At 51.5% G+C, this 65762-nt stretch overlaps 8 protein-coding genes across 15 annotated transcripts; 4 read left to right on the forward strand and 4 right to left on the reverse strand.

Annotated features, from left to right (window-relative positions):
- Window positions 1–2809: 2809 nt before the first annotated feature.
- DCTPP1 (dCTP pyrophosphatase 1) lies at window positions 2810–6227 on the forward strand. Its single transcript, XM_025920640.2, has 3 exons — window positions 2810–2986; window positions 3641–3751; window positions 5734–6227. Exons 1-3 carry the CDS (start codon window positions 2886–2888, stop codon window positions 6032–6034), a joined length of 513 nt encoding a protein of 170 aa, XP_025776425.1. The 5' UTR covers window positions 2810–2885; the 3' UTR covers window positions 6035–6227.
- A 1877-nt stretch (window positions 6228–8104) lies between these two features.
- Window positions 8105–17449, reverse strand: ZNF771 (zinc finger protein 771). Of its 4 annotated transcripts, none has more exons than XM_086692397.1 (3): window positions 17333–17449; window positions 16521–16670; window positions 8105–9164 (listed from the first exon to the last, which is right to left on the reverse strand). In XM_086692397.1, the coding sequence occupies exons 2-3, from the start codon at window positions 16659–16661 to the stop codon at window positions 8352–8354; spliced, it is 954 nt and encodes a 317-aa protein (XP_086548523.1). In that variant the 5' UTR covers window positions 16662–16670; window positions 17333–17449; the 3' UTR covers window positions 8105–8351. The 4 variants fall into 4 exon arrangements, with proteins under 4 accessions (XP_086548523.1, XP_086548524.1, XP_025776253.1 ...); XM_086692398.1 differs by having other exon boundaries at window positions 16521–16683; window positions 17333–17434; XM_025920468.2 differs by lacking the exon at window positions 17333–17449 and adding an exon at window positions 17034–17286 and having other exon boundaries at window positions 16521–16683.
- A 3899-nt stretch (window positions 17450–21348) lies between these two features.
- ZNF48 (zinc finger protein 48) lies at window positions 21349–38307 on the reverse strand. 3 transcript variants are annotated; one of them, XM_086692389.1, is made up of 3 exons: window positions 38150–38307; window positions 25185–25278; window positions 21349–23967 (listed from the first exon to the last, which is right to left on the reverse strand). In XM_086692389.1, exons 2-3 carry the CDS (start codon window positions 25261–25263, stop codon window positions 22166–22168), a joined length of 1881 nt encoding a protein of 626 aa, XP_086548515.1. In that variant the 5' UTR covers window positions 25264–25278; window positions 38150–38307; the 3' UTR covers window positions 21349–22165. The 3 variants fall into 3 exon arrangements, with proteins under 3 accessions (XP_086548515.1, XP_086548516.1, XP_086548517.1); XM_086692390.1 differs by lacking the exon at window positions 38150–38307 and adding an exon at window positions 25817–26009; XM_086692391.1 differs by lacking the exon at window positions 38150–38307 and adding an exon at window positions 25446–25728.
- On the forward strand, window positions 34215–38407 carry SEPTIN1 (septin 1). 3 transcript variants are annotated; one of them, XM_086692392.1, is made up of 12 exons: window positions 34215–34310; window positions 34804–34851; window positions 35027–35117; window positions 35196–35303; window positions 35538–35661; window positions 35968–36102; window positions 36201–36318; window positions 36873–36974; window positions 37096–37195; window positions 37420–37585; window positions 37834–37924; window positions 38038–38407. In XM_086692392.1, the coding sequence occupies exons 1-12, from the start codon at window positions 34230–34232 to the stop codon at window positions 38122–38124; spliced, it is 1251 nt and encodes a 416-aa protein (XP_086548518.1). In that variant the 5' UTR covers window positions 34215–34229; the 3' UTR covers window positions 38125–38407. The 3 variants fall into 3 exon arrangements, with proteins under 3 accessions (XP_086548518.1, XP_086548520.1, XP_086548519.1); XM_086692394.1 differs by lacking the exon at window positions 34215–34310 and adding an exon at window positions 34557–34601; XM_086692393.1 differs by lacking the exon at window positions 34215–34310 and having other exon boundaries at window positions 35217–35303.
- Window positions 38408–38585: 178 nt separating this feature from the next.
- On the reverse strand, window positions 38586–40899 carry MYL11 (myosin light chain 11). The gene is made up of 7 exons (XM_025920194.2): window positions 40747–40899; window positions 40042–40137; window positions 39716–39791; window positions 39413–39517; window positions 39228–39306; window positions 38873–38921; window positions 38586–38783 (listed from the first exon to the last, which is right to left on the reverse strand). The coding sequence occupies exons 1-7, from the start codon at window positions 40747–40749 to the stop codon at window positions 38679–38681; spliced, it is 513 nt and encodes a 170-aa protein (XP_025775979.1). The 5' UTR covers window positions 40750–40899; the 3' UTR covers window positions 38586–38678.
- A 3488-nt stretch (window positions 40900–44387) lies between these two features.
- TBC1D10B (TBC1 domain family member 10B) lies at window positions 44388–55379 on the forward strand. Its single transcript, XM_025920214.2, has 9 exons — window positions 44388–45693; window positions 48897–48996; window positions 49292–49399; window positions 49491–49597; window positions 52561–52675; window positions 52801–52866; window positions 53082–53271; window positions 53616–53770; window positions 53858–55379. Exons 1-9 carry the CDS (start codon window positions 44765–44767, stop codon window positions 54500–54502), a joined length of 2415 nt encoding a protein of 804 aa, XP_025775999.2. The 5' UTR covers window positions 44388–44764; the 3' UTR covers window positions 54503–55379.
- Window positions 51999–57075, reverse strand: LOC112856303 (sesquipedalian-1-like). Its single transcript, XM_086692399.1, has 2 exons — window positions 56869–57075; window positions 51999–56194 (listed from the first exon to the last, which is right to left on the reverse strand). The coding sequence occupies exon 2, from the start codon at window positions 56168–56170 to the stop codon at window positions 55550–55552; it is 621 nt and encodes a 206-aa protein (XP_086548525.1). The 5' UTR covers window positions 56171–56194; window positions 56869–57075; the 3' UTR covers window positions 51999–55549.
- An 80-nt stretch (window positions 57076–57155) lies between these two features.
- CD2BP2 (CD2 cytoplasmic tail binding protein 2) lies at window positions 57156–59787 on the forward strand. The gene is made up of 7 exons (XM_025920127.2): window positions 57156–57291; window positions 57842–57945; window positions 58189–58327; window positions 58505–58662; window positions 58775–59210; window positions 59299–59405; window positions 59486–59787. The coding sequence occupies exons 2-7, from the start codon at window positions 57868–57870 to the stop codon at window positions 59594–59596; spliced, it is 1029 nt and encodes a 342-aa protein (XP_025775912.1). The 5' UTR covers window positions 57156–57291; window positions 57842–57867; the 3' UTR covers window positions 59597–59787.
- Window positions 59788–65762: the final 5975 nt, after the last annotated feature.

Here is a 65762-nt window from a genome sequence, read left to right on the forward strand (position 1 = left end):
GAGGACTCCTAAGAAAGCTATGTTTTATATTCCAGTAAAAGACTTTGGGTTCTTGTGCAGAGAAGCTTAGCGAACATCAGGGTAGGTGCTAGGGAAGGTACTTTCAGTTCCCAGGTCCACAGGCAGCTCAATGTTCTGAACTTCAGACCTGTATGGCCACCTGCCTACTGGACATCATCCCGATGTTCTAGAGCCATCTTGACCTGAACATGCTCCAAACTGATTTCATTATCTTCCTTTCCACCCCAACTCCTGGGTCTTCTGTGTCCTCATTCCAGCAAATGGCAAAACTAACCATCTATTTACTCAAGCCAGAAACCCAGGAGTAACCCAGAACTTCCTCTTTCCTCCCAGCTCCTATATCCAACTTCTGTGTTGCCTCATCCATCAGCAACTTCTGTGCTCTCATCTTATCCAGCGGCTTAGTAGCATCCAAATCAGATATTTACTCATTCTGGAACACTCTCCTCTCTTGGCCTCCCTAACACCACACTCTCTTGATTTTCCTCCTGTCTCACCTGCTTTTTCTCTTTTGCCCAACTGCTAAATGCAGAAGTACCCCAAATCTCAGTCTTGTCTATCTAGACTCTTGTATTAATTATTCCTCTTCAGGCCCATGACTTTAAGTGCTATCTAATGACTGAGACTACCAAATCTGAGTCTGAGCCCTGATCTCTCCTCTAAAACTTAGGCTCACAAATCCACCTGTCAAATTGATATGTAGCTTCACCTTGCTTTGCTTTAAACCAAACTCCTGATGCCACATGTGTTCCTTACCTTCCTCATCCCAGTATGAGTCACCGTCCATCCACCATGTTGCTCAACACTCAAAACCTGTAAGCCACACTTGCCTCTACCCTTTCTCCCATGACTCTTAATTCAAAATCAACAAAGGCTATAGATCTACCTCCAAAAATATCTCCCCAATACATCCACTTCTCTCCATCTTGACTCACTATCAACCTGGCCCAGAGTCAACATCATATAACCCCCCTGCCAAAACCCTCCAAAGGGTTTCCATAATACTTAAAATTCCAAATCAAATATAGGATAAAATTCATGGTTGGTTGATCTGATCTAGCCTCTTGTCACTTCCCTAATACCATATCCAACCACTCTTCCTTGCTCACCACATTCCTGCTACACTGGAATTCTTTTTGTCTTTAGAACATGCAAAGATTTTTCTGCTTTAAGCATTGGTGTTCCCTCTATCTAGAACTCTATTCCCCTTGATTTTTACTCAGATTAAAAGTCACTTTCTTAATGACAAGTAACAGAAAACCCAACTAAAAGTGGTTTGATTAATAAAATGATTTATTTTCTTATATAACCAGCGTCCTGAATTAGGACTTTTCTGGAACTTGTAAAAATAAGTGTCCCCACAATTTTATCAAGGATCTAGGTCCTTTCTATCTTCCTATCTGCCAATCCCCGTTTGTGGGCTAGCTCTCCACACAAAGATTCCTTCACATACTAACATCTAAAGGCAGAAACATCCTGTGCTTTTTTAAACAAAAGAACTGAGAATCTTTCCCAGGAGTCTCCAGCAGACTTGCTCTAACTTCTCATTGTCAAGATCTAGGCCACATGCTCACCCATAAACTGATCAGGCCAGGGCAATGGGACATGATCAATCAAGTAGAGGAGGGTGAACCCGAGAATAAAACCACAGTTGTGCAAGCATGGAGAAGGGGAAAGTGAAATTGAGCTGGTAACCAACAGCGCTTACCGCCTCATCCCTGGACCATGCAATCTAAAGTTACTCCCACTTCCATAGTGTTTAAATACTTTTCTTCTTATTTTTTTAATAGCTTTTAAAAAATGTTTTTATTTATTTTTGAGACAGAGAGAGGCAGAGCATGAGCAGGGGAGGGGCAGAAAGAGAGGGAGACACAGAATCTGAAGCAGGCTCCAGGCTCTGAGCTGTCAGCACAGAGCCCGATGCGGGGCTCGAACTCACGGACTGTGAGCTGAAGTCGGGCTTTTAACTGACTGAGCCACCCAGGCGCCCCAATACTTTTATTTTTCATAGTACTTATCATTTGAGGCAATATAGTGTAGAGGTTAATAAAACAGACTCTAAAACCAAATTGCCTGGATTTGGAACCTGGCTACCACATTATTAGCTGCGGAGTTAAATTACTCCATCTCTCCGGGCACCTGGGTGGCTCAGTGGGTTAAGCCTGGGACTCTTAATTTCGTTTCAGGTCACAATCTCACGGTTAATAGGTTTGAGTCCTGGATGGGGCTCTGCACTGTCAGTGTGCAGAGCCTGCTTGGGATTCTCTGTCTCCCCTCTCTCTCTGCCCCTCCCCTGTTTGTGCTCTCTCTCTTTCTTAAAAATAAACTTTAAAAAATTAATTTCTGTTTCTTTACCTGTAAAATGGGGATGACGATGCTATTACCTTATAAGGTTGTTATGAAGATTAAATATGTAAAATGCTTAGAACGGCTACCCTACCTAGTTCCTGTATCCTGGTGACATTCTTGTATCCTTATAATAAATTCCCCTTTCTTGTTTAAACTCTCCATTTCTGGGGTTTTCCCCTGGGCGTCCCAGCCTCACCTCGGCCCCATCCTTTCTCTTTGGCGCCATCTGGCGCCCACGAGAGAAATGACGCGCCTGCGCTCTCCTCGCCTTCTGACCGTTGTCTCTTCCCGGGCAAATCTGGTCCCTATACCTTTAAGATGCCAGGCCAAGTCTCAGGAATCTAGGGACTGGGGCAAGAGGCGAGTGTAAATTCCACACAAGTAATTGGTCTTTCCCGTGGCTCCGCCCCGGGAAGTAGTCGTGAACGCCTGTGATTGGTCGGGGGTCCTGGAGGCAGGTTCTGAGCTTGGCGCGGTGTTTTCTAGCGCATCCCGGCTGCTGTGTGGTGGGTGGCATGTCTCGGCCAAATGGGGTCGCGCGTGGGGACACGGGGGGAGACGGCACTGCTGCTGCCGGCCCCTTCAGCTTCAGCCCGGAGCCCACGCTTGAGGACATGTAAGCCGTCCTTGCCCCAGCCTGGGGAGGTCTCCCCCTTTTTCCCTCCTATTGGGACGGGTCACTCCACGTGGTCTGGAAGAAGGCTATGCTGGGGGGCCCAGATCGGCTGGCTGTCCTGGGCGAGCCATGTTAACCTCCTTATCTGCGAAATGGGCTTAGTGATGCACACCTGAGGCAGGGGAAATGGTGATGCCCGGTGAGTGATATTAGAACCAGCCTTGGGGAAATATGGCTATTCCGGTGCTGCTTCCGCCCGGCCCCTGCCCTCCAGGAGTGGGTGGTAGGATGGGGGCAAAAGCAGTGCTGAGAGGTGGGTGACATTATTTTTTACTAGAGGAAATCAAGGAGGGCTTCTTAGGGGAAATGTTCCTGGAGCTGCACTTTGTAAAATCAGCGGAAGCAGCATCAAGAGGTGGAATAATGGAAAAGACAGTATTGTTAGGTTTTGATAGAGTTCAGGGTCTGAGTAGGGCGCACCCACTTTAGAGATGCGGAGTCCAAGTCCCATAGAGAAGAAACGGTTTGCTTAAGGCCATCCAAAGAATTAGGTGCGGAACTAATGCCCCCACTAGGTATCACTGAGATACCTGCCTGGTCGTCCGCATTCTCTAACCCTGGGACCTGGGCTTCTACTCCTTTCTTCTGTTCCAGCCGCCGCCTCCATGCTGAATTTGCTGCTGAACGAGACTGGGGCCAGTTCCACCAGCCTCGGAACCTCCTACTGGCCTTGGTGGGGGAAGTGGGGGAACTGGCAGAGCTCTTGTGAGTAGATGGAAGTCTTTTTGGAAGAGTCTGTGTTGTGGGGGAGGGGAACATTTATCTGATCATTAAATATCCATGCCAGGCTGTGTCTGGGGATACAGAAATGACTCACCTGTCCCTGCCCTCTTGGGGCATCCATTCTTCTGGGAAAGAAAGGTGTGGAAACAGCAAGGCAGGTCCAGGTCTTAAGAAGGGATGGTGACAGCCTACCTTGACCTCTGCCTCTGGGGTGGAAAGGAGAGTATTCTTTAGGAGACCTGCCTGTGGCCTTCCAGACCGAAGAATCCTTTCCCAAGGTAGTGAGTGGGAAAGGGCAAGTTAAATTAAGGGAGTTTTTTGTTTTGTTGTTGTTTTAAAGAGAGCTCAAGCAGGGGAGAGGGGCAGAGGAGGAGACAGAGAGAGAGAGAGAGAGAGAGAGAGAGAGAGAGAGAGGGAGAGTCTTAAGCAGGCTCCATGCTCAGTGCAGAGTTGGACACAGGGATTGATTCCACGACCCTTGGATCATGACCTGAGCCAATCAAGAGTCAGATGCTCAACTGACTGAACCACCCAGGCACCCCATTCAGGAAGATCCTGAGACTCCTCCAGGGTAAGCTTTTCAAGAGAGAGCAGGATTTTGTATCTGTTTCGTTGTCTAGTATGTCCCGAGTGCCTCACACATAACAGAATGAGTGGCGGGCCGTGGAAGAGAGAGGTGGCATATGAACCCAGAGTGACAAAGTTGGAGTTAGGAAGTGATGGAGTTTGAACAGAAGACCTGACAGATTTGAAGGGTAGAAAGATCACTGTGTCTGCAGGGTGGATTGGGTCACCAAGAGAATCAGGGCAGGGGAGACCTGTGAGGAGGCTGATACAGATCCCTCAAAGAGGTGGGAAGGCCTAAATCAAGGCCTGAACTTTGGGAATGGAGAAACCAGAGCACAGAGATGTAAGGGCAAACCATTCATTTATTGCGGTTTTGTGAGCATCAGCTATGTGCTAGGTCTTCTAGAATTAAGAGATATAGCCTTCAACAAGATAGACATGGTTCCTGGGGTGCCTGGGTGCCTCAGTCAGTGGAGCATGCAACTCTTGATCTCAGGGTTGTGAGTTCAAGCCCAATGTTGGATATAGAGATGACTTAAAATCTTGGGGATTAACAAAAACAAACAAACAAAAAAAAAATAGACATGGTTCCTGTCTTCAGAGTGCAAGGAGACTAACAATAAATAAGCAAACTAATTTTAAAAGACCAGGAATTGTGATAAAGTTCTATGGGGAGAACAACCCAAAGTGATGAAAAAGAAAGTAACAAGGAGAAGGCTTTTCTGAGCAGATGACATCTGTGCTGAGACCTCAGGAAGGAGCCAGCCACAGGAAGGATCTGGTGGGGGAGCAGGGAGAAGAGCATTTAACGCAGAGGAGGCAGTAAGTGCAAAGGCCCTGTGACAATATGGCCGGTTTGCCAGACAGGACGGGCCAGAGTGGCTTTAGGTGGGGGGCAGGAGGGAGAGTGGTGGATAATGACTTTGGAAGAGGCAGGAGACAGCTCATACAGGATCTAAAGGGCATGGTCAGGCTTTTGGATTTTATTTTAAGCCCGGTTGGAGGAAATTGTAGCAGGGGAGGGACAAAGTGTAATTTCTGCTTATGAAAGATGGTACTGAGCAAGAGTAGAAGATGAGCTAGCAAGCTTTCGCAGGTCTGAGAATTAGTCTGGAGTGGCAGTGGCTAGGGCTGGAGAGAGTACAATTGGGTCTTAGCAAGTGAAATGTTCTCTTGACCACTCCTTGGCTTGGGTTGGGGCACACAGGTCTGGATGAGTCATCTGTCGGGGTCTCTTCCCCACCCTGACTCTGCCTAGGGTGCAGGTGGGTTGAGTTGTCCTTGTAGGAACTTCCTAAGAGGTGGGCCTTCCTTGCTGCAAGGACTAGGCTGCTCCCAAGAGAGGCGGAGTCTGTGGTCTTAGCATCTGTGTTTGTGCCTGTGTGTTCTGCCTCCAGTCAGTGGAAACCTGATGAGGAGCCTGGCCCCCAAGCCTGGCCCCCCAGGGAACGGGCAGCCCTTCAAGAGGAGCTTAGTGATGTCCTCATCTACCTGGTGGCACTAGCAGCACGCTGCCACGTGGATCTGCCCCAAGCGGTGCTCTCCAAGATGGACATCAACCGACAGCGCTACCCAGCACATCTGTCCCGTGGCTCTGCCCTCAAGTATACAGACTTACCCCATGGGGCCACCTCTGAAGACCAAGCTGGGGGGCCTGCAGACCTTGCCTGTGAGTCCACAGGCCAGGCCTCAACCTAGAACCATGCGCACAAGACCTGCAACTCGGCATGGCATCTGAGAAGCAGAGAGTGGCCTGGTCACGGAACTTTTTCTAGTCCTTTCCTAATAGGTCATGGGCCAAGGGGCCCTACTTCCTAAGGCCTGAGGCCCGAGAACCTCCAGAAGATAGCCTCCTGGAATTTTCTCTCTCAATAAAAGTTTTGGTTAGCAACTTCTAGATTCTTTCTGGAATAACTGGGAAGGCTCTATCCCAGCAAGTACTGGAGAAGGGCACCAGGGATGTCTCTGAGCCCAGCTCCCATGTTTCTTTAGTGTACCTCCCACCTATAGGGCAGAAAGATCTGCTTTCTACCAAGATCACTGATGTCATGCAATTCCCTGACCCTGTCTGGGCATCTAAAGGGGATTGGAGGCTGTATGTAGAGTTGGTTAAGAGCCCAGATTCTGGAGCTAGGCTGTCTGGGTTCAGATGCCATCTTTGATAGTTATGAGCTGGATGACATTCATCAAAGTACTTCATCTTTCTGCACCTTGGTTTCCTCATCTAAAATGAAAATAATGAGATCTATCTCATCGGGCTGTAAGGTTTAAGTAAGCTATTTTAAGTAGAGTGCTTAGGACAGTGCCTGGCACATAGCAGGGACTTTCCAAGTCTGCAGTTACCTGTTTGCTTTTTCAACTCAGAATTTTCAGGCCCCCAGAGCAGGAAATGTCAACGGTTAAGTTGGAGCTGGGCCTAAAACCCATCCCTGTCCATCAGGACCCCAGCCCTGTGAGAGCCGAATGCCCCTCTTTGTGGGCCCCCATCACAGGGATTCCCCCTCCTCTTGGAGAGGGTCTCTTGCCTCCTCCCATCCTCCTAAGGCCAATTTCCACTTGTATACCTAAAGATAGTGTTGGGTGTGTATGATTTACCCGTTGTGTGACCTCGGGCACATCACTTCCCTTTCTGGGATACCCACAGCCTGTCTCCCTCACAGTGCAGAGTAATGCTGGGGAAAAAAAAACTTTTAAACTATTTTTGCTGCCCCTACGAGCCATTTCCACATCAGCAAAATAAGGCATTCCTTTTACTGATGACCTCACTCCTTTAACCAGTGACCTCTTACTTGCCAGGTAAAACACAATCCAGATTGGAACCGCTTCAGCTTTGTGTTCCCAAACCCACCTTTCCTCCCTACCAGTGACAGCTGGACTCTCATCCTTACTGATTGATCTCTTATCACATACCCTCTCCATGGTGAGTTCTTTCCTATCTCCTCTATGTAAGCAACTTCCCTTCCTTTCCACTAGCAGATATAAAGCATCATCGAGTCTCTTTCCTATTGACAAAACCCCAACAAATCTCCAGCCACTGCGCTCTTGCTTGTCACAGCCAAGACTCTTAAAATGGATTGTCTACACCCATCCGCTGGGCTTCCTCATTCTCCTATTTATACTCTAACCCACTCAAGGATGGCTTTCACCCCCACGCGTCTTCTCACCACTTTCCCGGAGCTACAAATACAGCATCTAAGAGAGCTGACCACTCCCTCCATGAAACACTTTCCTCTAGATTTTCCAGACGAGACACTTCTGGTTTTCTTTCTAGCTGTGGCTGCCCTTTCATGAACTCTTCTTGGGTGCCCTCTCATCCACTCCAGACCTGATATCCCCAAACTACTATTTCCAATCACCTCTCTGACCCCTCTGCGTTCACTTCACCCTCAACATGTCCAGACTGGGGCGTAACCATTGTCACCACAATTCCTGCCCTGCTCCTCATCCTGTGCCCTCATCTCTGACTCTGCCCGTCATCCAAGCTAAGAAATGAAATCAGCCGATCTCTCCTAGACTGAAGCTCATGCCTGCTCACCAACGAATGCAGTGGCTGTTTGATCAGAATGTGCAGGATTTGTGCACCCTTCCAGACCTGAAGTTATGAGGACAATCAAGGGCCAATCCCCCCACGTAAAGCCGGTGCAAGAAATCCTTTTGGGCTTATAGCCTCACTTGGCTCCATGGTAACTCATTCATATCACTCAAGCCTGGGGAAAACCCCAACTTTCCTCCTCCCCTCCCTCACCTCACTCACAGGCACGGGTGGGGTGAGGATTTAATACTTTATTCACTAACACGGGCCAAGGGGTTGTAGTGAGAGGGAGTGGGCACTGCTTCCTGGGATCGCAGTAGGGCGTTCTCCCGGCCTCCCAGTTCCAAGGCAGTCAGGCCTGCTGTCCCACCCCTTTCCCAGTGGGGCGGGGAGATCCAGGGTAATGCAGCCCCAGGTAGGGGTCCCAGCGTGTCCCTGCCCCCAGCCGGACGCGAGCGGCCCCACAGGGACGAGAACGGCGGCTCAGCTGCCCTCGCAGTCTGGGCAGCGCTCGGTGGCAGTGGCGGCCGTGGCGCCAGGGGGTAGCTTGAAGTCCCGGCCGCAACCAGCGCAGATATAGAGACGACGCCGCATGTGCGCGCGACGGTGACGGATGAAGTGCGAGCTGAGGCGGAAGCGCCGGCCGCATTCGGCGCACGGGTAGGGCCGCTCCCCTGTGTGCGTGCGCGCATGCTCCGCCAGGTTGGAGCGGTGGCCGAAGCGGCGGCCGCAGACGGCGCACCGGTGCGGCTTCTCGCCGGTGTGCACGCGTCGGTGCTTGGCCAGAGCCGAACTCTGAGCGAAGCGCGTGCCGCAGTCGGCGCAGGCGTACGGCCTCTCGCCCGTGTGCGTGCGTCGGTGGCGCGCCAGGCACGAGCTGCCGCCGAAGGCGCGTCCGCAGTCCGGGCACGCGTACGGCTTCTCGCCCGTGTGCACGCGCAGGTGCTGTGCGTAGTTGGAGCTCTGCGCGAAGCGGCGTCCGCAGTGCGCGCATGCGTACGGCTTCTCGCCGGTGTGGCGCCGCCGATGCTGCCGCAGGTTCGAGGCGGCCGAGAAGCGCTTGTCGCACTCGGGGCACTCGTAGGGCCGCTCGCCCGTGTGCGTGCGGCCGTGTTTGGTCAGTGCCGACTTCTGTGAGAAGCGCCGGCCGCACTCGGTGCACGCGAAGGGCCGCTCGCCCGTGTGCGTGCGTGCGTGCTTCGCCAGCGTGGAGCGGCGCGCGAAGGCGCGGCCGCAGTCCGGGCACGCGTGTGGGCGCGCCGGGTCGGCCGACGGCGCTGGCGCCTCGCTCGGGACCTGCGGGGAGAAGGGGGGGGAGGGGGGGGAGACGTCAGCCCTGACTGCGGGCGGCGGGAGCCGGAGACCCGGGTCTCCGCAAGCCGCAGCCTTTCAGTTCCCTGTTGTAAAACTGAGAAAGCAACGGTGCCCGCCTCGGGACGGTTGTGCGCTTTAAATGAGACAGTATGTTAACGCACGTATCACAAGGCCTAGTGATACTCAAGCTCTTTGTTATTAATTCGACAAATATTTATTGAGTGCGCAAGATATGCCGGACTATGTTTAGGCACTGGGGATTCAACATTAAAATTTAAAAAGTCCCGCTACAGGGAGAATAGATAAGAAGTTGCTGGCATTGGGGCAGGGAGGGGGAGGCTTCATTTAAATAGGATTGTTAAGAAACCTTACTGATAAAACGTGAGCAGAGGGACCTAAAGAAGGTGAGAGAACAGGCTACACAAGGAAGCAAGGCCCTGCAGGGGGTCTGCCTGTTGAGTTCCACGAAGGGCAAGAAAAAGTGCCTAGGGCAGAATGCTTGAGGGGGAGAGTGATGAATGGGATGGTCTTGCTGGGACTCTCTCAGCTTAGGGTCAAGTGATATGAATGAGATGGGGAACCAAAAGAGGAGATGTCAGATGATTGGGAGCAGGGACCTGAACAGATCAGACTCAGGTTGCTGGGGTTGAGAACAGAAGCAAGGAAGGGAGAGGGCAGAAGCAGGAGCCCAGAGAGGAGACCGCTATACTGCAGCCGTCTCTGAAGACGGTGGCTCACACCCAGGTGACAGGTGGAAAGTGGAAGTGGCCTGCTTCTGGGTATATCCTGTAGTTGAAGACCACAGATTTGACAATAGATTGGCTCTGAGGTATAATGAAAGAGAGGGGTCAAAATGACTCCGCCCAGATTTTGAGTTTGGCCACTGCAAAAGTGGGATGGCCACCTACAGAGATGAGGGCGGTAGGAGCAAGGCGGTAGGTGAAATCTGTTCTGGAGCATATCTGCGGTTCTCCTTGACACATCTGGAGCTCAAGAAAGAAGCCTATGCTTGGAGATGTTAATTGGGAAGCCGGCAGCCTATAGATGGTTTTTAAAGCTGAGTCTGGATGAGATCACCCCAGGAATGCGGAGAGAGAACCTGGGGCAGCAAGGTGATCAGCTAGCAAAGAAGGCTGAACGGGAGCAGTCAGTGAGGCAGGAGAGCCAGGAAGGCATGGTATGGTGTCTTAGAAGCCAGGCCAGGACCAAGTCCAGGCTCTTTAATAAACTTTTCAGAGCAAGCACCTATCATTTTTTAAGTTGTGAAGGCAAGGCCTGAAATGGAAAGTTTTGAAAATGAGCCAGTTTCATGAGGTCTGAGCCTCCAGAGATAAAATCAGAAGAAATGCTTTGTAAGAGGCAGGTGAAGAGAAAACTTTTTACTAACAGCGGAATGAAGGGGAATACTGGGGGCACATTATTTCCTCCTTAGAAAAGAGAATGTGGGGCACCTGGGTGGCTCAGTCGGTTAAGCGTCTGACTTCGGGTCAGGTCATGATCTCGCGGCTTGTGAGTTTGAGCCCCGCGTCGGGCCCTGTGGTGACAGCTCAGAGCCTGGAGTCTGCTTCAGATTCTGTGTCTCCCTCTCTCTGTGCCCCTCCCCTGCTCATGCTCTGTCTCTGTCTCAAAAATAAGTAAAACATTAAAAAAAATTAAAAAAGAAAAGAGAATGCTCACCCCAGCAGAAGTGGTATTGAGCACCTACCATGAACCAAACAGACACATTAATTCATGACCAAATGAAATACCTGGCACATATTAAGGACAAGAAAGTGTTAGCTGCTCCCCATATTCAATCTCCACAAAGTAGTTACTACTATTCTCACTTTATAGATAAAGAAACTCTCTTAAAAGGGTGAGTGACAAGAACAGTGAGGCTCTTTTCTTTCTGAAGTGCAAGGATAGCAACTTCAGGTCCTTCAAGATCCTTTGTAAATAGTCAGTGGCTTTTCTGTAACCAACTCAGAAACTGGAAAACAAGGCAGTTTGGGAAATTAATGATCAGCCATGGGAATTCTGGTTTAAACGTACATATAATGATAACAGTGATAGCGATACAGTTAAGGCTTTGACAGTGCTACTTTATGTACATTATTGTATTAAGTCTTCCTGTCATCCCCTTGAATTGGGTGTTATCTTTTGATAGTTGAGAAAACAGAGGCTCATTGAGATCAGATTCACAAAGCCAGAGGGAGTCAGGACCGACTGTAGAGCACTCGCCCTTAACCAGTAGGCTACATTGCTTCCCTGTACTAGAACAGCCAAGACGTGACAGAGGCTGGACTCCAAGCCTCTGGTGCTCTCCAAGAGGGATTCGAGGTTAAAATACAACTTGATACTTTAAATCAAGAAACTCCGCACAGCAGATTTGGCACAGTCTGAATTCAAGGTCATACTTTCCAGTCTTGCCCTGGTTTTGACATCTGTTGTGTTTGTTTAAACATGTCGGCCATTGTGGAGAGAATTTTTCTCATTATATTTACATTTTGGGGGCCCATTTTTTCTTTGGCACCCTTCTATAAGATGACTGACCAGCCTGAGGGCTTTCTTATGCTGGGCTCACTGACTCAGGTGAAAGGAAATCTTCACATGAGTAACCTTAGTATTGCCAGCTTAAGGACTCAGGGCCCCAGAAAGAATTTTTTTTCTTTTCTTTTTTTTAAGTAATCTCTACATCCAACGGGGGCCTCAAACTCATGACCCTGAGATCAAGAGTCACATGCTCTACTGACAGAGCCAGCCAGGAGCCCTCCAGGAAGAATCTTGGTAAGACAGGTAGGGTCTAGCTCATTAAGACCCCAAGCAAGTCACTTCCTTCCCCTGCCTCAGTGTCCCAAGGAAGGCGGGATAGGCTAGGTGAGATAAAAATTTCCCAACTTGAGGGATGCACACCCCGTACATGCAAGAGTACTCTAGGTGTTATGTAGGGAAACTATCTTATAACCATTGTGTATTTATTTTCATGGACATTAGAAAAACAGTAGATCACATGAAATCCACGATTCCATCAGCATTATTGTTTAGATGAAGGCAGATTTATTTAACAAAATGATGTGAATCTATCGGAAGAAAAGAGAACATAAATGAGCACAACAGGTGAGTGACACACAGGTCACTGAGGCTTGGCCAGTACCAGACTAGGGGATCATTAAAGGTCCTTCCATGCCTTTAATTCTGCAACTAGTAGACTTAGACATTAGAATGGCATTTGTACTCTAACAAGAGGGTACTATGAGGAGACAAATATAATAATATGAAAATCCACGTAGCTGAAGTTTGTGATTTTTGTCTTCCTGCTTAAGTATTTTTTTTTAAACTTTTAATATGTTTATTTATTTTTTGAGAGAGAGACAGACAGACAGAGTGTGAGCAGGGGAGGGGCAGAGAAAGAGAGGGAGACACAGAACCCAAAGCAGGCTCCAGGCTCTGAGAACCCGATGTGGGGCTCGAACCCACAAGCCGCGAGATCATGACCTGAGCCGAGGTCAGATGCTTAACTGACGGAGCCACCAGGCGCCCCCTTGCTTAAGTATTTTTTTTAATCACTTTTTAAAATTCATATTCTCCTCAGCCTTTAGTTTCCTAATTAACAACAACAACAACAACAACAACAACTACTACTACCATTCACTGAGCGTTCACTATGTGCCAGGAACTGTGCTAAGTGCTTTTCATCCATGTTCTCATTTTAAACTCTCACAACCTTTTGGGTTAGGTATCATCTGCTCCGTTACTGAGTAAGGAAATAAGACTCGGCAGTAAAGTGATTACCCGAGGCCACACGGCTAATCAATGGCAGAGCCAGGATTTGAACTGAAAGCCTGTCATCATCCAAAATACCTCTTCTCTGCCATGATGCCATTCTATCTCACTGACAAGTTTGAGATCATCTGCACAGCTTGTCTCCCTCCCCTGGACTCTTTTAGCAATCAGAATCTCCCCTCTTTTTGGTACAAAGTATAAAACAAGACCCTATCCTCTTGCTCCTAGCTACAGGAACTGTGGTCCACAGATCAACATCAGCATCACTAGGAATTTGTTAGAAACGCAGAATCTTGGGGCCTCTGGGTGGCTCGGTGGTTAATCGCCCGACTTAGGCTCAGGTCATGATCTTACATATCCTGAGTTGGAGCCCTGCGTCGGGCTCTGCTGACAGCTCAGAACCTGGAGCCTGCTTCGGATTCTGTGTCTCCCTTTCTGCCCCTCCTCCACTCATGCTCTGTCTGTCTCTTTCTTGAAAATAAAGAGTAAAAAAAAAAAAAAAAAAAAAGATGGGGTGCCTGGGTGGCTCAGTCAGTTGGGTGTCTGACTTCAGCTCAGGTCATGATCTCACAGTTCCTGGGTTCGAGCCCCACATCAGGCTTTGGGCTGACAGCTCAGAGTCTGGAGCCTGCTTTGGACTCTGTGACCCCCTCTCTCTGCCCTTGGCCTGCTCTCACTCTGTCTCTGTCTCTGTCTCTCTCTCTCAAAAGTGAATAAATGTTAAAAAATAATATATTAAAAAAAAAAAGAACCAGAAAGAAGGAAATGCAGACTCTCAAGTCCCACCCCAGACCTGCAGAATCAAAATCTCCATTTTAACAAGATCACCAGGTGATTTGTATGCATGTTAAAAGTTAAGAAATCTGATCTAGAAGAGACAAGAGCAGCTCCCGAAGAAAACAGGTAGAAAAGGTGAAGAGGGGTTTACAGGCTGAAAGACCATATGGGCAAAGTCTTAGAGATGAGAAAGGGTCAGGTGTGTTTGAAGTCAGGGCTTGGGATAGGAGCTGAGTGATTAGAGATAAGCCAGGACATGAGGTCAGATGGCGAGGAGCTCTGAATGCCAGGCTTAGGGAGCTGAGACTTTATCGTGAAGGAAACAGAAAACCACTCAAGGGTTTAAGCAAAGAGAGAGAGGATTGGATGTGCATAGAGCCCTCTGAGAAAATCTTTTCTATTCATTAAAGATAGATTGGATTTTGATGGGCAGTGACAGGATACTCCAGGCCCTGAGTGCAGCATAATTAAGGCCTATTTTGGACAATGACTGGCCACGAGCCTGGGTGATAGCTAAGAGTCACAGAATGTTAGCACTGGGAAGAGCTTTTGAGGTCACTATTTCATAGAAACTGAGACTCAGGGAGACCACACAGCAAGTTAATGAGCTATGCTGCGGGCACAGTTCGTGGGATGTCTGTGTGTCATCCTCAATCCCAACCCCCGCCACCCCCCCAAATCCAGTAACCCAGATGATACCTTTCAGGTGGGCAGTCAAGGATTTTAACTCTCATGACTCCTCTATACAGACGAGAAAGCCAAGGCAAAGCTGGTGACTGGCAGTTAGGATTGGAACCAATGCTTTTCACTGCTACATGATACCATTTAGAGTCTAGCCCTACATACCTTTGATGACTAGACATGCCCACTCCCCATATTCTCATCCTTACCTCCAGCCAGTCCAATCAGGATTCACAAATGTCCCCATCTCTCCCTCTTTTCCCCATTGCTGTCAAAACCTTAGACTAGGCTACCAGCCTTACCTGGCTTGGTACCCCACGGCAGCCAGTGTTTCTTCTAAAGAGAAAATCACTCATGTCCCTCCTCCGATTTGAGACTATGTCTAAATTTCTATGTTGGCTTCCAATGCCTTTTACACTTTGGCTCCGCCTACTTCTCTGGCCTCCTCTCCTCTGAGCCTTTGCGTTTGCTATTTCCTTCTGGGAGGCCTTTCTCCTCCTCCAATCACCAAGTCTTGAAGGACCAAGTCATCTCCCTGAAGCCTTCCCCATTGCCTTGAGTTGTCTGCTCTCCGTCCTCTGTCTAGGCCTCCGTTGGCTTCTCTGTCCACTCCCAGCCCCAGGTTTCAGCCCACAAAGTTCTTTGACAGAAAGGACTTGAAACATCTCCAAAAGGATTACCTAGTGTCCGGTCCTGAACCCCAGGGAGAAGAATGAAGGTCAGCAGCATATACTTACGTCGTGTTTATTATGCACCAGACACAGTTCTGACTCTTTACATGTATTAACTCACTTAGTCCCCACAACCTCAGGAAGTGAGTGCTGTTATGATCTCCCTTTTACAAATGAGGAAACTGAGCCACAAAGAGGTTAAGAAGCTTGCCCAAGGTCACACAGCTGGAAAGTGATAGAGTTGGAAGTCTACACCAAGCCCTGGAGTCTGGGGTCTTAAATTATAGGCCAAAGGTGGAGATGAGGGGATCCACAGAGCCAGAAGACACAGGCTGAACTAGGATGACAGGCCAAAGGAGGCCTGAGGAAAACGGAACTAAACAGTTATTTTGACTGGAAGCAGTTGCCAAAGCAGCCAGCCCCCGCCCCCTAAGGCCCACCACACCCACTAGGGGGCAGCAGAACTGTCTTTCCCAGAGAACTGGCCCCTAGCAGAACGAAATGAGAGGGAGCCTGGGCCCAGAAACCCCGCCCAACAGGAGCCCTCCAGTTGGACTCAGGGCTCCTTTGGCTTGGGGTGAGAGTTCTAGGGTTCTGGAAGTGGAAATATATACCTGGTGGCAGTTAGGATCTCCAGCGGGGAAATCTAACTCATATTGAGATCTCCTAAAAATTCCTTTCTTTAAACCTTCAAAACCCTCAGGGTAAAACCAGAGGTTCCCCCGCCCCAGGCTGCCAGCCACTCTGCTCTCATCCACGCTACAGCCTGATTGAACTACTTCTCCCAGTGCCTTCCCTTCTCCCAGTGCCCCACCCACTCCCCTGGGCCACGTAAGGGGCCATTCCTTTTAAATCTCAGACCCCCACTGGCCTCAGCTAAGCCATCCCTTTCCTAACTTTGAGACCTTGGGCCAGTCACCAAACCGTCCAGTTTCCTGGGCCTCAGTTTCCTCACCTGTGAAATGGAACAAATCCTAACTACGGTACAGATTTGCGGTACTTAGAACAGTGTCTGGTGCATAGCAAATGCTACTAAGAGTCAGGTGTTCCTAATGCTGTTGCCTACCTAACCATCCCCTCCTCACCCTAAGTGTGCATTAAGTTCCCAGCTCTGGACTTCCACACCTCCTGTGCCTGCACCCATCACACGGGATTGTAGCTGTGTGGTTACTTGTCAGTTTAATCCGTCTCGTCCTCGAGCTCCACGGGGAACCGGGGGAACCAAGGAGAGCATTCCCTGTCCAGCACCCAGCACAGAGCCTGGCAGAGCAAGTGTGACATCTGTATGATGGCAGCATGGGCAATAGAGCAGAAGGATGGGCCACCAACTTGAGATTCTAGGTCTAAGATGCAGAGAAAAGTTTAGGCTGGATTGATGGTTTGTCTGAGGGTGGCTGGACCCGACCAGACATAAGAGAAACCAGGCCCCCTGGTGTGGGACACCTACCTCCTTGTTGTCCATGGGGATCTTGAGTTTCACCACCTCATATTTCTCCTCACCCTCATCTTCCTCACCCTTCACCAGCAGCACCATCTCCTCTTGCATCTCTTCCTCTTCCTCCTCCTCTGTCTGCTGTTCACCAGGCATCTTGGTGCTCTGGGGTGGGGGGCTGGGTCAAAAGCTCAGGACTTGCACCCACTCCCACCCCGCCCCGTGGCCCTGACCCCAGCAAGTCGGTGAAGCCTGGGCTTCTCCCGCTCTGCCCTGGTCTCTGGGTCTGCCCTCTTCCCTCCACCCAGCCCAGCCCAGCCCCACGCCCCAGGACCAGCTCCGAAGACACTCGTTCTCCCCACTCATCCCGGCATTCAAGGCCCTGTGCAGTACGAATCTCCAGCCCCAGCAAGTCGCCACCCTCCCCACGCTGAGTCACTCCCCCGCGTCTGGGCCAGAGGCCCTGAGCTCTAGGGCATGGTCTGGGGGCGGGATCGGGGCGGAGACCCCGGTGGGGTGCGCACTCACCAGCCGTAGATTCGGCGCTCGCACAGCCCCTGGCCAGGGCGCCGGGCGGTTGGGCACTCTGCGAGGCCGCGGCTCCGGGGGCGGGGTGGGGCGGGGCCTCGCAGACGGCCAGTCATTGGTCAGGTCACCTAACCCCGCCCACGAGGAGGAGGGGCCCAGAGGACCCAGGCGTCCGGCCAGAACTGCCCCGGGAGGGTGGCGAGCCCAGATCTGGCGCCCTCCGCTGTACCCCAACTCCCAGGAACCCCTGGCCACCCCATCCCGGCGTCCAAGGTCTTCGCAGTCCAGTTGTTACCTACCTTCAAGGATCGTCTCCTGTGGCCGCCTCGGAGATCTCCGCTGCGGCCAAGCGCGTCTGCTCCGCCCAAAATAGGCCACGTGCGCTCCCGCCCCGGCCTGGGCCTCTCGCTGGCGCCCCGCCTGGAGGGCGGACCCGGTTGCCTGCTCACCTCTTCCCTTCCCTCTTTTTTCCTCCTCTCCTATTTTTTCTCCTTTCCCGGCGTCGCCCTCCCAGTCTCCTGGTGTCTGGGATGTCTTGCCCCTTGAATATGTACTTCGCAAATCAACAGCCACCCAAGCTACCGCAGCCACTTAGGGTGTGGCGTGCCTACTATGCGCCAGCATTATGCTAAGTGTTTTACACACATGATCTTTGATCTGCACAAAGGTGGGTCCATTTTACAGACCAGCTATCAGAACTTGAGGGAGATAAAACCGATTTGCGCAAGTTATACAGTAAGAATTCGCATAGCGTCCCTGACAAGTAATAGCCTAAGTGGGAAATTAGTAGTCCCACGGGTCAAACCCAGTCCACAGAAGTATCTTGTCTGACTCTCAGGGTGTTTTTACTTTAAAAAAAAAAAAAGTTTTAAAAAATACAGGTCTTTTACACATTTTAATTTGCTACATTTAAGAATTGAGATATTTTATGGGGGCACCTGGGTGGCTCAGTTGGTTGGGCCTCCGACTCTTGATCTCAGCTTCTCAAGGTCTCGATTCAAGCTCTCTGCTGGGTGTGAAGCCTACATACAAAAATAAATAAAAATTTTAAAAACTAAGATATTTTGTATGAAGAGCTGTATTTCCCACTTCTGAAAAAGATACTTAATTCTCCCATTCTACGAACGGGGGAACTAAGATTCAGAAAGGAAAGAAAAGAGAACTAACATTCAGTAATTGCTTATAATCCTTATGTCTCTTTATATATCAGTCCAGTGGGAATCAATAATAATGTCTCCCTCTGACAAACGAAAGAACAAAAGCTTAGAGAACTTAAATGATTTACTCAAAGTCACATAGCTGGTAAGTACCAGATTCCAAAGCTCACGTCCTTTCGATTTCACCAAATTATCTTTCAGAAATGAAGTTACGTGGGGAAGCTGGTGGCAGAGCTAGGACTCAAACCTGAGTCTCAGTCTTCAGAGGCCAGGGCATAATTTGGAAGTTGGGATTTCATCTGGTAAACTTTTGTTCTTCCTCAGAGAAAGTGTGCCTGGATACTCACACTCAAGATCACCAAGACCCACTTTGGTTGTGTTCATTCTCTTATCAAGTATTTCTTGGGCTCTATTACATGCCTGGCACCATTCTGGGTATTGGAGATGTAGTAGTGAACAAAACGGACAAAAATCTTGGCTGCTATGGAGCTTTTAAGAGTGTAAAAATGGTAAGCAAGTAAGTCAACAAGATAATTTAGTAGAGAGTGTGGCTGTGATTGGGGGTTTCTTTCATGTGGATAGGGGGAGCATCTCTGAGGAAATAATGCTTGAGATGAATCTTGAATGGGGAGAAAGGATTAGCCATTTGAAAATCTGGAGGAACAGTGTTCGAGACAGAACTGTAGAGGCCTAAGGTGAGAATAAGCTTGGCATATCTGAGGAACAGAAAGAGGTTTATGTGACTGGAGCCAAGTGAGTTAGCAAAAGGGTAAATCTAACATGAGTGATGGAGAAGAGGTAGGGAGGGGCCAGGTTATGGCTGGAACCCCACTTCTAGCAAAAGGCAAGGCCTGCTTGCCCTGATTCAGTCAGTGAGGAGACTCCACTGGGAACAGTGAAAGTCACCACTGGCAGGGTCTCCTGCTGTGGGAAGGCTTTGGAATAGATGCTTGCGAAAAAGGAAAAAGAGGGCTTCTGTCCATTTGCTCTACAAATGTGTACAAGCATATACCAGGACTCAGATCTAGTTTCTGTGCTTGAGAATCTTAGAGTCTAGTAAAAAAAGATTGTGATATATATATGTATGAATACATATACATATACATATATGAAAGGGAAAACAATAGGTATATAAGTGTTCCGGCAGCATAGTAAGATGAGTGAATAACTGAATAACCCCCTTGGAAGGGAGTGGTTATTGGGTGCAGCCCTCGCTGAAGAGAAAAATGTGAAGGACCTTCAAAGATGAGTGGGAGTTTGCCATATTGACAAGGAAGTAGCAGTTTATGGGATTGTAAACTCCTATGAAGGGCCCATCATGTTTCAAGGACACCGTTCACCGAAGTATTCAGTGAGGCCTATTGTGTGCCAGGCTGCTGTTAGGACGGGGCGGGGGTGGGGGAGGGTGGGGTAGAAAGCTGAATTTGGAAAAGGCTTCATCTTACACCTCACCCCTCTCCATTCCACTATTTGCCTTCAGACTCACTAGAACTTTACTTCAATTCTTGGGTGCCCAAAGACTTGGTGCATACTCTTCTTCCTGCCTAGAAGACTCCAGCTCCTATCCTATCCCCCACTCCTTTTCTTAGCTTCTAGTTGCCACTTCTTTGGCGAGGCCTTTGAATCGGGCAGGATTCTCTTCTGTGTGTTTGCTTCCTGTAGAGTCCTTACTACACTTGGAATTATTTGGCCAACGTCCATCTTCTGCATAGAAACCGAGGGCAGAGACTTTGTCTTATTCATCCTCCTATCCCCCATACCCAGCACACAGTAGGTAATGCTGTTGAGTGACTAATTAGCCTCAAGAAGTTCTGCAGGTGTTAAGTATTGAGAAGAAGTAGATTCTAACCCAGGCTGGAGGTTCAGGGAAGGCTTGTGGGGGAAAGTAATGCTTGAAGTGTTCTGACTTGGAGAGGTTAACAAGGGGGAGGGAGTGGGGATGGGGATGAGCATTCCATGTAAACGGAGCAGTATTTGAGAGGCACAGGGCGGAAACCACACAAATGGAAGACCTTGAAAGCCAACTTGAATGCCAAGGAGTTACGTTTTACAGAGAAATGTGGAAACACGGCAGGGTTTTTAATAGGGGAGCGACACAGTCAGATGTAATTTTACAAAGTTCGCTGCAGGCTGGCTTGGAGGTCGACTGGTTGGGAGGGGAAACACGGAACCCAGCAGGGGCGATCTTCCAAACGCCCCCGGAGACCTCCATTCAGATCTGTGGGTGTGTGTGCACTTAAGGACCGAAGTCTCCAAGAACCCTAGGCTTGAATGCAGCATTCTAGGGTTTCGAGAGTGTATTTAACAACTTGGCCCAGGTGGGATGACCCGGAGGAAGGGCGCTCTAGCAAGCTTTCGTTGGTTTCTAGGGAAGCCCGGCGGATGGTTACGATCTCGCGAGAGCGTCTATCCGGGGACCATTCCCCCCACGCAGAATAGCAGAGACGCCCAACTCGCGAAGTTGCTAAGCGGTCTTGTACTTCATTTCTCAGATGGGTTAACTGCCCTCGTCTTCTTTGTCCCTGGCCAATCAGGTCAGTTCCTCTTTTCCTCCCCATTGGCGCCCTCCTCGGAAAAAGCTAGGAATTGTAGTCCTGCTCCTAATGACGCATGGGTCGCTGAGAATATAAGGTTGTTTTTTTTCCAGGGACTAAAGAGGCATCCCCTTTGCCCTCTCTTTGGACTATGCAGTCAAATGACCTGTTTGCCGATAAATAAAAAAGGGCTTCAGGGAGGTGGGGTTTCCCAGTAGGCCCAGCATCAGTGTCGGGGACTTCTGTGCCTGTACTAGACGGAAGGCCACCTTTCCCCGGGTACCTGTCGCCATAGCAACGGCGCTCACAGACCGCTCACCCCCACCCCAGCCCGCCCAGTGGCGCCGAGTTTTTCCTTTTAGGGGCCGCGCTCGACGTTGTGGTGTAGGTGGCGCCCGTGGACAGCCAGAAGTCAGTCAGGAGCATCAGCTGACAAACCTGGTGGCTGTTTTTTCAACCAGATGTCACACCTAGATAGCGGCAGACTATTCCAACTTCTTCATTTGCTGGGCTCAAAGAAGACAAGAGACCCTCACAGGGTCACACATGGCTTCACCTGTGGTGGGGCTTTGACATCTTTTCCACCCCTCACCCTGCGCACACACACAAGCACAGAGTCCAAGCTTCAGACAAGAAAGTTTATTGGCAAGGAGATACATGGAAATGTGGCTGTCCTGCCTTGGAGCTTCCCTGGCCTCTCCTCACTCCAGTCCTGCCCTTCTCCCAGCCAGTTTGTCTCTGCTGACGTCCACCAGGACCTGGGCTTGGCATCGAGTGTAGGAGTGCTCCTTCTGCTGTCTCTGGTCTATTCTGCCAGTGTCCAGGTGTCAGGGCAGGTTGGGGTTCTCCAGGGCAGATGGGTCTGGGCTGTCCAAGAGCGCCCTTCCTGGCTAAGGCCATGTCCAGGGGCCTGAGCCTGCGTACTGGAGTCCACACAGCAACACTCTCCCCGTCAGAAGGTTCAAGATGCTCCTGCCTCTCTACCACCCCAAACTCCTTTAGTCTCACTGTTGTAAACACAGGTCAAACCCTGTTTGGTGCTGGCCAGGGTGCTGGTCTCCTAAGGGCAAGGTTGGGTAGGAGCAATCCTTAACAGGTTAAGAGGCAGCAGGAATTTAGAGTTCTTTAAGGGCCCTCAGGCTAAGGCCAGTTTATTCATTCAGCAAGTACTTATTGAGTGCCTACACTATTCAGAGTACAAGGCAGTGTTCTAGAAGCTGGGGGTATAGACCACACTGTCAAGATCCTGACTGAGCCCAGCCAGGACAGTTTCCTGAGCTTCAAGGTCATTGTCTCCAATCTCTATTTCTATCTATTCACTCCTTTCTCCCATTTCTTCCCCTTCTTCTCCCTCCCACCACCTCCCCGGCCCTTTCTTCTCTGCTTAAGCAGCCGATACCCTCCCTTTGGTCTCCTGGGCCTCCACCTTCCCTGGACCCCATCATTCCAGTCCTGTTGGCGGCTCCTCTTTGAGGGGCCTTGCCCGACCATCCCCTGTCCCAAAGGGCCTCAGGACCAAGTGCCCACGCTGGTGCTTGATTCGGGCAGAACTGTCACCAAAACCTTTGCCACACTCTGCACACTTATATGGCTTCTCCCCAGTGTGTGTTCGCCTATGTTTGACCAGATCTGAGCTCCGGGGAAACTCCTTCCCACAGAAGCCACACACATGGGGCTGGCTGGGTCCAGAGGGCTGGGCTCGGACTCGGGGTCGAGGGGCCATGGGTGCTGGGCCAGGGGGGTTATGTGGCCTCAGGAGAGTGGATGGTGGTGGTGGCCGAGCCCGTTCACCTCGGTGGGTGCGGAGGTGCTTGACTCGGGCCGAGCTGTCAGCAAAACCCTTGCCGCATTCAGGGCAGAGGTAGGGTTTCTCCCCTGTGTGCACACGATGGTGTTTCACCAGGTCCGAGCTTCGGCGGAAGCCCTTGCCACACTCAGGGCACTTGTGGGGCTTGTCACCTGCCAGTGGTGGGGGTGGCTCCCCAGCCTGTGGGCCCCCAGGCTCTGGCTCCAAGCCAGGCAGGCCAAAAGGCCCATCACCTGAGTGTGAAGGGCTTCGAGGTGTCAGTGGGGGGCTTGTGCCAAGAGGAGGTGGGGGTGGGCTTGAGCTGGGGGGTGGGCTGGGGATCAGGGGGGCCAAAGGGTAGCCTGGGAAGCTGAAGTCCTGGGGCTCCATGTGAGTGAGGCGGTGGCGGAGGAGGGTGGAGCTGAGGCTGAAGGTGCGGTCACATTCCGGACAGGCGTGAGGCCTCTCCCCACTGTGGGTGCGGAGGTGTTTGACCCGGGCAGAGCTGTCGGCAAAGCCCTTGCCACACTCAGGGCACAGGTAGGGCTTCTCTCCCGTGTGCACCCGCAGGTGCTTCACCAGGTCTGAGCCCCGGGCAAACTCCTTTCCACACACATCACAGCCAAAAGGTTTGGGCCCCAGGTGACTGCGCTGGTGGCTCAGAAGGCTGCAGCTGAGCACAAATCTTTTGCCACAATCGGTGCAGATATATGGCTTGTCCTGGGCCTTGGGTCCCTGTGGGGCTGCCGTGGCTGCTCGAGAAGGCTGCCGTCTGGGCACCACGGGCCGGGGTGGCTGCTCCCCCCGGTGTGTCCGCTGGTGCTTTATACGAGCAGAACTGTCACCAAAGCCCTTGCCGCAGATGCCACATTTGTAGGGCTTCTCACCCGTGTGTGTCCGCTGGTGTTTCACCAGGTCAGAACTCTGCCGGAAGCTCTTGCCACATTCACCGCAGATAGTGGGGCGCTCACCAGCCGGGATCCTGGACCGAGGAATCTTTGGGGGACCCTGGGCTGGTGGTCGGGCTCTGTAGGGCTTTTCACCACTATGAGTTCGCTGGTGTTTGATACGGGCAGAGCTATCCCCAAAGCCCTTGCCGCAGACCCCACACTTGTAGGGTTTCTCCCCTGTGTGGGTCCGCTGGTGTTTCACCAGATCTGACATCTGCCGAAAGCTCTTGCCACACTCACCACACACGGCAGCCCGATCGCTAGCCTGGCCCCAGCGTGGCTCTCCCAGGAGCCGGGGACCTCTGTCCCGAGCCTGAGGTTTTCCCGGTCCCTCTCTCTGGACCCACAAGTCATCCCAGGTCTGGATGCCTTCAGGTTTGAGAGAGGCATTTCCTACTTCATGACCTGGAGCCGGATCTTCCTCTTCCTTGAACCCCAAGTCATCCTCCTGGGGGGGATGTTCAAACTCATCCGGCTGAGAAATCTCCACATTCTCACTCCCTAAACCTGGGGAGACAAAAGGGAGTAGTAGACCCTGCCCTTTGGCTCAGCTCCTATCTTTGATGGCACCTTCCCCAGGAAGGCTTCCTTGGCGATCTGTAGTCAACAAGGATGTCTCTCCCTCTCTCCTCTGAACTTCTGAAATACTTATTATTGCTGCCTCTCATCAACAATGGTAACTTCCTGTCAACGTGCCCTTAATACGTGCCGGTCACTGAACTACCCATCACCGAATCCTTGCAAACGATCCTATGATACGATGCTACCACGACTCCCATTTTACAGACATGGAAATTCCAAGAACTTAAGCCACTTGCTTAAGGTTATAAAGCATCACGCTGGTAAGAACAGATACTACACTTGGCCAAAAGGCCAAGCAGCGATGGGGTTAGGAAGTATTAAAGCCATGTTTCTCACTCGGGTCTGTCTGATTTCCAGGCCTGTGTTAACCACTACATTATACTGTCTCTATATAGAACACCTACTATTTACTATTTCTATTATATCTTCTTATATTAGCCCATTGTGTAATGTATTACTTCAATTATCTGGCATATACCTGAGAGGACCCAGACCCACACCTGTCCCTCAAAATGCTTAGGAGAGGTAAGATCAAGCACAAATAATTATAATTGTGGGCTCAGAAAAACTGCGGTCACAAGAGAAAGAGGAAATAAGGAGATAGGGCGAAGCTTTCACAGCACAGAAAAGAGTAAACCATGGAGAGGAATGGAAGATAAAGCTGGAAAGGGATGTTGGGACTAGATTAGGCATGTAAGGCCTAGATCGAACACTACATTAAGGCTTTTAATTAGCAGGCAGAAGGGAACTAGGGAAGGTTTTTGAGAAGGCAAACAGGATTACATCTGGACTTGGATCAATGTGGCTGCTGAGTGCATCACTGAAGAGAAAAGGGCTGTGGGGAGGTTTTTGCAATTGTCAAGACGAGACAGAACGAGGCCTGAAGTAGGGCAGAGGCTGTGAGGCTGCTGATGAGTCTCCAGGAGTGGGGAGAGTCCTTGCGATGATGCCCCTTCACGGCCTGACGCACAGTAGGTGCTCAGAAACGTTGGCTCCCTCCCTCGGTTTTTGCTCCCCTCCCCCTCCCCCCTGGAAGCACGGTTCACGTCCGATTTTTCTGGGCTTCGGCCAGACACAGCCCGGCACCGGAGTCCCCACCCAGCCTTTACCTGCCCGTGGCGGGGCACTGCCCCGGCCCTCACCTGTGCGGGCGCCTCTCAGCTGCTCCCTCTCCTCTGCGCCCTGGAGATCCGGGCCCCAGGGCTCCACCGCGCGCTCCATCGCCCGCACGCCGCCCTGAGCAAGGGGACAGACACAATCCCACGGTCACACAGCCATGTGCGGCCCGCGGCACCCTGTCGCTGCCCTCTGCCGGCCAGCGCGGGCACCGGGCAGCGGCCGGGTCCGAGGTGCGGGGTGCGGCTCCCGGTGACCCCCGCCCGCGCCGCCGGCCGTCCCTGCACCTGCTGCTCCTTCCGGCCCGCAGCGCCCCCTTCTCCTCCCAGCCGCCTCCGGCTGTGCCACACCGGCGCCCTCACGAGCTCCTTGGCGGGGTTTCGCTGCCGGAGCAGCCGGCGGCCGGGGTATGCGGGCTCCGCGCCAAATGGGGAGGGGGCTCGGACCCAGGCGTCCCGGGGGCGGCCGCCGGGGGCGGGGACGGGAAGCGGAAGCGCCAGGCCGCACCAAGCCGCTCTAGGAACTGGGAGGAGCTGCAAGCCTGTGGAGGCCGCCCGCGTCTGTCGGCGCTCGGTGGCCGGCGGAAGGCCGCGTGCCGCGGAGAGGGCTACTCTAAGCCGAGGACAGTTGCCCGAACTCGGTGGTATTAACCGTGTACCTCCTGGGCCGGAGCCGGGTGATGAGGGCCGAAGACTCTTCCTAATTGTCGCTCTGTCGGGCCACCTGCGCCGACCCCCGGGGCTGGCCGACTGCGCCAGCCACCCTGGCCCGGAGAGACAAAGAGAGATCGAAGACTGACCCAGGGAAAGGGGTGGGGGAGAGACCCAGGCAAACAAAGGGCGGCGGAGACCCCAGACGGGGCGGGGGCGGGGCGCCGAGACACAGGAAACAAAGCGCGGCGGGTCCGAGAGGCCTGGGGCCGGGGGTGGGGTGGGGATGGGGGCTGGGCTGGGGGAGACTGAAGCCTGAGCAGCAGCTAGAGGCTAGAAGCAGACGCCTGGGAAATGCTGGGGAGAGTCAGCCTTTGAAATCAGGCCCGGGGCGGAGACCCTGAGCCAGACACAAAGTCGTAACCTAAGAACCCCCAGTCAGAACGCAAAAGCCGAGAGAGACCGAGAGAGCGGCGAACCAAAAATACAGGAGCAAAAGATTGGCCTCCAGAGACAAAGAGATGTAGAAACATAAGAGATAGATGAAATCATTGGAGCACAGTCGGAAGAGCTATAAGAAAAGGAAGGGAATCTGCAGAGAAAACAGGCCCAGAGGCAGAGAAACAAAAGACAGAGAAACTGGCAGAGACAAAGAGATAGAGACACAAAGAAATAGGCCACAGGGAGACTAGGGACAGGTCGACAACCCTACAAAGGCCACACCCAGGGAGAGGCTAAAACATTAAACTATCGTTCCCAGCTTGGTGGGCCTTTCCAGTGGACCCTGGGGCGTGATCCCCAGTATCTGTACTCAGCAAGCTTGCCTTTGGGGAAGGGGGGAGTGCTTGGAAGTGTTTGTTTATTATCTGATAAGTGAGGGGTGACAGAGGTTTGTATATCAATTCACAATTTATTAGCACCTCAGTGCTAAGCCAAGAGTTTGGGATAAGGAGGTGAAACACATGTAAGATATATCCTTGGATGCTACCAGTTTTAAGGGGCAAGTACACAAACCATGAAAAAGAATTGTAAGTGTGTGAGTTACATGGACCAGTTCAAGATACTGTGCGAGAGCAGGAAGAATTCTAAATTGGGAGTGAGTCTGCATGGTTCTCGATGCCTCCTATTCATGGGTATTAGACACAGAAACTAGGACCACAAATCAATCAGTACATACTTAAGCATCACGAACCAATATCTAGACACTGTCTACTCCCTGGACTTACAAAGAAACTCTCCAGGGAGCTCTTGATCCAGTAGAATATGGAGATGTGGCGACGATGAGACAGATCTATACCAATCTGACGAACAAAATATAATAGGAATGTAGTGCAGAGAGATACCTTCTGTAGAGTTTAGTGGCTGTGGACTCTGTCTTGAAGGCCATTTATGCAGTCTGATTCCTGACCTTGTCACTTAACTACTGTTTGACACTGCGGAAATTAGTTCTGTTTCCTAAACTGTAAAATGGGGATGATAATACCGAATTTGAATGGTTGAGGATTAATATGTGTAATATGTATAAAACACTGAGCCAAGGGGCGCCTGGGTGGCGCAGTCGGTTAAGCGTCCGACTTCAGCCAGGTCACGATCTTGCGGTCCGTGAGTTCGAGCCCCGCGTCAGGCTCTGGGCTGATGGCTCAGAGCCTGGAGCCTGTTTCCGACTCTCTGTCTCCCTCTCTCTCTGACCCTCCCCCATTCATGTTCTGTCTCTCCCTGTCCCAAAAATAAATAAACGTTGAAAAAAAAAATAAAAAATAAAAAAATAAAAAAAAAAAATAAAACACTGAGCCAAAAAATATCAGCTTTTACTCTTTTGGCTAGAGTAACCAAGAAAGAAGGTGGCATTTTTGAGCTAATCCTGACAGAACTAAGATTTCGATAAAGTCCAGAGCTGGCTGAGGTGGGGGCTGAATGAAGAGAGATGTGCCCCCACATCAACAGTTGCCTACACACTAATCGAAAACCTACTATGTGCTAGAAGCTTGAGATCCAAAGATGGCTAAGACCTACCCTCAAAGAGGAAAATAGAGAATAGTTCTGTTTTAATGTGTCACGATGTCATGAGTTTACATAATAGGAAAGCAGTGGAAGCTAGAGTGGTATGTTTATTCATTTGCTCCACAAACATTTCCTGGGGGTCCCCCATGTGTCAGGCACTTGTACCGGCAAACAGAGGTAAGAGGGTACCAAATGGCAAAGAGCTAGCCCCTCTCGGAGGAACCCTCCCCTGAAAGGCGGCCAGCCCACACACCATACTCACTCTTGGAGCTAGCTTTGACTTTGAGAAGAGAAAGCCTGGAGTCACTAAGTCCGAACCTGAACTCCGGTCTAAAGATACAGAAGCCCTTCTAGGGTCACCAGGTGGGGCCTTAGGTAGCTATGCAGGTTTGATGGCAAGATGAAAAAGAACGAATCTAGATAATTAAATGAGAAAATTGTCCACCATATATTGCCCGTAGGAATGTCAAGGCAGGATCTTCCTTTCTCTGAACAGGCCCCAAACCTTATAACATGAATGGCTGGACACATTTGTTTGAATAATAAGCATGTAAATGAATATTATGTCACTAGTAATTCATGTCATCTCTATACTAGACAAACCGAGAGCCTTTTCTGCAGGACAATTTGTTAATATGCACAAATGCCTTAGATACATGACTTCCTTTGATTCAGTAATTCCCCTTCCCCTAAGGAAATGGGACAAGTACACAATGATGGCACCACAAACAGGCCCAACCCATTTCAGCATTGTTTATCACTGGGAAGAATGGGAATCAATCTAAATGCCAAATATCTATGAATAGACACATGAAAAGATGTTCAACACCACTGATCATCAGGGAAATGCAAATAAAAACTACAATGAGATTTCACCTCACACCTGTCAATGTCTAAAATCAGAGGCACCTGGGTGGCTCAGTAGGTTAAGCATCTGACTCTTGATTTCAGCTCAGGTAATAATCTCGAAGTTCGTGAGTTTCAGCCCTGCATCGGGCTCCACACTGACAGTGTGGAGCCTGCTTAGGATTCTCTCCCTTTTCTTCTGCCTCTCCCCTGCTCACTCTCTCTCTCTCAAAAATAAGCTTAAAAAAAAAAAGTTTAAAATCAACAACACAAGAAACAACAGGTGTAGGCTAAGATATAGGGAAAAAGGAGTTCCTGTGCACTGTTGGTGGGAATCCAAACTGGTGCAGCCACTGTGGGAAACAGAAAAATGGAGTTTCCTCAAAAAGTTAAAAATAGAAATATGATGCTGCAATCGCACTACTGGGTATTTACTCAAAGAATTAAAAAAACACTAATTCAAAGGGATATATGCACCCCAGTGTTTATAGCAGCATTATCAACAATAGCCAAACTATTGAAAGAGCCCAAATGTCCATCAACTGATGAATGGATAAAGATGTGATATGTATATGCAATGGAATGTTATTCAAGTATAAAAAAGAATGAAATCTTGCCATTTGCAATGACATGAATGGAGCTAGAATATGATGCTAAATGAAGTAAGTCAATCAGAAAAAGATAAATACCATATGATTTGACTCACATGTGGAATTTAGGAAACAAATGAACAAAGCGGGGGTGGGAGGGGGAAGAGACAAACCAAGAAACAGACTCTTAATTATGGAGAACAAATTGATGGGATTACCAGAGGGGAGGAGGGTGGAGAGATTGACTAAGTAGGTGATGGGGATGAAGGAGTGCACCTGTCGTGATGAGCACTGGGTGATGTGTAGAACTGTTGAATCATTATAATGTACACCTGAAAGTAATATAGCACTGTGTGTTAACTGAGTGGAATTAAAATAACAACTTTAAAAAAGCACTCTTATCAAATTGTTAAATGTCATTTTCCTAAAAATAAATGAATAGGGGCGCCTGGGTGGCTCAGTCGGTTGAGCGTCCGACTTCGGCTCAGGTCACGATCTCGCGGTCCGTGAGTTTGAGCCCGCGTCGGGCTCTGGGCTGATGGCTCAGAGCCTGGAGCCTGCTTCTGATTCTGTGTCTCCCTCTCTCTCTGCCCCTCCCCCGTTCATGCTCTGTCTCTCTCTGTCTCAAAAATAAATAAATGTTAAAAAAAATTTTTTTAAATAAATAAATAAATGAACATGTCAAAAAATAATATATAGATGTGTATTCACTATAGAACAGTGTACAAAACATATGAAGTGACAAAAACAGGATTCCAAACAAAGTTATAGTATGATCCTAGTTTTGTAAATATGTTTATTCACATTTATAGAGCTAGGAGAGAATCTAGAAGGATAAACATCAAAATAGGGTTATACCATGGTAGTGATACTGGATGTATATATCTTTTTATTTTATTTTTTTTAATTTTTTTTTCAACGTTTTTATTCATTTTTGGGACAGAGAGAGACAGAGCATGAACGGGGGAGGGGCAGAGAGAGAGGGAGACACGGAATCGGAAACAGGCTCCAGGCTCTGAGCCATCAGCCCAGAGCCTGACGCGGGGCTCGAACTCACGGACCATGAGATCGTGACCTGGCTAAAGTCGGACGCTTAACCGACTGTGCCACCCAGGCGCCCCGGTATATATCTTTTTAAAAATTGTTTTTAAATGTTTACTTTTGAGAGAGAGCAAATGAGCAGTAGAGAGACGGGGACACAGAATCCGAAGCAAGCTTTGGGCTCTGAGCTGTCAGCACAGAGCCCAACGCTGGGCTGCAACTCAAAAACTGTGAGATCATAACCTGAACCAAAGTTGGATGCTTAACCAACTGAGCCACTCAGGTGCCCCTAGATGCACACATTTCTATTCCATTTGCATTTTCTATTTTTTCTGTAAGAATGTGTTGATTATACAGCAAATAAATGAACATACATGTTATTTTCTTAAAGGCTCTTCAATAACTCAGGGAAGACCTGATCAGTTTGAACCCAGGGCAGATGCAAGGGGGTGGAAGGTGTAAAGAGAAGGAGGCCAATTATTTCTGATAGGAAGGTTCTGGAAACCAAGTGGATATTCAATTGACCCTTGAACAATGCAGGGATTAGGGACGCCAACCTTCTGCACAGTTTGAAAATGCACGTACAACTTTTGACTTCTCCAAAACTTAACTACTAATGAAATACTGTTGACCAGCAGCCTCAACAAGATAAACAGTTAACCCATATTGTGTATATATACTGTGTTTTTACAATAAAGTAAGTTGGAGAAAAGAAAATATTATTAAGAAAAGCTTAAGAGGGGCTCCTGGGTGGCTCAGTCGGTTGAGTTTCTGACTCGATATTGGCTCAGGTCATGATCCCAAGGTCGTGAGATCAAGCCCCCATCACACTCCACGCTGGGCAGAGTCTGCTTGGGATTCTCTCTCTTTCCCTCTGCCCCCTCCCTCACCCCCACATGCTCTCTTTCTCTCTTCAAAATAAAAAAAGAAAAAAAATCATAAGAGAAAATACCTTTATAGTACTGTACTGTATTTATTGAAAAAAAAAATCTTCATAGGGGCACCTAAGTGGCTCAGTCGGTTGGGCGTCTGACGTTGGCTAGCGTCATGATCTCATGCTTCGTGGGTTCGAGCCCCACATGGGGCTCTGTGCTGATAGCTCAGAGCCTGGAGCCTGCTTGGGATTCTGTCTCCTCTCTCTGCCCCTCCGCTGCTTGTGTTCTCTCTCTCTCAAGGATGAATAAACACTAAAAAAAAAAAAAAAAAAAAAAAGAAAGAAAAGAAAAAAAAGAAAAAAATCTGCATATAGATGGCCCTGCACAGTTTAAACCCGTGTTGTTCAAGGGTCAACTGCACTTGTGGAGAGCAGCGGGGAGGAGCTCAGAGTTTTAATTAAGACCTTAGGGCTGCTCGGGGAGATAACAAATGCTGGAGGAAGAGCTGTGGTGGCATGAGGAGGGGTATAATTAGCCCTTCCCTTGGCTTCTCAAAGTACTCTGTTTATCTTCTTGTTACACTACATTTTTAGCACCAGTGCTCTGTGACACACTTACTTGTGGCTGTCTCTGTCTCCCCAGAGGGCCGAAACCCTGACTGATTCACTGTCTGGATCCTCAGCAAGGAGCAGATTTGAGATGATGACATGTCACACCCCTCGGCTCGAGTAATGCTAGCAATAACTAGCATTCTGCGTGAGCTCATCTCATATGCTGGGTACTCAACTAAGAGCTTAATGTGGATTAGGCCATAGAATCCCCACTGTGACCCTAAGAGGTAGAATTATTAACATTTAACAGATAAAGAAACTAAGTCACAGAGAAGTTAAAGTCAGATGGCCACGATCACACATTTCTTAATCACGATGTCTCCATAATCCTAGGACTCTCGCACAACATTGGAGTTTTGTGTGGCAGGAGATTCCAATCCTATCTGATAGATAAAGAAAGTAAAGCTCAGAGAGGTTTTCTCCAAGGTTACATGAAGGGGACAGTAATAGAAATGAGTGTGAAGTAAGGGTAAGATAGACACATGGCAACATGGATGAATCTTAAAAAATAATGCTGAATGGGGGCGCCTGGCTGGCTCAGTCAGAAGAGCGTGCGAGTCTTGATCTTGGGGTCATGGGTTCGAGCCCCATGTTGGATGTAGGGATTATGAAAACAAAACTTTAAAAATTTTTACTCTGTCTTGGGACGCCTGGGTGGCTCAGTCGGTTAAGCGTCTGACTTCAGCTCAGGTCATGATCTCACGGTCCGTGAGTTCGAGCCCCACGTCGGGCTCTGTGCTGACAGCTCAGAGCCTGGAGCCTGTTTCGGATTCTGTGTCTGCCTCTCTCTCTGACCCTCCCCTGTTCATGCTCTGTCTCTCTCTGTCTCAAAAATAAATAAATGTTAAAAAAAAAAGTAAAAAAGAAATTTTTTTTTAAATAGTGATGAATGAAAAAGTTAACAAATACATATTCATAGATATATAACCGTTTGCGTCAACATGCACTGCATACTACACGTTTTTCAAAATGTATACAAAGCAAAAAATTACACACAAAGCACATTAAGGTGGTTGCCTTAGGGTGAGGGATAGGAGTGAGCTATGAGGCTACCTTAGTCTGCTTCAGCTGCCATAACAGAATACCACGGACTAGGAATCTTAAACAAAAGACATCAACTTTCTCATAGTTCTGGAGACCGGAAGTCCAACATCAAGGTGCTAGCAGAGTTGGTTTCTGGCGAGGTTGATTTCTGGTTTCCTTGGGTCGCAGAGAGCCACCTTCTGTGTCCTCACATGGTCACATGGCCCCTCCTCTGGGCCTGCGCAGAGATCACAGGTGTCTTTTCTTATAAGGACCCCAGACCTATTACTGGATTGAAGTCCCTTACGACTTCATTTAACCTCAATTACCTTCTTAAAGGCCCTATCTCCAAATACAATCACATTGCAGGTTAGGGCTCCATCACATGATTTTGGGGTCGGGGGGACACAGTTGAGTTCGCAACAGGGGTTAACAGGGAAATAATAAATAGAACCACAAGGAATGGGAAAAGAAAATGAGGTTGGAGCAGTAGACAGGATCCAGATCAAGCAGGGCCCAATAGGCCATAGGAAGGAGATCATCTGTAAAGGCTCAGAGAGGTCACTCACTTCGTAAAGTCTAACGCCAGGGTTTGTGTATGTAGCTGATTGATTCCAAAGCACATGTCATCTGAAATTGCTTGAGTCCTGATAACTAAGTGGAAATGCATGTATTTCATTTACCATGAGGAAAATGGAGTTTAGAGAAGTCAAATGACTTGCCCAGGTCACGTAGTAAGTGGTAGAACTGAGGTTTGCAGAGTTCTTTCTGCCTCCAAAGCAAGGCTCCTTTTATATGTTCCGCAGCCTCCCAGCCTTTGGCCCTGACCAACTTCATTCACTTGTTATTTTACGCACTCATTCATCGAGTATATTATTTATTGGCACCTTCTCTGTGCCAGGCCCTGTGCAAGACACCGAAGACATAAAAATGAAGAGAACATGGTCCCTGCCCTCAGAAAGCTCAGCCAGTAGAAAAGATAGCCAGATAAACAAATGCGAGCATTGGAGACGCTTGTGAAAGGTGTTAGGGTCTGGAGGAGGGAAAATGACTCTGCCTGGGGTAGTTGCGCAAGATTTCTTAGAGGAAGATCTTTGTTTTTTTCAACGTTTATTTATTTTTGGGATAGAGAGAGACAGAGCATGAACGGGGGAGGGGCAGAGAGAGAGGGAGACACAGAACCGGAAACAGGCTCCAGGCTCTGAGCCATCAGCCCAGAGCCTGATGCGGGGCTCGAACTCACGGACCGCGAGATCGTGACCTGGCTGAAGTCGGACGCTTAACCGACTGCGCCACCCAGGCGCCCCTTAGAGGAAGATCTTTGAATCAAACCCTTGAAAGATCAAGAATACCAGAAGAAAAAACTCAATGTGGGCAGAACAAAGGATGTGGGCACTCTCCAAGGGCAAGTGAGAGAAGGGGTGATGAGTCCAGATGTGGAAGGCTCTGACTACCAGGCCAGAACTCAGACTTAATTCTGAGGCCACTGGGAAGCCCCTGAAGGGGCTAGAGCAGGTGAGTGCCTTGGCCAGGATTCTAAAGTAAGGTATCTCTGCCAGGGGTGTCCAAAGACTTGAAGTCCTTTTAAGAATCAGTTGAGCTGGTAAGGAAAATTGACGGCCCCTCCCACCTCTAATCTTGTTATGACTTTTGGTCCACGTAGACCGTGGGAACTTTAAAAAATTTTAACCATCCCAGTCAAAGCCTTCATCTCACTTACTAGAGATACTAACTTGCTTCCTTCCTCTCTGCCTACACCCACCTCCCACCAGGGTGATGGGGCTACAGTGGGGGCTTGGGAAAAAGGTGTGTAGAGAACCGAGGGGTTGAAGCTTCCCATGGTGGGGGGTGGGGGGGGGGTTGCCAAAGGGATCCCGTAAGTGAGAACTCCAGGTATTCTTGGTCTTGGCTTTCCCCACCTCTCCGGCCCAGTTTGAGCATCTCAGTTTCCTACATTGCCCGCCCCCTTTTTTTTTTTTTTGCCACACTCAACTTCCTGCCTCACCAGAGGAAGTGGGGAGAGACAGCAGGTGCAGCGACAGCTAGCAGGACCATGGTGAGTCCTTATGCCCAGGAATACAGGCATCTCTGCCTTCAGCCCCCAGCCCCCAGAGTAGCCAGATCCAGGCCAACCCACAGTAGGCTGACTTCTCGCTCCTGAGGCCAGGTTATACCGGAGGGCCCTTCCTGTTGCCCCCAGCAGCCTCATACTGTCTACCCCCCACCAACAGGACAAGGAGTATGTGGGTTTCGCCGCCCTCCCCAACCAGCTGCACCGCAAGTCCGTCAAGAAAGGCTTTGACTTCACACTCATGGTGGCAGGTCTGATGGGTTTTGTATAGGGGACCGGTGGGGGGAGGGGGTCCTCAAGCCACTCTGGCTGTCTCCTCACCTGACCAGGAGGACCTGTCCTGTCTACAGGGGAGTCAGGCCTGGGAAAATCCACCCTCATCAACAGCCTGTTTCTCACCAATCTCTATGAGGACCGGCACCTGCCAGAGGCCAGTGGTAAGATCCTCCCGTCCTCTCCAGGTTTTCTGTCTCTCCCATCCCCAGGCTGCACTCTCTTTCTTTTCATCTGGGTCTCCCATGACTTTCTGGGGGACTCAGGCAGCTCGCTGCTTTCTTGAGACTCCCCTGAAAAATGGCTGGGGGCAACTGTAATTCTGAGAATGGAGATCAGTCCTGTCTCAGGCCCCTACCCAGCTCCCTGTCCTCCCTGTCCTCTCTCTGTCCTCACAGCTCGCTTGACACAAACGCTGACCATTGAGCGCCGGGGCGTGGAGATCGAGGAGGGGGGTATAAAGGTGAAGCTGACCCTGGTGGACACACCTGGCTTTGGGGACTCAGTGGATTGCTCAGACTGGTGAGGAGCAGGGGAAGGAGTGGGGGCCAAGCTTCCCGGTATGGCTACTCTATGAAGACTAAGGGATCAGTTACAGGGCTGGTCTGCTCTGCCCCTGCCCTCCCCAAAAGGTGGGGTCTGTTTCTGGTGTCCATGCAGCCAAAGTGCCCAGTGTTTCCTGACACCCTGCCAATCTCCTCTGATGTCTTTAGTTGGAGCCAAAGAAACAAGTCCCCCTGCCCCCCCCCCAAGTCCTGGCTAGCCTTGGCCCCTTCCCTATGCTGTGGCCCCTCATCTCTGACTGTACTCTCTCCTCCCATACCCTAGCTGGCTGCCTGTAGTGCGCTTTATTGAGGAGCAATTTGAGCAGTATCTTAGGGATGAGAGTGGCCTGAACCGGAAGAACATTCAGGACTCCCGTGTCCACTGCTGCCTCTACTTCATCTCACCCTTTGGCCGAGGGTCTGGGGGGATACCCTGGGGGGCTGGGGTGTTTGGGGAGGGGTGGGGGAGGGTCTCAGTGGCTTAAGACTGAACCGTGACCAAATCCCTCGGTGCAGGCTCCGTCCCCTAGATGTGGCCTTTCTCCGGGCAGTGCACGAAAAGGTCAACATCATCCCAGTCATTGCCAAAGCAGATGCCCTGATGCCTAAGGAAACCCAGGCCCTCAAGCAGAGGGTAGGTCTGGTGACCTCTGACCTTTGGCCCTACATGAAACCAAAAGTCGCCATCAAACCTGAACTCAGCTTTGACTTCGTTGATCTTGGGCTAGCCTTTTGGAAGCATAATGTGCCAGGCTAGTCTGTGGGAGAAAATTCCTGAGGAAGATGGGGAGTAAGCTGACTGAAGGAGCTGTGTCTCTGGAGGCTCAGAATGGAACCCCTGGGCTGGATGCTTTGCTAAGGCCTGAGAGTGGCAGCAAAGATATGATCACTCTTGATAGCCCTCCAGCCCCAGGATAATGACCCCCACTCCAATGACTTAAGTAATCTCTACATGGGGCTGAAACTCACAATCCCCGAGATCAAGAGTCACATGCTCCACGGACTGAGCCAGCCAGGCACCCCTTTGAGATTTTGGTTTGGGGTATCCTATATGTCCACCTCTCACCATCTCTGTCTTTCATGTCTTTCTCTCTGTCTCTGACCACCTGGGACCTGTATCTCACTGTCTCCCACCAGGCAATGTCTGCTGCTCACAGCCTCTGTGTTTCTCTCTGTGTCTGCTCCCAGATCCGGGACCAGTTGAAGGAGGAGGAGATCAACATCTACCAGTTTCCCGATTGTGACTCTGATGAGGACGAAGACTTCAAGAGGCAGGATGCAGAGATGAAGGTGCAGAGGCAAAAGGAGGAAGGGGCAGAGAAGCAGGGGAGGAGGAGGTGTTGGTGGAAGCTGACAAAGAGGTTTCTGGCGAGGAGGGGCCAACGGTGATTCCCTGACTTCTGCCCTCCAGGAAAGCATCCCTTTCGCAGTCGTCGGTTCCTGCGAGGTAGTGAGGGACGGTGGGACCCGTCCAGTGAGGGGACGCCGCTACTCCTGGGGTACTGTGGAGGGTGAGTAAGGTGGGGCACGCGTTCTGAGGCCAACAGGGAGCCCAGAACGCCGCTGAGTTAACAGCACCCAACATATGAAGTTGGGACGATCTCCGGTCCCGGGGATCTTAAGAATCAAAAGAGGGGTCCTTGGACTGCAGACCCTCACCTAGAGTGGGGGCAGGACTCCGGGCAGACTTGACCCGGCCAAGAAGCTCCCTGACGCTCGCCGGTCCGCCCCTCAGTGGAGAACCCACATCACTGCGATTTCCTGAACCTGCGACGGATGCTGGTGCAGACACACCTACAGGACCTGAAGGAGGTGACCCACGATATTCTCTATGAGGGCTACCGGGCCAGCTGCCTACAAAGCCTGGCCCGGCCTGGGGCGCGTGATCGAGCCAGCCGCAGGTGAGAGCCCGAGCTCAGTCCTAGATGCTCCCAAGGCCCGGCCCTCACTACCCCGGACCCCGCCTTCACCATCCAGACCGATCCCCCAGAATCTTTCCCCACCCACTTTGCTGACGGCATTGGAAGGACAAGGCCCCGCCTCCTAGACCCCAACCTCACCCCACGCCCTGCCTCGCGGCTGTGACCCACAACCAAGGGTCCAGTCCTTGATTCCCTGTCCTCCCCCCGCCCCCCCCCCCGCCCTCTAGTAAGCTTTCCCGCCAGAGCGCTACAGAGATCCCGCTGCCCATGCTGCCTCTGGCCGAGACCGAGAAGTTGATCCGCGAGAAAGATGAAGAGGTGAGCAAGTACCTCGCTTCCCACCCCCCCTCCCCGACCAAGAACCCAAGTGCTCTGCGAAGTCCCTTTCTGGCCTCGCCCGGTCCCACCGCCTGCAATCTTGCCCCGCGCAGCTGCGCCGCATGCAGGAGATGCTGGAGAAGATGCAGGCCCAGATGCAGCAGAGCCAGACTCAGGGCGAGCAGTCGGACGCACTCTGAGGCCCCCGCCCCGGCCCTGCTTTACCTCGGCTCCGCCTTCAGTCCGTCTTTTGTCCAATCCCCGAGCCTCTGGCTGCCGGGCGCTTAATCCCAGAGCCCCAAACTGAGAAGTCCGCCCCGGCGCTGGGTTCTCGGGCTAACAGGTTCCCGCAATGCCAGAGTTTGTAGCTCCGACTTTGGCCCCGCCCCCCCCGCCCCGCCCCGCGCTTCCCACCCCGCCCCCTGACTCCCATCTCCGCCCCTCTTCCCCCAAGTTGTGACTTCAATAAAAAGTTTCCCTGAAGCCACTCGCGTCTTCGCTTTCCCAGCGGGAATAAGTAGCGGGTGAAACCGCCCCACCCAGGCCTCCGGGCCACTCTTTACTCATTCATTTGTTGGGAGCTGCCTTGGTGCCAGGCAGTGTTTCAGCCAGGCATCCCACCTGAGCCCCTCTCCCACAAATGCACCGAAGGCGCCGCAGCTAAGAAACAAAGACCAGTTGAGTTTTATTAGGAGTCGGGGTGGGGGGTCGGACTGGCAGGAGGCATTGGCCAGCAGAAGCCTAAGAGGGTCCCCTACTCCTGGTCCTTGGCGTCGCCATGCGTGATGACGTAGCAGATGTTCTTGTAGTCTACATTGCCTCCCACGTCGGGGGGGAACGCTGCCCACATGTTCCTGATCTGGGGAAAGATTCAGGGGCGTCTTCTACCGGTTGCGTACGCTCCCCTCACCCCTCCCTCTGCGTCTCCCGGGCCCCTCCCCAACTCACCTCTTCCGGGGAGAAGCGGTCGCACTGCGTGGTAAGCAGCTCCTCCAGGCTGGAGAGAGGTGACATATGGGGAGTTGAGACTGGGCTTCGTGGTTCCTTTCCACTCCCTCCCACCTCATCCTTGTTGTCATTCCTGGTATCATCTTCAAAACCGAAGTCACTGTAGATCCCTCACTGGTCTCCCAGTCTGGCCTCCCTGCTTTTGCTCTTCCCCTCCCGAATGTGCTATCAAAATGTACTCCTATTGCCCATTTCCACAGTTCTAATTTTTCCCTTATTCCCTCCCTTATACCTAACCCTTGGTAAGAATTTAAGGAGGCTTTCTGTGTGTGAGCAGCTGGAGAGGGTCACTTACAACTGCTTCTTGATGGTGCCCTTCCCCTCATGATCCAGGACCTTGAAGGCTCCAGTGATCACGTCCTCAGGATCAGCACCTGCAGGGTCAGAGGGCATGTGAAGCGGAAGGGTCCCTGAACGGTCTGTCCTTGAAAGGTCTGGGGAGGAGCGGTTGGGGGCTTAGACCCAAGACACTTCATTCACCTTTAAGCTTCTCTCCAAACATGGTCAGGAAGACGGTGAAGTTGATGGGACCACTGGCTTCCTTCATCATGGCATCTAGCTCCTCATTCTTCACATTGAGGCGCCCTGGAGCAGGGTGGGGGGAACTGGAGTGGGGTCCTGGGGCCAAGGGTTGATCCTTCCCATAATTTCAGATCATCCCACCCACTTTTTGCCTGGGCAGGCTGAGGCCCAAGGTGGGGCTAGCAGGGCTGAAACCCAAGGCTTCCATATTCCCAGTACTTCCTCAGTCTTGAGTCTTTATGGGTGGGATAAGGGGCTCACCCATGGCTGCGAAGGTGTCCCGCAGATCTTCCTTGTCGATAATGCCATCACGGTTCTGGTCGATTACCGTGAAGGCCTGCACAAGGTAGGGGCAGGGAGGGGTTAGGTCCCTTATGGCCGGGCTTCAGCATCCCTATCCCAGGCAGATCAGATTCTGGCCCCCAGCCAGCTGTCTTCTTACATGCCAAGCAGGGAGGGGAGCAAGGAATTCTAAACCCTTCCCCTCCCCCCCCCCCAAACAGGTGCACATTCCAGGGAGGGGTATGAGGGGGGAGGAACAGCAGGGGGTGCCTTTGGTCAGCCTTCAGTCTCCCTTCTCCTCTCACCTCCTTGAACTCTTGGATCTGAGTCTGGTCGAACATGGAGAAGACACTGGAGCTTCCGCCCTCTGCTGCCGCCCTTCTCCTGGCCTTCTTGGGTGCCTGGGGGGTGAGGGATGGGCAAAAGGGTCTATGGGCCAATCCCTACTCCTCTCTGGAGGCAGTGGATTAGATTCAGGGTTCTTTGGGTCATTTTTCTAAAGCAACTGTTCTGGCTCTAGGCTTCCCCTTCCTTATGACCTCTGCTGAGGGGACTTGCTTAAATCTGTATCCCTAAATTCCTGTCCTTCATCCTACCCAACAAGTGGGACTTCTCAACAAGTCCCCTTCTCTGTGCCCTGAGCCTGTCTCCTCTGAGTCCCAGACTTGTTGTGTGACCTAATCTACTCATTCACCCTGTCTGAACCTCTACTTCCTCATTTATAAAATGGGAGTTGGACTTCTTGCCTGGCTGGTCCCAGAGGGTTTGGGGAAGAGGGAGTGCAGAAAGGTGCAGAGGATGCTTTGAGAGGGACAGGTCTGTGAGTGGAGAGTCTGGGCAGAGTATCCTTGGTTGGGTCCTTTAAGCCATCATTCTGTACGATCCCCATTAGTAATGCCAAGAAAGGGAGGATTCATCTTTTTTTCTCTTACTGGACTGGGAATCGGCTATGTTCTTTTCAAAAGTGAAGCTGCCCTGAGGTCTGAGGGGTCTGGGGGATTCTCACTCACCATGTCTTCGGTCTCCTGGGGGCAAGGCAGTGGCTCTGGCTGGAAAGGAGCAGAGTCAGCCTGGGCAGTCCCTCTGGGGTTATATAGTCCTGCCCCAGGGAGCCCTCAACATTCCAAGGTAACCTTAGCCCTTTCGGTGCCCACCCCGGATACCAAAATAGCCCAGCTGAGGGCCTCTCCTTTCTTGGAGGGCCAAGCAGCAGCTGGAGCCCAGGGAGGGAGGAGGGAGTGGGTCTTGGGATGCATGTCTCACTGGGACCTGGGCAGAAAGGGATGTTCTCTTTCCCAAAAGCGGGCTGGAATGTGCCAGAGTTCAGAGAGGACCCAACCTGAGGGACAGTACTGGGGGAGAGATGAACCAGGCCCCTGTACCCCTGAGTGGGTGGGTCCAGATTTATTTATTTACTTTTGAAACATTCCTTATTTTGAAATTAATTTTTTATGGTTTTACTTATTTTTTTTAATATATATATTTTTTATTTTTAAGTAATCTCTACACCCGATGTTGGGCTCAAATTTAACCCAGAGATCAAGAGTCGCATGCTCTACCAACTGAGCCAGCCAGGCACCCCTCCAGATTTAAACCCAGTAAACTTATTGAGCACTTACACTGTGCCAGGCACTGGGCTGTGCTTCATGGGTGCATTTTGGCAAGCACAATCCCTCAACTCCCATTGTGGAGTTCACAGTCAAGTGTATGTATGCCTGTGGGGTAGTGGCAGAGTTGAAAGGGAGACAGCTGTCTGGGAAAGCTGAAGAATAGGAAAGTCTTCTACCTCCCCTTCATGGTGGAGGGGAGGGTGTTTCAAGAAAAAAAAAACGCCAAGCATAGAATGACCAGGGACTAGAGACTAGACAGAAGGCCTGCTCTGTGAGTTTGGGCTTCGTGCTTCAACTCCCTGGGTCTTGTTTCCACCCTCTATAAAATGGGTATTAATTCCCATCCCACAGAACTTGTGGATATGAACACCATTTGGGAACAGTTTAGTGAAATATAATCATTACAATGAATAGTTAGGCCCTGTCTTGGTGGACTTAGAGTCTAGCTGTGGAGACTGGATAAATGCAGAGAATGATTCACAGCATTTGGTCAGGAGTACAGAAGTAGAGAGCATAGCAGCCGTGTCTGGGAGTATGGGGATGACTTTATGAAGGCCAGGAGAAGTGGGTCAGGTGGAAGTGGAGGGGCAGGTGTGCTAAGCAGAGAGCACAGATGGGCAAAGGCCTGGAGAAGTGAAAGATCAGGTTGCCAGAATGGTAATGGGGCTTGAGCAGAGGGTACAAGGGGCTGGAGACCAGAGACTGGAGGGGCTTCAATGCCAGGCTGAGGGTTGAGAACTTGGCAGCCTTGGAAAGGTTTGAAACAGGAGAACATAATGGAATGTGAGTCTGTAATCATTTCTTTGGGTCCTATTATGAAAGTTGGAACCGAGCGGAGGGGAGTCAAAGACCCCAAGAGGACTGCTACTTGGTCACCTCCGCCTGGGGGGCTGGGTTGGCCAGTGGCCCCTTTCTCCATTCTGGGCAAGAACAAGTTTGGCTGACTGTATGACTTTGAGGTGCCCTCTCCTGGGGAAATAGTGGCTGAGGAAACCCCAGGAGGCCACGATTGGCGAGGACACCCATCTCCTCCTTCATCTGCTTCCTTTAGGACCCAGTGTCCTGAGGAAGATGCCTCCTCCGTCTCCCTCCTCCAGCCTCATGCCAATGCCTCTAAGACATTTTCTTTTCTGGGCACTGGGGCCCAGCCACCTGTTGTCTCTAAGAAGAGAGAAGGAGCCACCCTAAACTTAGCAGCTGCCCTCGGCCTCCTGCACTGGCCCCTCCCTACTTCAGTGGACAGCTGTCTCACCTTATAAGGTTACCATGGGGGTCTAGGCCCAGGGAGGAGCCTTATTCCTGGATTCTGGGAGGGGAGGAAAACTCCAAAGAGGGGAAAAGGGAAAGTGCTCAGGTAGCTTGGGCCAAATGAAAAGTGGGGAAGTTGAGGAGGAGATCAGGAGCTGTATATCTAATTCAGACACTGAATGAGAATACACAGGATCTGGGTCTGAGCTGGGAGTGAGTAGCCTAAGAGAACTCAGAAACCAAGGAGGACCTGGGCATTGGGAGCTAGGTCTGACTGAAATTTCAGGATGGTGGACTCTGTATGGAAATTTGGGCCCTCTAACCCTGAGGCTCAGAGGGATGTGAGTCAGAGAAAGGAGAGGCTTGTAAAGTCAGGGCTTTGTGTTTGTGGTCTAGGGTAGCAAGGGCGGGGGGGCTCAGGAGATTGGGGTCTGGTTTCTTAGAAAATGAGGAGTATAGAGAGGTGTGGCAGTGAGGGGAGAGGAGTTGATGGGATAGGTCCTGGATACCCAAAAGAATAAGAATACAGATATGGGAGTTCCTGTTACTGGGAATTCATAGTTTGGGTCTAGGATGCCTACTAGAATGCTGGGGGGGGGGGGGGGGGCGGCACTCAGAGGATGAGGTCCAAGGAATTAGAGCCTGGATTCTGGGGAGGAGCTCAGATAGCTGGGGAGCTAGGAGAAGGACTTAAGGGCTTGGGAGGATCTAGAGAAATGGGTCGCTTAGAGGATTTGGAGGCTCTGGTTATAGTCGCCTGGGCTTTGGAGTATTGAAGTTGGTTGTGAGACCGAGATGAGAACTAGAGACGGAGTGGAGGTTGAGAGGACTTGATCAAGGCATTGGATCTGTGGTAGGGTCTCACAGACCACGAGAGTGAGGTGGCTCTGAAGCTGGATGGAGAAGGGGAGCCTAGGAGGCGCTTGACTGGCTCAGTTGGTAAAGCATGCGACTCTTGATCTCGGGTCGTGAGTTGAAGCCGCACGTTGGGTGTGGAGCCTACTTAAAAAAGAGAGAGACAGACAGAATAGGAGCCCAGAAAGGACTCAAACAAAGCAGCGCCATGCTCTTATTGGCTAAGGGCTGCAGTAATGTGCCTGGCCCCCGCCCCCTCACAGTGCTATCCCCAACTGTCACCCCCCTTCTGCGCTTGTCTCCGGTTGTCACCGATATCCCTGGGCTGGCACCGCCTGCTGGCAGCACCCCTACACGTTGGATGCTTCCATTGGCTGAGACAGCCGTCTATCTTCCTCCCAATTGCTTAAGCGAGGGAATGCGTTTATTGGCTGACAATGCAAATTAATTGCAAATTTGGCCCGCCCGCCCCCCCCCCCCCCCAGCTGTCATTCTTTCGTGACCTTTTTGGGAGACTTTAAGAATTCCTCAGCCCTTCCTATTGACTGCGGATGCCGTCTGTCACTGCCCAAATAGACACCACTGTCTGTCAACGTGCCCTCCACCTAGTCGCCCTTTTCATTGGCTCCCTTTTTAGTATTCCTATTGGCCAGGCTAGCCTCTTCTCGCACAGCACCCGCCTCCTTCCGCGGTCATTCACTCTTTAGCCATTTTTATTGGCCAGGGCGTTCAGCCTCGCGCTTTTCTGTTAGTTACTTCTTTCGTCCCACCTCCTCCTGCCTTCACCCCCCTTCTCATTGGTCTTCCAGCCCTTCTTCTTCTCCATTTCCTCTTCCCAAATTACCCAGCCCCTTCCCACCTCCAGCCCCACCCACCCTTCCAACGATTGGCAGAAACCCAGTTCCCTCTCTCCTATTATTCGCCCAAACACTCTGACGAGGAGGGAGAAAAAAGGAGCGCGACGGCTCTGCCCGCGCGCAGGCGTGAAACGCCGAATTGCTGGCCGCTTAGCCGGCACTGAGGCGTGTGCGCAGGCGCGAGGTCGGCCGCACGCCCGGAGCAGGAGGGAGGGGGCGGCGGCGAGAGAGCGCCAGGGGTGAGAGGGCGCGAGCGAGACCCCGGCGCCTGGCGCCCCAGGACCCTTGCCACGCCTCCGCGCGCCCGGCGGCGGCCCGCGCGCCGCCCTCATCTGCGACGCGCGCCGGGCCGCGCCCTTCGCCTTCTCCTCTTCCTTGGCGGGCGGCGCGGAGCGGCCTGAGGGGCGGCGCCTTCTGCGTCCGCCCCGGCGGGGTGATGTGAGGGGTGGCCCGCGGCCATGGAGACGGGCCCGGCGCCCCTGGTGGCCCCGCCGCGCCGTCATGGCGCCCCCGCGGCCCCCTCGCCGCCGCCCCGCGGGTCCCGGGCCGGGCCTGTCGTGGTGGTGGCTCCGGGGCCGCCAGTGACCACGGCCACTTCGGCCCCCGTCACCCTGGTGGCCCCCGGGGAGGCGAAGCCCGCCTGGGTCCCTGGGCCCACCCAGACTTCGGCCCCGGCCTCGACCGTCACAGGCAGCACAGTGGTGGTGCTGACTCTGGAGGCCTCATCCGAAGCCCCGAGGGCGCAAGTCTCCGCTGACCCAGACCCCCTGGTGCCCGCGGCAGTGGCAGGAGCCGAGATGTCCATGGCTTTGGGCCCGGGGACAGATTCTCCGAAGACGGAGGAGGCTAGAACCTCACCCGCCCCTGGACCAGGTACCCCCACCAGGACCCCTTCCAGAACAGTTCCTGGGGTTCTGACCGCCAAACCCCCGCTTGCCCCCAAGCCGGGAACCACAGCTGCCTCAGGAGTGACCGCGCGGGTTGCAGCAGTGACAGCAGGACAGGTGACAAGTGGACATGAAGCTGCAGCAGCAACATCAGCATCAACTGCACAGGCTCCAGAGGACCCCTCAGGGTCTGGCACAGGCCCTTCAGGAACTTGTGAGGCTCTGGTAACTGTCGTGACGGTCACCCCAGCTCCGGAGCCTGCTGAAAACTCTCAGGACCTAGGCTCCACGTCCAGCCTGGGACCTGGCATCTCTGGGCCTCGAGGGCAGGCCCCGGACACTCTGAGCTACTTGGACTCTGTAAGCCTCATGTCTGGGACCTTGGAGTCCTTGGCAGATGATGTGAGCTCCATGGGCTCAGACTCGGAGATAAATGGGCTGGCCCTTCGCAAGACGGACAAGTATGGCTTCCTTGGGGGCAGCCAGTATTCGGGCAGTCTGTGAGTACCCAGTGGGCACCCCGTGGGGCTTCAGGGAAGCAGAGGTTGGGGAGGAGGAAATGATACACCTTGCCCAGATCCTGGCAGCTCAGCCTCCTCCAAGGCTCCAGGGGAGTGGCTCCAGCAGGAGTGAGCTACTTGGTGATCCCTGTCCTGCCTAGAGCATCCTGAGGTTTTGGTGGCACTTGCATGTTAGAGTTTCAGGCTAGGTGTCAGGACTTCTGGGTTTGAGCTTTGCTCTTAGTGTGTTGTGTGCCCCTGAGCTAGTGTTTTCCCTATTTCTGTGTCTCAGTTTCCATCTCTATATAGTGAAAGGTTGAATGAGGTGATACTTAAGGTCGTCCCAGCTCCTTGATGTGAAAAACTCCAGCTGTGGGTCAGATATTCTGGAGGGTTGGCTGGGCAGGGATTCTGGTAGAGATATTTGGTCCCTGAAAGGGAAGGAGTCTGGGAGGGATGCAGTCATCTTCCCTCCCCCATAGCCCTAGGTCTGATGGGATGATGAGCTGGGGGAGGCCTGGTCGGTAGAGGGGAGACCGTGAGGGTAAGGCTCCTCTGCGAAACAGAGAAGGGCAATCTTGTGTTTTTACTGAAGGAAGGGGTTGGGGGAGGCCTCTTCCCCATTTCCTCATCTCCCCAGCCGGGCTTACTCTTTCCTAGTTCCCTCCAGGGGCCTGAGTCACTCCTGATGTGGGGGTGTGATTGCCTCTGACTTCTTCCTTCCCTCTCTCTGGGAAGGATCCTGCCCATTGTTCATGTACCGCTTTAACCTGCTGGTCAGTTCAACCTACAGCATCACCTGAGCACCCAGGTGCCAGGCCCTGTGCTAGGTACTAGGGATAAAATAGTTGTTTCAAGGCACTCGTTGTCAAAAGGGAGAAACAAATACTTAAACAATTGATGTCAATGTATTTTAGGTTTAGCCTAGAGATCCTCACAGGATTTTGTGAGTACTAGGGAAGGGACCTTTTGCCCACTCAGAATTCAACTGAGTCTGTTCCAAATCCTGAAGAATGAGTAGGATTTAGTCTAATCGTGTTATGTGTGTTGGGGTGGGGGGCACCTGCCTGGAGTTGGGGAAAACACTGTGGGAAGGTATTCTAGGTGTTTTATAATCCAACAAAAAACAGAAAACCTTTGATTGAGCACCAACATTCATGGTCCTAGGAAGGCAACTGAAGTTTGACCTTGGTGTTTTCCCATGCTGGAGGGATGCACTGTTGTACCCAATGTATAGGTGAAGAAACAGGATTAGAGCAGCTGAGTGACTTGCCCCACTCACACCTGGATCTGTGTGACCAGTGGCTTTCTCCTCAATACTCTGCTGCCCTAAGGAACTTGGATTGAATTGGATTTCAGTGAGCCCCTCTTGTGTGCCAGGCACGTTGCTCGATTATGTTTCTCTGCTTTGTAATTTTGTCCCTCTAAAATCTATCTTCCATGCTGGAAGAACATACTTCTGAGGCCAGGCTGACTGGGGCACATGTTACCTTAAAAACTTATGGTAGCTCTCCCCTGGCCACAGGATAAAGTCCCATGTGCTTTATTCTGCAGATGGACTCCTTATTTTCTGCCTTTGCCAGTCTTTCTGGTCTTCTCTCCCACCACTTCTCACCATGCACTTAATACTGTGGTCCTGTTGAACTGATTGTAGTCTCTCCCCCTTGATACTCAGGCTGTTCCACCTGCCAGGAATGCCTTTCTCCTCCTTCTTGTCTTGGTATGTTCTACTCAGTCCCTCCTGGCTTATAATGAAGATGTCTCCTCCTCTAGGAAGCCTTTCCTGATATCCACTGCCCCTACTCCAGTCAGTGCCTCTCCTGTGCGTTTTTGTTATTGCATTTCCCACACCACATTGCAGTTATCTCCCCTGCAAGCTTGTGACCTTCTTGAGGGCAGGAAAGATATTACCTCATTCTTCCTGATCCTTAGTAGGGTTTGGAACCAACTTATGATAGAAATTAATGAGCAATGATGGGCGCCTGGGTAGCTCAGTTGGTTAAGCGTCTGACTTTGGCTCAGGTCATGATCTTGAGGTTCGTGAGTTTGAGCCCTGTGTCAGGCTCTCTGCTGACAGCTTGGAGCCTGGAGCCTGCTTCAGATTCTGTGTCTCCCTCTCTCTCTGCCCCTTCCCTGCTCACGCTCTGTCTCTCTCTCTCAAAAATACATAATAAATATTTTTAAAATATTAATGAGCAATGATTAAGTGGTTCTAAGACAAAAGAAACTAATAGTTAATGAGCCCATCCATTTGCCAGTCCTTTATATACAGTTTCTCAGTAGTTCTCTCATACCTTTGTGATGTAGGTGGTGGCATCCCTTTTTGACAGATGAGGAAGAGATTCAGGTTATCACTTGCCAAGATTTCCCAATTTCTAATGGACAGAACTGGGATTTGAGCTCAGGTTGGTCTGGAAATTCAAGCGCTTTCTTCCATTCCACTCATTTCCTGGTACTGGCTCCTACAAGTAACTGTTTCAAGACTCCTGGGGTATCTTGAGTGGGAAGCTGTGACAGAACAATGGGCAAACAGTGCAAGGAAAGCTTCATTTGCTTGAGAATCTCGCGTGACTTCAGGAAGGAGGTAGAGGGAATTGCAGGTGGCCCAGGGGACCTCAAGAGTCTGATAGGAGGAAACTCAGTTGCTTCTAAGGAGGCAGAGAAGTATATTTATATTTGTTCTGTATTCTGTTTTATGGATAACAATTGCTCTTACTGAGCACTTGCTATTATATAACCTCTCAAGTAGATCCTATTTTTTTCTCCACCTTACAAATGAGGAAATCGAGGCTTAGAGGAATTCTGTGACTTGCCCAAGGTCACACAATGAGTAAGTGGTAAAGCTAGAACTTGGACCCAGGTCTAATGCAAACTGTGGCTTTTAAATATTCTGTACCCTCTCCCCAAACTTGTATGTGCCATAAGCAGGATTTGAACACACCCAACATGTACAGAGATCTAACATGAGAACACCATCTCTGTACAGAGATTCCTTCCAAGGGAAGAAGTCCTTTCAGTATGGTGAACTAGGCCCTTCGATGGCTAAGTGGCCACATACCCTGATATTTGGTAGCTCACAAAATGCTTTTACATCCAGTCTCTCATTTGAGCCTGGGGAGGTGGGTGGCTTGCTTCAGTTCCGCCAGCAATCCATGTTTTATACCACTGCTATTGACCCTTTCCATGCTTTCTTCATCCTGCAGAGAGAGCTCCATTCCTGTAGATGTGGCTCGGCAGCGGGAACTCAAATGGCTGGAGATGTTCAGTAACTGGGATAAGTGGCTGTCACGGCGTTTCCAGAAGGTTTGGAAGGCTGACTGGTGGGCAGGGCAATGGACAAGTTGGGAGGGGGTTAGGGAGAGCTCATATACTCCAGGGAAGCCATGATAGTATTTGTTCTCTAGACCACATTGGGGATGGGTGGTTCTTGGGCCTGGGGGGAGGAGTAGTTTTAAAGATAGAAGGCCAGGCCAGGTCCAGTGGAGTCAAGCCAATGAGATGTGGGAGGGCTGTCCCAGAAAGCCTGAGGACTGCTGGGGAAAGCCTGGAGGCTATGCCAGCCCCTGAAGCTGTCACCCTGCCTGCCACTCTGCCTTAGGTGAAGCTGCGCTGCCGGAAGGGGATCCCCTCCTCCCTCAGAGCCAAGGCCTGGCAGTACCTGTCCAATAGCAAGGAACTCCTGGAGCAGAACCCTGGCAAGTTTGAGGTGTGTCCAGGGTATGGGGACATGTGATACTGTGTGAAGGGTATCATCAGTCCCCCTAGATCCTGAGATAATCCCTGATGTCCCACTGCAGGAGCTGGAACGGGCTCCTGGGGACCCCAAGTGGCTGGATGTGATCGAGAAGGACCTGCACCGCCAATTCCCTTTCCATGAGATGTTTGCCGCTCGAGGAGGGCATGGGTAAGATGGCCTGATCACGTGGGTCAGTCTGTAGAAGGCTCCAGGTGGATACAGGGCTGGGTTGAAAGCTGTTCTTGCCCTCCAGGGCTTCTAGGAAAGTGGTCCTTAATGTATTGAGTGTCAAGCCATATTGAGGGAACTGTCCTGGGAAGGAGATTCTGACTCGGGGCTGGGGGGTTGTTGGAGGGGAGATGGAGAGGCACAACAAGGACTTATTGAAGAGGTTGCATTTGAGTTGGATTTTGAAGGTTAGATGGGAGCAGAGCCAGGGGCAGGTTTTTCCTGGCTGGGGGTTTATATAAGCTGTCTCTGGGATGTGGGGTTGAATGGAGCTGAGGCTGGAAAAGCAGTTTCGGGTCAGATCACCAGAGGGCCTTAAAAATTGTTCTGAGGCACTTGTACTTTTGTTCTATATGCTAGACTTCCCCAAGATGTATATATATCACTCCTTAGTAGTATGCAAGATGGTATTAGGTGACTCTCAGATGCACATTTTTCATCAGTTGGTTCATCTTTTCAGCAAATATTTAACTGAACACCTGCTATCTGCCAGGAACTGGTCTAGTCACAGATGATAGCAGTTAACAAGACAAAAACTCCTGCCCTTATGGGGCTTATTACATTTTAGTGAGGATAGACAATAAGTAAATAAGACAAAGAAGGAAAGTATGTTGTATGTGAAAGGGTGGTAAGTATTAAAGAGGAGTTTAAAGCAAGAAAGGGGAATAGAGAATGTGAATGGAGCTGTGGTTATAATGATCTGACTTGTGTTTTAAAAGGATCATTCTGGCTGCTGTGCTGAGAATAGTATAAGGAGACAAGGACGGAAGCAGAGAGACTTGTTAGAAGACTATTTCCATAATCCAGGAGAGAGAGTATGATAGATATATCAGAATGGTAGCCATGGAACTATGGGGAAAAGTGGTTGGGTTCTGTCTATATTTTGAAAGTAGAGCCAAAAGGATTTGCCAATAGATTAGATGTGGACTGTATGAGAGAGAAAGAGAGAGAGAGAGAGAGAGAGAGAGAGAGAGAGAGAGATTGGAATTAAGGCCGACTCTGAAGGCTTTGGGCCTGAGAAGCTAGACAAATGGAGTTGTTCATATATTGGTGTGGATGAGAAAAGGAGGTTAGAGGGGTATGTTAAGAGCTCAGTTTAGGAATGTGAAGTTTGAAATGCTAATTGGACATCCAGATGGAGATGTCGAGAAAGTTGGATGTATGACCTGTATAAGTCTGGAATTTGGGGAGCAGTTTAAACTGGAGGTAAGCTGGAGATTGAGAGTTATTGGCCTCTAGATGGGACTAAATTTCACCTGTGGGATTGGACGAGCTCATCAAGGCAGCAAGTGTAGATACAAAAGGAAACTCAGAGATTGAGCCCTGCAGCTCTAACATTTCAAGAATGGGAAGATAAGAACGAACCAGCACAGGAAGGAGGAACTAGAGAGGTAGTAGGAGAACCAGGGCAGTGTGATTGCTGGAAGCAAATCGAAGAGGGCTTTTGGGACCAGTTGTATGGAATGCTGCTGATGGGTCAAGTAGAGTCAAGTCTGCAAATTGACCTCTGGACTCAGCACAGTAGAGGTCATTAGTGACCTTGATAAAGGCAGTTTGCACAGGGCAGTAGTGTAGAGCCTGACTGGAGAATGGGAGGAAAGAGATTAAAGACAGCAAGTCTGTATTCTGAAGTTTTGCTGACTAGGTAAAGAGAGAAATGATGTAATGTTTGGAGGGGAAGGGGGGTAGTCAAGAGACTTTTTTTGTAACATAGAGGAAATAACAGATACTGGTATGCCACTGGGAATGATCTAGTAGGGAGAGAAAAACTGATGATGCAGGAGAGGTGGGAGGCTTGCTGGAGTGATGGACTGTGTAGGTGAGAGGGGATGGGACGCAGTACCCAAGTGGAAAAGCTGTGTTTGGCCAGGACCACAGACAGTTCACCCACAGCAACAGGGAGAAAGCAGGGACACAGATGCAGGTAGGTGGGTAAAAATAGCATGGGAGCTTGTGGGAGTTACATGTTTAATAGGTATTAGGTAAAATAACTAGTACATCAAACCTGTCATTTCATGGATGCTATTGCTAAGTAGAGAAAAAATATTAAGTAAATAGTACTGGGGAGGTATGCAGGTAAAACACAAGATCACACTTCAGTGACTGAATTTGGGGATGTAAGAGGTTATTACTTTTTACTTTTTTCTGGGTAAGAAATGAAAGTCTGAGCTACGGAATGGCTGTGGAGGTAGAGAGAAGGAACAGGCATGAATGAAACTCAACATGTAGTGTTGATAAGACTTGATTAGCCACGGGGAGTGATGTAGGGCTCTCTTTTCCAACGTGGGGCTAAGTGAATGGAATTCTCAGACACAGCGATGGGCACCCTCAAGAGGACAGGTCTAGGGCAGAGATTTTATTCTTTGGGATACAGAGACACGAGAAAGGTCTGAGGCACAGCTGGCTTCTCAAGCCTTCACCAAGAACCAGGGCCCAATGGACATGCTGGCAGAGAACTGATGAAATCCACTGAGGCAGATAGGGCAGGCCCTGCTCTGGGGTGATCAAAGAATTCAGACAGTGCTACGGGAGGTCTGATGCTGTGGACAGTGGAAGCTTTCTGAAGAAGGTGACCTTGAAGGTCTATGGGGTGGTGGCAGATGAAGGATGGAGAGAGAGCACATCCTGTGCTGGGGAACGGGTAGGGAGCACATAGGATGTGGAGGCAAGGGTGGAAGGCTGGAGCCTGGAATGCTTTGATGATGGTCTCGGTCATTGGCTTAACCTTGATAGCAGTGCTAGGAAGGTCGGTGGAGGTGCGTGGTGGTGAACCTCTGAGGTTAATCTGGAACTGGATCTAGGAGGGGTCTGGGCTGGGGCTGGTTGTGGGGGGCAGGCTTAGTTTGGGGCAGAGAGCCCCCAACTCCTGTGATTGCCCTCATGGTCTTTCCCAATACCCACAGGCAACAGGACCTGTATCGAATCCTGAAGGCTTACACTATCTACCGGCCCGATGAGGGCTACTGCCAGGCCCAGGCCCCAGTGGCCGCCGTGCTGCTCATGCACATGCCTGCTGAGGTCAGCATACGCTGGTCCTGGTTGGGGAGGGACTGGGAGGACCTTGGCCTACAGTGGTGATGGGGGAGCTCTCTGCTCCCTGTTTCTCAGGCCCCTCCCTCCTTCCTTGTTCTCGCTCTTCTCAGCAAGCTTTTTGGTGCCTGGTGCAGATCTGTGACAAGTACCTCCCCGGTTACTACAGTGCAGGGCTGGTGAGTGTCTGGGGGCTGGGTGCACCCAAGGTTGTGACTTTCTCCTGAGGCTGCAGGGAGGTCCTTGTCCTGCCTCCTCCCTCTCCCCCCCCCATTTTGTCCTTTTGTCCCTCTGCTCTGGGCCTCTCCCACTGAGGTGAGGATCCCCCACTAGGGACAGTCCTACCCCACGGGAGCCACAGTAGGCCTCTTCTCATGGCTCATCCCACTTCCAGGAGGCCATTCAGCTGGACGGAGAAATCTTTTTTGCACTGTTGCGCCGGGCCTCCCCGCTGGCACACCGACACCTGCGGCGGCAACGCATTGACCCCGTGCTCTACATGACAGAATGGTTCATGTGCATCTTTGCCCGCACCCTGCCCTGGGCTTCAGTGCTGCGTGTCTGGGATATGTTCTTCTGTGAAGGTACTTCTGTAGCCATTCAGGCCATGAGGGGGCCGGGGTTTCCATGGTGGCTGCCAGAGAGTGGCCTGCTGCCCGAAGTTACCTCTGGGACCTAGGCTTCCCTGTAAGCAGTCTGGGGGCTGGAGAAACTGGGGCCTAGTCTTGGCTCTGCTATCAGTCCAGAACCTACTGTTCCTCTCAGGAACTCGAAACCCATGGCAGCTCATTTCCCTTCGTGGGACCTCAGTTTCCTCATCTGTACGGTTGGCAGTAGACAGGGATGGGGCCTGTTGAGTCCCTTCTGACTGGGACACACTGAGGTCCCAGCCCTGATCACCCACGCTCTCTTCTTTCTGACCTTGCAGGCGTCAAGATCATCTTCCGCGTGGCCCTGGTGCTGCTGCGTCACACGTTGGGCTCAGTGGAGAAGCTGCGCTCCTGCCAAGGCATGTATGAGACCATGGAGCAGCTGCGCAACCTGCCCCAGCAGTGCATGCAGGAGGACTTCCTGGTGCATGAGGTAGGCCGTGGCCTTAGCACACCCACACCTGCTTCAGCCCATCCCCATCCTCACCTTCACTCCGGTACCCGTTTCTTCTCTGTCTAGGTGACCAACCTCCCAGTGACAGAAGCACTGATTGAGCGAGAGAACACAGCCCAGCTCAAGAAGTGGCGAGAAACCCGGGGGGAGCTGCAGTATCGGCCCTCTCGGCGACTACATGGCTCCCGGGCCATCCATGAGGAGCGTCGGCGGCAGCAGCCACCCCTGGGCCCCTCCTCCAGCCTTCTTAGCCTCCCTGGCCTCAAGAGCCGAGGCTCCCGGGCAGCTGGAGGGGCCCCCTCCCCACCCCCTCCTGTCCGCAGGGCCAGTGCTGGGCCTGCCCCAGGACCTGTGGTCACCGCTGAGGGACTGCATCCATCCCTTCCTTCGCCTACCGGCAACAGCACCCCACTGGGTCCCACCAAGGAGACTCGGAGGCAGGAGAAGGAGCGGCAGAAACAGGAAAAGGAACGTGAGAAGGAGCGGCAGAAACAGGAGAAAGAACGGGAGAAGCAGGAGAAGGAGCGGCAGAAATGGGAAAAAGAGCAGGAGAAGGAGCAACAGAAGCAGGAGAAGGAACGGCAGAAGCAGGAAAAGAAGGCCCAAGGCAGGAAGCTCTCACTGCGTCGAAAGGCAGATGGACCCCCAGGCCCCCAGGATGGTGGGGACAGGTCCTCTGCATCTGAGGCCCGGCAGGATGCTTACTTCTGACCTCTGTCCCCGGGGCTGGACTGCATGGCCTCCCTTGTTTTCCCCTCAGTCAGGAGCAGGCCTGGCCTGGGGTGCTGCCCCGAGCTTCCTGGGCAGACTGTCCTTCTGGGGAAAGTGGTTTGATTTCCCATCTCCTTGCCAGCTGCTGATCCCTACACAGCTGGGACAGTGACAGTGCATGGGGCAGCTGCCTTTCCTCGGGGCAGGTGTGAACAAGTCTGGAGCCCCTTCACCTCCAGTTAGGTCCTGCTGGGGTCTCTGGCACTCCTGCCCCGATTTCCTTTGGGGTTCTTTCCCAGGTGCAGTCCTGATTGGCCTTTTGTCACCTCAGGTGACTTGGCAATGGGAATCAGCAGTTTTCAGATTCTTACACTCTAGTTGCTCCCCTTATCCATGAGTGGAGCTGGGTTCCTTTTTCCCTTCTTCAGCCCTGCTGGTCTCCCCCACTTCCTGGCTGGGGGCCATGGCTCTCCTTGCTCTACTTCTGGACATCTCTATTGTAATTATGTACAGAGCAGCTGGTCGGCCCAGGGTGGGGGTGCTTGCTCTGTCTTCTATCCTTTGGTTCTCCTTCCATAATGTTTTTGCACTCGTTTATTTAAGGGGACATGCACTGGCACAGGAAATGTCCCCCCTTTCCCCACCTACCATTCTCCTTGTTCTCTTTCACCCACCCTCCTCTGTGTTCTCAGGCCTCTCCTGCTTTGTCTTACCAGGGCCCCTGCCTTCCACCTTGTTTCCCCTCCAGCCCCTATCTGGGTAAGGGGTCTTTCCCTGAGCTCCAGGGGGTGGAACCCAATGTTTACATTCTCTTGTCTCTGCTCCCACCCTGTGCGGCGCTTTGAGGAATCAGAAAAGAACCTGCTGTTGTACCTGGGCCTGTCTCCTGCCTTGTTATTTGATAAAGGGAGTTAGAATAAGAACTAGGTGGGGTGGGGGTGGGGAGGAAACAATGGAGCAGGCCAGGATCTGGGTGTCTGCTGAAGCACTCAGCTGGTCTTGGCAGGGAGGGACCTTTTGGCCTTTGGTCCATCTTTCAGTCACTCATCAACAACTGTTGAGCTCCTGCTCCCCCTTTGCCTGGGATCTGCTGCCTCTGTTGTCACTGGACTGGAGTCCTCTACGCACCACCTGCAGCACCCGGATCTCTTTCCCAAAGTGCTCGTGCAACTCCTGGAAGCTGGAGGGGGGACTGAGGGTGGCTAGGAAGCCACAGTCCTCTGGGGGTGCGCTGGGTTCTTGGCCAGCTGCCTGGCACAGCTCCCGGTACTGGGCCTCCAGTGGGGGTAGTAGCGCCACTAGCCGCCTCCAGCTCACCCCAGCCAGTGCCCACAGCCACGCTGCCAGCTCTCCCTGGTTTTCTGCTGCCAGCTTGTAGGTCCGCCCACCTTCTGTGCCCTCAACCCCGGGGGTCAAGATGGTAAAGGCATAGGGTTCTGTGGCCCCGAGGCGTGGCTCCACCTGGCAGTTTTCTAAGAGGATGAGGCCCAGGGGTGTGCTGTCTGCCTGGTGCTCCAGGTAGAAGAGGAGGTTTCCCCGGAGGACAAACCAGCGGCGTTGATAGCTGATATTTCGGGCTCCCTTCTTTAGCAAGATGCCCTCCCGGTCTGGAGCCTGTGTTCTGTATCCGTGGAAGAAACTGAGCACGGACTTTCGGTGCAGTTTCATGGTAGTTCAATCTGGGAGTTAACCCTGGGGGCAGGAGAGAGGAGGGGTGGTCTCCTTATTATCATGGGTACCCCATGCTGCCCTCCTGGGGCTCCAGTAAGGTTCTTCCTGGGCATAGCCTTAGTCTAGTGGGATTCAGGACTGTCCTAAAGAGCTAGAGGTCTTGTCCCCACAGCACAGGGACCCATACCCACCCCCCCCCATCCCCCCCTTTAGCTCTCCCCCTTGGGCCAGCTTACAGATTCTGGGCTGGGGCCGCTGGGGCCCTACTTGCCAGCAGTGGGGCTTTATCCTGAGGCTGTGGTCTGAGAGAGAGGCATTGTTGCCTCTTTCCAGGCCTACCTGAGATCGGGGCACAAGAGGCTTCTAGCCTGGATTCTGGACACAGGAACCACTGTCACCTGTACGGTGATGGCTCTTCCCACCTCTGAAACCAGGAACTCAACCAGGGGACAGGCGTGGGGTAAATGACTTCCCCTGGGTCCTAAAGAGAGCTGGGTTCGGAAAGTGCCCCCAAAGCCAGCTGGGGGCTCCAGGCGGGCCATCGTGGGAACTCGGTCTCTCCTCAGGGAGAAGAGCAAGGCCGCACCTCGGACTAGGAGAGGACAGAACTGGACGCTGACTGGGAAAGCAGGATTCCTATGGAGACCGTGAGGGGCAGAAAGCCCTTGGCCAACCCTGGGGAAAGGTGACTCAACTCTGTAAAGGGAACCGGGCCGAAACCCACTGTCCCACTTCGCCCCTCCATGATGCTGGGCGCCCCTTTAAGTAGTGTGCTTCACTTTCTCCTCAGAGTCTCTAACTGCTGTGGGAGGGAATCTAAACCGCATCCGGCCATCCCTATCGTCTGATCAGGGTCTAGGCGTTCATTTGTGGCCTGTTCTCGCCGTTGTCGCCCCCAAACTGCTCACGTCACCCTGGGGAGGGCGGGGTTGTCTTCCCCGCTCTTGGCGTACTTCCGCCCGCTTTTCCAGTTAGTCATCTAATCGGAGTGAAGCCACTTCCGGCCTTCTCTGGCGCCTTCCGCAGTTCTCTTCCGGGTGATGGCGCCCGGCGCCCCGGATGTAGCCTTGGTGAAAGTCTCTCTTTTTCTTCCCCCACGGCCTCCCGTGGATCCTGAGGTGAGCGCGAGCCGTTGGGGCTGCTCGAATCCCCGCGGCTCTGCCGCCTCTCTTTGTACACTTAGGCTTGTACACTTAGCCCGGGACAGTTGGGGGTCACCCCGCGGAGCTGGGAGTTCAGCGCGGGGCGGAGGGGGTGGCCAGGACGCCAGGTCCTGGGTCCGTCCAGGCCCCGCGGGCTCTGAGGGAGCTGGGGGTGGAGGAGAGGGTGTCAGCCCGCGGATCCCCGTCGCACCCAGGACTGCGGGGGCTAGGGATTGGGGGGGTATGTGGGGGAGCCGCCTTTTTTTCGTCAAGGGTGGGGGTTGCCCGTGGGGAGCCCGTCTGCGCCACCGCCCCTCCGCCCCCGCTCCAGCAACTCTTTTGGATGCCGAACCAAGTCCTGGGGGCCTCCTGGCGGCCAGCTTCCCTTTCGGCCCCTCATTCTGTGCTCCCTCTCCTCCCGAGCTGGATCTAGTGCGTACCGGGTGATTATTTGTTGTGCTGGGGCTCTTCCGCGGTGAGTAGCCTCGCCCACTTCCCTTAATCTGCATCCTTTCTCTCGGCTCAGCCCAGGGAAGGCTCTTCAGTCCAGTCATGCCAAAGAGGAAAGTGACCTTCCAAGGTGTGGGAGATGAGGATGATGAGGATGAAATCAGTGTTCCCAAGAAGAAGGTGAGGGGGCCAGACTCCTGCATTCTTAGGAGGAGTGAGGGGAGAGAAAGAACTAGAAGCCAGAAGAGAAAGAAGGGGGCGGGGGGCAAAGAAAGCAGAGAGGGGGCTAGCTTTTCCATGTTCTCTGGGAAATGGGTTTGGAGAATTTCCAGTTGGGGAAGGTTTTGAAGAAAAATCTACTTGGAGTATTTTGAGGAATAGCCAGTAACCTGCGTCTCTAAACTTGCTGGCCCTTCCTCACAGCCAGTGGATCCTGTGGCTGGGGCAGGGGGTCCTGGGAGCCGCTTCAAAGGCAAACACTCTTTGGACAGTGATGAGGAGGATGATGATGAAGAGGAGGGGTCCAGCAAATATGATATCTTGGCTTCGGAGGATGTGGAAGGTGAGCTAAACCCAAGAATTGATTCTGCTGGAGGAACAGATAGAGCTTTTGGGGATGGGGGGGGTGGCAAGGGCGCGCGCGCGTGCACGTGTGTGTGTGTGTGTGCGTGCGTGCGTGTGTGCGTGTGCGTGTACGCGTGCGTGCACCCAGCACGGGATGCCTGTGTCTTTCATGCAGGTCAGGAAGCAGCCACGCTCCCCAGTGAGGGAGGTGTGCGGATCACACCCTTCAACCTGCAGGAGGAGATGGAGGAAGGCCACTTTGATGCTGATGGCAATTACTTCCTGAACCGGGATGCTCAGATCCGAGACAGCTGGCTAGACAACATTGACTGGGTGTGGCCCAGGGGCTGACGTGGTGGGGGCCTGGAGGCAGCCAGTGCTGGGCTTGGGCCCTGCTCACGGTTTGTAGGAGATAACCACCCCCACTCCTATTTTCACATCACAGGTGAAAATCAGGGAGCGGCCACCTGATCAGCGCCCACCGTCCGACTCAGAGGAAGAGGACAGCCTGGGCCAGACACCAATGAGTGCCCAAGCCCTTCTGGAGGGCCTTCTGGAGCTGCTGTTGCCAAGAGAGACCGTAGCTGGCGCACTGAGGCGTCTGGGGGCCAGAGGAGGAGGCAAAGGGGGCAGCAAAGGGGGTGGGCGGCCCAGTTCCCCCCAGCGCTTGGATCGGCTCTCTGGGTTGGCCGACCAGATGGTGGCCCGGGGTAACCTTGGCGTGTATCAGGAGACAAGGGAACGATTAGCCATGCGGCTGAAGGGGTTGGGGTCCCGGACCCAGGGACCCCCTGAGCCCACACCCCCTCCCTCTCTGGACATGTTTGCTGAAGAAGTGGCAGAGGGGGAGCTGGAGACCCCAACTCCTACGCAGAAGGGAGGTAAGACTGGAGGGCAGAGGAGGAGTGCTGGGGGCAGGGGCAGGGGCCAGGGAACTTGAGGCCCAGATGGCCTTGTCTGTTGTTTTAGAAGCAGAGTTGCCAGGAGATGGTCTGGTGGACGTGATGTGGGAATATAAGTGGGAGAACACAGGGGATGCTGAGCTGTATGGGCCCTTCACCAGCACCCAGATGCAGGTAAGCCCCTTTCTACTTCTTTCTGCCTCCCCCACCGCCCATACCAGTCCTTTCTCAGCTCTTGCTCTCTTTTCCTGCAGACCTGGGTGAACGAAGGCTACTTCGCAGATGGTGTTTATTGCCGGAAGCTGGACCCTCCTGGTGGACAGTTCTACAACTCCAAACGCATTGACTTTGACCTCTATACCTGAGCCTGCTGAGGGCCCGGTTTGGTGGCCCCTTCTTTCCTGAACTCTCTGGAGGAGGCCCCAGCTGCCTCAGGCAGTGAGGACTTGAGGGGCCACTTTTCAGTCAATTTCCCTTTCCCAATAAAAGCCTTTGGTTACATATTAGGGCCTTGGCTGTGCTGATGGCCAGAAGCCAAGGACCCCTTTGGACTCGCCTCATGAGTGTTTTCTCATGAAGTTCCTTCTTGGGAGTTTCTGGTTATTTGAACCACTTCACCTTTGTCACTCTGGGGGCAGAACCAGGGCTGTCAGGTGGCCTCTGGAGTTTCCTCACCATCTAAAAATCCCTTTCACTCACATGCTGTCCTCCGGTATCCTCAGAGGGGACTCCTATTTTGCAGTTGTTAGGTCTTTGGCCTTCAGAACCTCAGAGTCTCTGTCTTTGTAGCCAGTGTAAGGTAGAGCACCAGAAGTGATTTTAGGCCTTGGGGGTTGGGACATCTGTTTGGGGGGAGTAGGAAGCCTGGTATCCACTGACTCCACTGTATTAGACTTCGTAGGGGAAGTGCATACTCAGTGTTGGCACTTGAAAGCCCCTTCAGGGCCACCTGGGCCAACCCCTGAACTGGCACAAAGAGGGCCAGTGCCTCCCTGGAGCTCACACAGCAAATCAGAGAGCTGGCCCAGCCCCAGTGGGTTTCTTTTCCCAGACCTTTCTTCGCACCCTTGAAGTCCTGTGAGGTTTACATTTCCTGAGCTCCCGGTGTGCGTGGGCAAGTGCAGTGAAGGAGCTGAGATAACTGGGTTAGTCCTCTTCCAGGAATTCAGATTCTGGGGGGTGTGGATGGGAGGGAGACTGGTATAATTGTATTGTCTGGACCTAGCACCTCCCACCTCTTGCCAGTGCTGCCTTCTGCCTCTTTCTTGTACCAAACTAGGTTGAACCCTCCACTTTTCTACCTTGGTTGTCCATTGGAGTCTCAGGGGAGCTGTAAAATTACTCCTCAAATTCTAAACGAATTAGTCTAGATAGTGGCTCAGTGGGTGGGGCTTTTTGAAAGCTCCCAGGTGTTTTCCAACGTGTGGACAGGTGGAGAGCCACTGGGCATGACTCAGGACTGAGGTTACACCCGGAGGGGCCACTTCCCAGGTCCTGCTGTGGTGGCAGAGCTGAGCATGTGTGGCCAGGGTTCTGCTGGTCTGAAACAGGATTGCTGAGCACCAGGACCCCAGGTGGAAGGATCCAGGCTTGGAAGTAGGAAAGACGGCAGGTTGGGGATACTTGATGCTCTATGAGGCCTCCAACTTCTGTATTAAATTGGGTCCATGCCGGTGCCAGCCCAGACTTAGTGGTCACTGATTCCAAAATGCCTTCAGTTGTAAGAAGTATTTATGTGTCATTAAGAAAACCCTGCCAATTGCATTTGTAAGATGTCCTTGATTAAAAGGTGCATCTGGATTTCAGAAGTGAAAAGCAATACAGCTGGTCACCTTTATAACCCCAATGACTGACTCATGGGAGGTGTTTACTGTTGGGTGAATAGATGAAAGCCAAGGGGGCGGTTCCCTTGGATGTACCACTGGCACCTCGGGCTCCACACATCCAGGTGTCACCCCATCTACCCCTCACAGTGTCCTCCTGTGATCACCTTCCTGCTGTCAGGCTGTGTAGGCAGAATAATGGTCCCCCGGCGATGTCCATGTCCTCAACAAAATCTGAATATGGGACCACGTGGCAAAAGAGACTTTGCAGATGTGATTAATGACTGAGGTGGACAGGGGGGCGTGCTATCCTGGATTATAGAGGTGGGTGGGCCCAATGTCATCACAAAGGTCCTATAAAGTAAAAGAGCGGAGGGTCAAACAGCTGCTGGCTTCGAAGACGTAAGACCAGGCCATATGCCAAGGAATGCAGTGGCCTGTAGAAGCTGGAGAAGGCAAGAGAACAGTCCTTCCTGAGCTGCTACCAAAAAAAAAAAAAAAAAAAAAAAAAAAAAAAAAGACAGCCCCACTGAGGATTTGAACCCAGTGAAAAGCATTGTGGACTTCTGACCTCCAGAATCCTAATAAAGTTGTGTTATTTCAAGCCACAAAGTTTGTGGTTATTTGTTACAGCCCTGATAGGAAACTAACACATACCCCACCTAGCTGAATGCCTCTCCCCTTCCACAAGCATCACTGGAGTTCTCTTCCCTTTGGCTGTGGCCCTGCTGCAAGCCCCTATCAGCACTTCACTCCTTTGCCGTTCCTAAAACTGTTAGGTGTGTACATAAAATTACTATTTTTTACCAAGAGCTTTACTGAGATGTAATGCACCCATTTGAAGTGTACACAGTTCAGGAGGTTTTTTTTTTTTTTTTTTTTAGAACATTCACAGGGTTGTGCAGCCATCACCACAATTTTAGAACATTTCTGTCAACTGTAGAAGAAACCGCCCCTCTTACTCCCCACCCTCCTCATCCTCCAGTCCCTGGTAACCACTAATCTACTTCCTGTCTCTGTAGAGTTGCCTATTCTGGCCATTTCGTACAAACGGACTCCTACAATTTGTGGTCTTTTGTGTCTTCTGTGTCTACTTAGCCAGTTTTTGAGATTAAGCCATGTAATATGCAATAGTAATCTTTTTTATTGTTGACTATTCCACCATATGAAGGTATGGTATATTACCATTAACTAAACCTCACACTTTCTTTGAGTTTTACTAATTTTTCTCTTCTGTCCCTTGTCTGTTCCAGAATATCTTCTGGGACACCCCTTTACGTTCAGTGATCATGTCTCCTTAACCTCTGGTCTGACAATTCCCCAGAGTTGTTTTTGCTGACTTTTGACAGTTTTGAGGAGAATTGGTTAGGTATGTTGTAAAATATTCCTCAAATTTGGGTGCTTTTTTTGGTCTGGGATTTTTCTCGTGATTGGATTTGAGTTATGGTTTTGGGGAGGGAGACCATGGAGGTGAAGTCCCTAACCTTTTACTGGAAACTTATAATGGCTTCATTTCCCTCGAGATAAAGTTCAAAAGCTTGAAGGTGACTGAGAAGACCTTCCAGGGCCTGGCTCGATGCAGCCCCTCCAGCTCCACATCTGCCTTTGCTTTCCTTCTCCATTTTCTTCCCTGATTCCAGGCTCCAGCCTTATCCCAGAACAGGGCAATTTGATTTCTCCAGGCCTGGCCAGTGATGCCTTTCTCTTCTCTATCTATCTGGGAAAGACCAATTAATAGATTTGTTGTACTTAATTCTAGGTCTCCTTTTTTTTTTTAATGTTTATTTTCTTATTTTGAGAGAGAGAGAGAGAGAGCGTGCGCGCGCGCGCGCACACACACACACACACACACACACACACGGGGGAGGGGCAGAGAGCAAGAGGGAGCCACAGAAACCAAAGCAGGCTCCAGGCTCTAAGCTGTCAGCACAGAGCCCAATGTGGGGCTCGATCTCGTGAACCACGAGATCATGACCTGAGCCGAAGTTGGACACTTGACCAACTGAGCCACCCAGGCACCCCTAGGCCTCCCTTTCCTACAGGCTTCCTAATAATCCACTCCCCACCCCCCTGGTTGCTCATTGTTTCTTCCACTGTGCCCAATAGCACAGATGTCTGGCCCCATACCCAGAGCAGTTTTTGCTGGCCTGTCTCCACCAGTTGGTCTGAGACAGGGGTTCAGTGCTGATGAATGACTAGGGGATGAGCCAAGTCTTTCCCGGTGGGACTCTTTGTCCTTGCTGTCCCAGAAGGGGTGAGGTGTGACCTGGATGGGCAGTGTACAGGTGTCTAGACCCAATAGTCTCTCAGGGAGCAGGGCTGAAGGATCAGTAGGGTCATTTTTACTGAGGCCATGGGCAAATTTACAGGGGGGCTCAAGGTCAAAGCTGCAGATGTCATCCCTGTATCTGGGACACCAGAGCCTTTTGTCTGTGGCAGGCCATTTTCCAGAAGACTGGCAAGAGTGGGAGAAGGCGGGTCCAGGCTCAGGCTGTCACACCCTTCCCTGGGCATCTGGTGGGGTCCTTGGGGAGACAAGGATGGAGGAGGACTTCAAAAAGGAGTTAAAATTGGCAAAGAGTCAGGCTCCACAAAGCCCACGGAGTTTGGGGGTCCCTTAATGCCTTTGACACATCTGTCACCCCTTCCAGACCCACCTGGCTGGTTTGATGCCTCTTTGCAGGGCCACTAATGCCAGGCTCCCAGGCAGTGGGGAGGCCTGAGACTGAGCGGCTTGCCTTCCATTCTGCTCCCAGCCAGGGCCAAGTGGAAGCCCTGGAGATGCCCAGCTCTTCCTGACACTGAGACCCAAGGGGAGTTTCTTTCAAGGGCGGATTTGGAAGCGGATGTTTTGCACGAGGCCCAAGGGTGGATGATGTTTCTTCCGAACTCCACATGGAGGCCAGGCTTGCCCCTTGGTCCTTTCTGGCCATTCCCCGGGTTCAAGGGTATGCCGTTCTGTGGTCGGTTCAAGCGGCCACCAGACCTCCTTTTGCCCCCTCCGGGGGGCCATCCCAGCACACATTTCCCTCTGGCCAAGTGGGGTCTGCTCACCCTGTCCCCACCAGTCTCCCTTGTTCTCCAGGAAGCTTGTCTGGCTCAGCCTGCCCTGTAGATAAGACCCCACCTATCTGTGGAGACACCACACGTGACAAGCCTGTACAACCCACTGTAGATGCTGGCGCTGCCTGAGACTTGCTTGGGTAGCCTCTGGTTTTCCTGTTCTGATGCTATTGTTCTTGCCCTCGTTTTCCTGTCTCCACTGACTATGCTACGCATCTCTGCCCCGCAGCTCCAGGGGCGTCAGTTCCACTACCCTGTTTTGGACACATTTCTCTGTCTCAACTCTTCAACTTGCTTAAATACAATGTCGGCTTTTCCCAGGCTTAAAATGTGGTACTAAACCTATCTGCATTTGAAAGGGCATCTGGCATTTCTTTTCTTTTTCTTTTTCTTTTCATTTCTAATGTTTATTTATTTATTTGGTGGGGGGGGGAGCGCAGACAGAGAGGGAGAGAGAGAATCCCAAAGCAGGCCCCGCGCCAACGTCAGCCACGAGATCACAACCTCGGTTGAAATCAAGAGTCAGATGCTCAACCGACTGAGCCACCCAGGTGCCCCTGGCATTTCTTAAGTATTTAAATAAGTTAGGAATATTATGTGTAGTCTTTCTGACTACCTACTGTTCAGTTACGAATGTCCTCCATTTTGCTGATGAGAAAAGCGAGGCTCATAGAGGTGAAGTGATCTATCTCATGCCGCACAGCCTGAAAGTGGTAAAGCCGGCCTTTGAACCCGGTGTGTGTGATCCTGAAGTCCAGCCAGAATATTTGGTGAAATGTCTGCTCCTATTTTTTTTTAAGATGTTAGTTTTAAGTAATCTCTATATTCAACCTGGGGCTCGAACTCACAACCCCAAGATCAAGAGTCACATGCTCCACTGACTGAGCCAGCCAGGCGCCCCTGTTCCTATTTTTTGTCTATGATAAAATTGGGTTATTTGTCTTATTATTATTGAGTTTGTAGCAGACAGTTACATATCCCAGATACAAGTCTTTTGTCAGATATATCTTTTGCAAATATTCCTCTTGGTCTGTGGCTTGTTTTTAACTTCTTTTTAATCAGTATCTTTTGAAGAGTGGAAATTTTAAATTTTGATGAAGTTCAATTTTGGATTTTTTGCCCTTATAGTTTGTGCCTTTTTGTGTCCTATCTAAGAAATTTTCATCAAATTCAGACTCACCAACATTTTCTGATTCTTCTAGAAGTCTTATAGTTTCAGCTTTAACATTTAGGTCTATGATATCTTTGTGTTAACTTTTGTATACACTTCACTTTTTTTGTGTATGGCTAGCCAGTCACGTGAGCACGTTTGTTGAGAAGATTCTCCTTTCCACTGTTGAAAAATTGCCTTTCCCCCTTTCCAGAACATCAATTGTCCACATATATGTTCATCTATTTCTGAATTACATATTTTGTTCCATTGGTTTCTATGTTTATCTCTATACTAATACTAGACTGTCTTTTTTTTTTCTCATTTTTTAAAAAAAGTAATCTTTAAGCCAGACCATCAAGGGGCTTGAACTCATGACCCTGCTATGAAGAGTTGCACGTCCCATTGACTAAGCCATCCAGGTGCACCTCAGTACCATACTGTCTTGATAACTGTAGCTTTTTTTTTTTGCCTTTTTTTTTAAAGTTTATTTAT

The sequence above is a fragment of the Puma concolor genome, chromosome E3 (genome assembly GCF_028749965.1).
Source record: "Puma concolor isolate L17-30 chromosome E3, mPumCon1.1.hap2, whole genome shotgun sequence".
Classification (NCBI taxonomy): Eukaryota; Metazoa; Chordata; class Mammalia; order Carnivora; family Felidae; genus Puma; species Puma concolor.

What these genes read in the sequence shown, in the direction of transcription:
- CD2BP2 (XM_025920127.2), top strand. Translation starts at nt 57,868, where the DNA reads ATGCCAAAGAGGAAAGTGACCTTCCAAGGTGTGGGAGATGAGGATGAT. An exon ending in TCAGTGTTCCCAAGAAGAAG is followed by an intron (nt 57,946 to 58,188) that starts GTGAGGGGGCCA and finishes CCTTCCTCACAG; the next exon opens with CCAGTGGATCCTGTGGCTGG. An exon ending in GGCTAGACAACATTGACTGG is followed by an intron (nt 58,663 to 58,774) that starts GTGTGGCCCAGG and finishes TTCACATCACAG; the next exon opens with GTGAAAATCAGGGAGCGGCC.
- TBC1D10B (XM_025920214.2), top strand. Translation starts at nt 44,765, where the DNA reads ATGGAGACGGGCCCGGCGCCCCTGGTGGCCCCGCCGCGCCGTCATGGC. An exon ending in TGTCACGGCGTTTCCAGAAG is followed by an intron (nt 48,997 to 49,291) that starts GTTTGGAAGGCT and finishes ACTCTGCCTTAG; the next exon opens with GTGAAGCTGCGCTGCCGGAA. An exon ending in AGAACCCTGGCAAGTTTGAG is followed by an intron (nt 49,400 to 49,490) that starts GTGTGTCCAGGG and finishes GTCCCACTGCAG; the next exon opens with GAGCTGGAACGGGCTCCTGG.
- ZNF771 (XM_025920468.2), bottom strand. Translation starts at nt 17,149, where the DNA reads ATGACTGGCCGTCTGCGAGGCCCCGCCCCACCCCGCCCCCGGAGCCGC. An exon ending in GAGCGCCGAATCTACGGCTG is followed by an intron (nt 16,684 to 17,033) that starts GTGAGTGCGCAC and finishes CTTTTGACCCAG; the next exon opens with CCCCCCACCCCAGAGCACCA. An exon ending in TCCCCATGGACAACAAGGAG is followed by an intron (nt 9,165 to 16,520) that starts GTAGGTGTCCCA and finishes TTCTCCCCGCAG; the next exon opens with GTCCCGAGCGAGGCGCCAGC.
- SEPTIN1 (XM_086692392.1), top strand. Translation starts at nt 34,230, where the DNA reads ATGTGGAAGGCTCTGACTACCAGGCCAGAACTCAGACTTAATTCTGAG. An exon ending in CCCTGAAGGGGCTAGAGCAG is followed by an intron (nt 34,311 to 34,803) that starts GTGAGTGCCTTG and finishes CTGCCTCACCAG; the next exon opens with AGGAAGTGGGGAGAGACAGC. An exon ending in GCACCTGCCAGAGGCCAGTG is followed by an intron (nt 35,304 to 35,537) that starts GTAAGATCCTCC and finishes CTGTCCTCACAG; the next exon opens with CTCGCTTGACACAAACGCTG.
- DCTPP1 (XM_025920640.2), top strand. Translation starts at nt 2,886, where the DNA reads ATGTCTCGGCCAAATGGGGTCGCGCGTGGGGACACGGGGGGAGACGGC. An exon ending in GAGCCCACGCTTGAGGACAT is followed by an intron (nt 2,987 to 3,640) that starts GTAAGCCGTCCT and finishes CTTCTGTTCCAG; the next exon opens with CCGCCGCCTCCATGCTGAAT. An exon ending in GGGGAACTGGCAGAGCTCTT is followed by an intron (nt 3,752 to 5,733) that starts GTGAGTAGATGG and finishes TTCTGCCTCCAG; the next exon opens with TCAGTGGAAACCTGATGAGG.
- ZNF48 (XM_086692389.1), bottom strand. Translation starts at nt 25,263, where the DNA reads ATGGAGCGCGCGGTGGAGCCCTGGGGCCCGGATCTCCAGGGCGCAGAG. An exon ending in GCTGAGAGGCGCCCGCACAG is followed by an intron (nt 23,968 to 25,184) that starts GTGAGGGCCGGG and finishes TTGTCTCCCCAG; the next exon opens with GTTTAGGGAGTGAGAATGTG.
- LOC112856303 (XM_086692399.1), bottom strand. Translation starts at nt 56,170, where the DNA reads ATGAAACTGCACCGAAAGTCCGTGCTCAGTTTCTTCCACGGATACAGA.
- MYL11 (XM_025920194.2), bottom strand. An exon ending in AGATCCAAGAGTTCAAGGAG is followed by an intron (nt 39,792 to 40,041) that starts GTGAGAGGAGAA and finishes TACCTTGTGCAG; the next exon opens with GCCTTCACGGTAATCGACCA. An exon ending in GGACACCTTCGCAGCCATGG is followed by an intron (nt 39,518 to 39,715) that starts GTGAGCCCCTTA and finishes ACCCTGCTCCAG; the next exon opens with GGCGCCTCAATGTGAAGAAT.